Source organism: Dendrobates tinctorius, unplaced genomic scaffold (assembly GCF_039654945.1).
Source record: "Dendrobates tinctorius isolate UK_male_01 unplaced genomic scaffold, ASM3965494v1 ptg000107l, whole genome shotgun sequence".
Taxonomy (NCBI): Eukaryota; Metazoa; Chordata; class Amphibia; order Anura; family Dendrobatidae; genus Dendrobates; species Dendrobates tinctorius.
In genome coordinates this window covers 32,655,846-32,727,934 of record NW_027361775.1, presented here as the reverse complement: position 1 = coordinate 32,727,934, position 72,089 = coordinate 32,655,846, and the positions used below count along the sequence as shown (strand labels likewise).

Below are 72,089 nucleotides of genomic sequence, written 5' to 3'. Positions count from 1 at the left end.
AGATTTATTGGACCTTACAAGATTTTGGAGATTCTTAATCCGGTTTCTTTTCGATTGGCTCTTCCTGTTACGTTTAAGATCCATAACGTGTTTCAAAAGTCTCTGTTGAAGAGATATGTTGAGCCAGTAGTTGCTATGGCTGCACCTCCTGGCCCTGTATCGGTTGAAGGTAATGTGGAATATGAGGTAGAGAAAATACTGGATTCTTGTCTGGCTAGACAGAGACTCCAGTATTTGGTCAAGTGGAAGGGTTATGGCCAGGAGGACAATTCTTGGGTCTCTGCCTCTGATATTCATGCCGATAGATTAGTTCATGCTTTTCATCGGGCCCATCCTGATCGGCCCGGTGGCGTGGATGAGGGTTCGATGACCCCTCCTCAAGGGGGGGTACTGTTGTGAGCTCATTTTTGGGTTTGCCTCTGGCTTCTGGTGAGGGTTATGGAGCTGGCTGTGCTGACAGAGGAGTAGTGAGTTCTCTATCTGAACTCCCTCTGTTGGTGAAGGGAGGTAATGAAGCTGATCTAAATGGCAGAGACCGGCCACATGAGGAAGAGGACTGCGATTGGACATCAGGAGTTTCTGATTGGATTTAAGGCAGCCGACTCCCTAGTTTCTTGCTGGTGATTTTTCCTGACTGTGGCTCTTGGTTTCCAGTTTGGTTCCTGCCTTCCTAAAGCTAAATTTTCTCTGCTATTGTTCATATGAGTTTTTGTCTAGTTTACTTAGTTTTTGTGTTCAGCCAGCCCTGGCTGGGACTGGGCTGAACCTCCATTTTGTCTTTGATCAGTTGATCTCTTTTGCACTGTCTTCAGAATGTACCTGAGTGCTGATATAGTGATTTGAAGTCTAGAGACTTCAGGGCCTTTTTCTATCAGACGTGTTGGACATTTTTTTTGGCAGGGTTTTTTGCGTGATTGCAGACAGCTGCTTTTCTTTCCTGTCCTTTCTAGTTAGAGAGGGTCCCATCGTTTGCTCAGCCTATCTTTCTATCTGTGTCTGTGTTTTCATCTTGTTTCACCGACAATACATGTTGGGGGCTGTCTATTGCTTTGGGGTCTGCTCTGGGGCAGTTTAGATTTTCCCTTTCTTTCTTTAGGCTTATTTAGTTCTCCGGCCGTGACGAGGCGTCTAAGACCACCGTAGGCACGCTCCACGGCTACTGCTAGTTGTTGTGGATAGGATCAGGGGTCTGCAATCCACTAGTTACCAACCTCTCCGGTTTTCTGGGCTTAGCTTGCTTTTTGTTTTTTCCTCCTCGGTAACTCATTCATGACACTGACCGCAAATACCTGGTCTGTCACCTGTCTACTTTCAGTTCTTTATTCATATTTCTCATCTCTAATCAGACATTCCAAATTCTTCTATAAAAGCCATTTCTCAGTTACTAATACTCATAAAACACATTATCAGATACTTCACAGTAAAACATTCAACAATTATTCTTGTAAGGTGCTGGACACCGCTCCCAGCCGGGATCTCTTGCAGTGTCCTTTGAGGTAGACATCATCTTCGAAAAGTGTCCATGCAGAAGCATTATCTTCGCAAAGAGTCTCTAAATGTAAAACCAAGAAAGGGCACCTAAAGAGGTGCAACTATTTACAGTAAAAGTTTTTGGTTCACTCCAAGTTCATGATCGCTAGTTCAAGTGGTGAAAACGCTGCCATTACAAAAACTTAGGCAACAAAAGTGCTACCAGAAAAACATGATAACAAAAAGGCACAACTGGTGCAACAAACCCTCCTGGGCAACGAGATTTGAAAAAGTATTTCTTAACGGCTACCAGATTCAAAGTAGTCGATAGCAATCCTTAAGTACTCCTCTTCCCACCGTGTTAAGCCAGGGATTTTTGGTTTGGGCTGCCAAACTGGAGGTGATGCAAGAGCAGCCTGGTTCTTGGAAGCAGGTACCTGAGCAGTCTGAGTGGTAACGGTGGGTGGAGGGGCAGCAACAGGTCTCTTTGGCTGGTACCTTTCAATAAACTCCTCCGGAACACGGCGGATATTCAGGGCATACCACCCCCGGAGTCTCAGGGGCGCCACAAAAACACTGCTCCCATAGAAGATGATGGAGCACTGTCACACATTACACCACTGCTCCCATAAAAGTGGACAAAACGGGGTCACACATTACACCACTGCTCCCAGAAGTAAACAGATTGGGATCATGCATTATAACACTGCTCCCATTGAAGTTGATGGAGCGATGTCATACATTACACCAACGCTCCCATAGAAATGGACAGAGAAGGGTCACACATTACACCACTTGCACCCTTTAGTGACTTTCATGTGGCACTAAAGGGTGTTTAGCCTTGTTTAACCTAATAAATTAAAAAAACTATTTGAAGTCCCCCCTATTTTTGATAACCAGCCAAGGTAAAACAGACAGCTAGGGGCTGATATTATCAGGCTGGGAAGCCTCCCTAAAAATAGAAGCCCTCAGCCATCCCCGATGTGGCACCTCACATTAAATGTTCCAGTTAAGGCGCTTTGCCCTACTCTTCCCGATTGCCCTGGTGCGGTGGAAATCATGGTAATGGTTGTTGGGGTTAATGTCAGCTGTGAATTGTCAAAAATAACAGTTGACATCAAGACATGGGGTTAGTAATGGAGAGGTGTAAGTCAGACACCCCCATTACCAACACAGTAATTGAAAAAAAACACACAGACAGAAATATTATTCTATTTAAAAAAACATGACAGTCTGCCGTAGTCCAAGGAATCCATCATAGTTCACAGATGTAAACATGAACAACATAAAAAGAGAGAAATAAAGACAAGACACTGTCTCTCGTTCACCAATTTATTAGAAAACAAAAAGTTCTTATGCAAGTCCAACGTAGTCCATGGCGTTCTCAAGACGTTCCCCAGACTATGGATCCTCGTTCAGAGAACAAAGCTCTGTAGACTGTAGCAGTAGCCACTCCTGATCCCGCTATGCTCCGCAGATTCACGCTGACCTCTGTATAGATGCCAAAATAGTGCCCCACAGTATAATGGCTCCATATAGTGCTCCATAGTATAACATGCCCCTTATAGTGCATCCTGTTATATGTCCCCCACCTTGGTATATGTCCCCCAGCCTGATATATGTTCCCCATCCTGGTATACAGTATGTCACCCATCCTAGTATATGTTCCCCATCCTGGTATAAGCCCCAATCCATGTATATGTTCCATCATCCTGGTATATGTCCCTCATCTTTGGCCCCATCCTGAGATATGTTCCCCATCCTGTTATATACCCCCCATCCTGGTATATGTTCTCCCATCCTGATATATGTCTCTTATCTTTGACCCCATCCTGGTATCTGTCCCCCATCCTGGTATATATTCCCCATCCTAGGTTATGTCACCCATCCTGGTATATGTTCCCTATCCTGTTATATACCCCCCATCCTGGTATATGTTCTTCCATCCTGATATATGTCTCTTATCTTTGACCCCATCCTGGTATATGTCCCCCCATCCTGGTATATGTTCCTCATCATGGAATATGTCCCCCATCCTGGTATATGTATCCCCATCCTGATATATGTCCCCCATTCTGCCAGCGCCACTGTTGTTCAATGCATAGAAAAAAAAAATGTTTCTACTCACCTTCCCTCTGCTAAACCACAGCGCAACATCCAATTCTGTGTCAGTGTGTCCATAGCACAGTGGCACGATGATTTCTCTGCTGTGCTCTGAACAGGTCAGGTGTGAGCAGGGGTCACTGCTGGCTACACAAAGATGGTGCCAATCTTCTCCCATAGTTGTAACCTGGACAGTCCAGGGGGCGTGCCCATGATTGCAGCTAAGGCAGCCTCAGTACAAGAGATACAGTAGGACAGCGACTGCAGTCTCTTATGCCCAGGGCCTGCCGTATTTGAGGTGTGTAAGTGTTGTGCTTATTCTACACGATAAGCATACGGCAGTTGTCTTTATGGTAGGGAAAGGGTAAGACAGTCCACATCCTCATAGCCGCACCCTCCTTCATTATACAAATACAAACACCTGATCAGTTTCATCCAATAAGTATTTGAATTTAAACAGTGTAAGGGTTCACTTCAGGTGCGTACATAGAAATCATCGGGCCCCATATCAGAAGTTCTAATTGAGCCCCCCCAACATAAAAAAAAATTATTAATATTCATAGAAGAGCATATCTCACAATTTTGAAGCCTTTACAAAATAATTTTTCTACTACTACTGCTATATCTTAGATTCCCCTTTCTTGCACCCATAAAGTATGATGTCAACAAAAGTGCCCCACAAACACTGTATGATAACCACACAGTCAATTCCTCTACAGTGCCCGCCACATGCACAGTATGATGACCCTACAGTACCCCAACTCAACTTCCCTGCAAAGTATGGTAACCCCAACACAGTATAATCCCCCAACTGTGACCTCCTCACAGCCGTCCATGGAGTATAATAGGCCTACATACAGTATAATGGTCCCCACACCTGGTCACACTGTATAATGGCCCCCACTAGCCCTCTAAACAGTATGATGTACCCCACACAAGCCTTCACACTGTGTAATTGCTTGCATACAGTATAATGGCCCCCATATAGCCCTCCATAAATTATAAAGGCTCCCACATAGCCCTCTAAATATCATAATGGCCCCCACATAATCCTGCAAATATTATATTACCCGCACAAAGCCCTCCAAACATTATAATGGCCCCAACGTAGACCTCTATATATAAATAATAGCCCCACGTTGCCCTCCATATGGTATAATGGACCCTAAAGTCCTCTATATAATATACAGCACCCACATAATAATCCTTATAGTATAATGCACTCCCCATAGTCCTCTATATAGAATACTGCACCCCATAATCCTCCATATAGTATAATGCACTTTCCATAGTCCTCTGTACAGTATAATGTGCTTCCCATAGTCCTCCATACAGTACAAAACACTTTCCATAGTCCTTCATACAGTATAATGCACTAGCTATAGTCCCCTATATAGTATAATGCACCTCATAGTCCTCCATATAGTATAATGCACTACCTATATTCCTCCATGTAGTATAATGCACTCCCCATGGTCCTTCAAATAGTATAATGCACTCCCCATAGATCTCAATATAGTATAATGCCCTCCCCATAGTCCTCCATACAGTAAAATGTGCTCCCCATAGTCCTCCTTATACAGTTGTGTGGAAAAGTGTTTGCCCCTTCCTGATTTGCTATCTATTCTTTTGCATGTTTGTCACACTTAAATGGTTCAGATCACCAAGCAAATTTAAATATTAGACAAAGATAACACAAGTAAACACAAAATGCAGTTTTTAAATGAAGGTCTTCATTATTAAGGGAAAAAGAAATCCAAACCTACAGGGCCATCCTTGGCAACAACAACTGCAATCAAGCATTTGCAATAACTGGCAATGAGTATTTTACAGCACTCTGGAGGAATTGTGGCCCACTCATCTATGCAGAATTGTTGTAATACAGTCATATTGAAGGGTTTCTAAGCATGAACCGCCTTTTTAAGGTCATGTCACAGCATCTCAATCGGATTAAGGTCAGGAATTTGACTAGGCTGCTCCGAAGTCTTAATTTGGACTTGCTTATGTGTTTTGGATCATTGTTCTGCTGCATAACACCAAGTGCACTTCAGCTTGAGTACATGAAATACAAACCTACAGTGCCCTGTGTGAAATAGTGATTGCTCCCCACCACTTTAAAACATAAATTAACTGTGGTTCATCACATTTTTGAGAAGCTGAGCTCAAATTCCCTAGCCACACACAGGCCTGTCAACAAATCACTTAATTATGAACTGTCTGACAAAGTAAAGTAGACCAAAAGATCCTCAAAATCTAGACATCATGTCACAATCCAAAGAAATTCTGCAACAAATGAGAAACAAAGTAATTGAGATCTGTCAGTCTGGAAAAGGCTACAAAGCCATTTCTAAAGCTTTGGAAATCCAGAGAACCATAGTGAGAGCCATTATCCACAAATGGCAAAAACATGGACCAGTGATAAACCTTCCCAGGAGTGGCCCGACGTCCAATATTAGCCCAAAAGCACAGCAACGACTCATCCAAGAGGACACAAAAGACCCCACAACAACATTCAAAGAACTGCAGGCCTCACTTGCCTCAGTTTGTGTCAGTGTTTATGACTTCACCATAAGAAAGAGACTGGGCATAAATGGCCTGCATGATGAGGTTGATTCTAAGACAAAAACCACTGCTGAGAAATAAGAACATAAAGGCTCATCTCATTTTTGCCATAAAACCTATTTGTGATCCCCAAGAATACTCTATGGACCGATGAGACAAAAGTTGACGTTTTTGGAACTTGGAAGGTGTATTTCTCATTCAATCTGGCGCAGAAGTAACTCACCATTTCAGAAATGAAACTGACGCGCCCCAGGGACCGTGAGATACTCCGTACCAGGCCGGTCGTCTTAAAGGGATATGTCACAGTGGCAGTGACCTGGTCCGTGGCCCCTGACGGTCATGTAAAAGGGGAGTATTGATTAGGGATAAAGTTTATGTAGTGATTCGTGACAGCAGTTGGAGTGTTCGACTGTAGTATAGCCGGCACTGCAGATGATCCCTGGGGGAGTAGATGGAGATGGCAGTGCAGATGTTTAACCCTCTCCAACCAGGGCAGACTCCCAGAGATTGTGATGGATGTAGAAGGCACGGCGTAATAAGACAGGAGACAAGGAAAGTCACTTTATCATTTACTGTAGTTCAGGTGCAGTTCAGAGGAGATATTACAACTCTCACCAGGTTACAGTCTGCTCTGTAGAATGGGAGTTATCCTTCACACTGCTGTGACTCAGTGTAAGCTTCCTGCTAATCTAATCCCTTCAGGGACCAAGGCTTCCCAGACTTTGGAACTTCTAGTATAGCCTCTACGCACTGTGTTTTCCACAGTAAAATATGGTGATGGTAGTGTGATGGTCTGGGGCTGTTTTGATGCTTCATGACCTGAAAGACTTGCTGTGTTAAGTGGAATCATGAATTCTGTGGTCAACCAAAAAATCCTGAAGGAGAATGTCCGGACATCTGTTTGTGACCTCATGCTAAAGCACACTTGAGTTATGCAGCAGGACAATGATACAAAACACACCAGCAAGTCCACCTCTAGATGGCGTAAGAAAAACAAAATTAAGACTTCGGAGTGGCCTAGTCAAAGTACTGACCCTAATCCAATTGAGATGCTGTGGCATGACCTTAAAAAGGTGGTTCGTGCTCGAAAACCTTGCAAAGTGGCTGACTTACAACAATTCTGCAAAGATGAGGACCAAAATTCCTCCACAGCATTGTAAAAGACTCATTGCCGTTTAACGCAAACGTGGGATTGCAGTTGTTGCTCCCAAGGGTGACCCAACTAGTTTTAAGTTTAGGGGGCAATTAATTTTTCATGCAGGGCCCTGTAGGTTTGTATTTCTTTTTCCATTAATAATAAAGATCTTTATTTAAAAACTACATTTTGTGTTTATTCGTGTTATCTTTGTCTAATATTTACTTTTGTTTGGCGATCTGAAACATTTAAATTTGACAAACATGCAAAAGAATAGGAAATCAGGAAGGAGGCAAACACTTTTTCACTCCACTGTATGCTCGTGTTATTTGCTGATTTGTGATTTTTAATGTGTTTTTTTTAAATAATAAACAAGACATAATTTTTTTCATTATCAAGTGTTTTTCATTATTATTTTAGTAATTTTATAGGATGAAAAAATCTTATTCTCTCTCTAGAGTATAAATACATAGAAATACATTGCTGTCTACAATATACCGTATCAGTACAATCTGACTGTGGTGTCAGAGCCTGCAATACAGATCAAGTACACAAAATTCTCCTCATGGCATCACCAGATCTTGTATCCACACGGACACGGATATCTCCGGTACCGTTTTTTCCGGTACCGGAATTATCTGGACGTGTGAGACCTCCCTAAGTGAAACTGTGCTTGCTGCAGGAGCATAATATACATGCTTATCCATGTTATCTACAGTATCTTCCTGTCCCACTTTGCAGGGGATACTGGACACCACTATTGAAGCTAGAACAGTGCGAATAGGTGGTCGGTTAGATGTCGGATAATGCTTTCAGTATATTTCCCAGCACCACAGGAGACAAGTGATCCCACACTCAGACATTTCATGGAGCTCTTTACATTTATTGATTCTGCCCTCTCGTCTTGCACATTTAGGGACATGAAGATCTTGTCTGTGGTGATGCCCAAAAATTTGAGCAGCCACGTCCAGTAGAAGACGACGCAGGGGAATGGCAATTAGTGTCTCACAAGGTAGATCATGATGAGACACAGTTACCAACAAGTGATGTTGTCAAGTCAACAAGTCAGGAGGACCAGAGTGCTGAAGTGGAAGACAAGGTGGTGGACGATGAAGTCGCTGACCCAACCTAGGAAGGTGCCATGCAGAGCAAGGCCAGCAGCATAGAGTGGGAGGGACTTGTAAGACTTGTAGCATTGCAACAGGCAGAAGAGACAGTGAGGTGTCTAGAGTTAGAAGGCGGGCAACTGCTTACCAGAGCACACAGACACGTCAAGTTCCCAGGTCAAGAGTTAGGTGTTCCCCTGTCTAGGATAATAGAAAAAATTGGAGACTGGATTTTTCTTTTCTTTTTCTTTTTCAAAAGAAAATGTAGTGCATACAAAAGAAAATTTTCATGGTCGACATGACTAAGTCGACGCGTTTCGACTGCACTAAGTAGTCTTACACATAACTAGTGGTCAAATAACAAACAGTCATTTACATATTCTTTTCCAAAGTATAATACAGATGTTCTTAATTCACTTAACAATTAGGTGTTACATATGGCAAGCGATGTGACAAATACTAGAATAACATTACAAAACTGCAAGTTATTAGTGTCCATGAATTTTTCCACAGTGCAAGTGAAAAAATTGTTATATAAATAAAATCACACACCGAAATTATGAAAAACACATACAAGTGAAATGTTGATATAAGAATTTAAATTATATATCAAAACCCCAAAATGTGTATAATGATGACATTCTATACCATGATATAAAGATGAATGTGAATTCTTCCAAGTAGAATATCATTCTAAAAAAAAAATTATATTCAAAAATTCTTTACATTTTTTACATAATTTTGGTGTTTCAATTATTATTACAATTTTTTTTTTAAATCCTTATTTCAACACAATTTTGTTACATCGCTTTCCATATGTAACACCTAATTGTTAAGTGAATTAAGAACATCTGTGTTATACTTTGGAAAATAATATTTAAATGACTGCATGTTATTTGACCACTAGTCATAAGTAAGACTGCTTAGTGCAGTTGAAACGCGTCGACTGGGTCATGTCGACCATGAAAATTTTCTTTAGTATGCACTATATTTTCTTTTGAAAAAGAAAAAGAAAAGAAAAATCCAGTCCTATTGAGCCGGACTCCAATTTTTCTATTATCCTTGATGGGAGGCCAGGGCGAGGCCAGTGTCTGAGCTCCAGGTGGATGAACATAAAGCAACTGGGTGAGCTGGAATCAAGTTTTTGTTCCCCTGTTTGGCACTTTTTTAAGAATGTAATTGAATGGTCACTTGCAACCACTGCCATACCAAGATCAGCAGGGGCTTGATCATTACCAGCCTGACCACCACCAACATTCTGAGGCTCATGTCATCCAAGCACCTGACTATGTGAGCCAAACGCCTGAGTCCACAATCAGTGTCTGTGGATGACACCACTACCTCTTCCCCAGTGCTAAGTGCTTGCGAAACCGGAAACCGGAGGAACAGGAGGATGTCAATGCTCTGTTCCCACATAAGACTCGGAGTCACAGCAGCAACGTGTGTGAGCCAGAAAGAAGAGGCTACGGCTGCCTGTCATGCGAGGGGAGTTCTAAAAGAGAGCAAGCAAGAGGAACTTCAGTGTAACTCAGTACTGCAAGTGCCTCAGATAAGTGCTAGAAAGGAGACTAAACAGCCCATCTGCATAGAGAGATTCATAAGTTGCTTCCAGGCTGATTAACTCCTGTTCCACCTGTAATCTGGATCCTGGACTGCACTTACAAAGCAAAGTAAAGGTAAAGGAAACTGCACCCTGTTGTGTCATTGCCTTCCTGCAACCCCTTCAGCACTGCTACATCTCTGTGCCTAACACTACACCCTCTTCCTCAACACCTATTACACTACTGCCCTGGGACTACAGCTCTACCTGTGGGGAGCTATTACATCTTGCTGCCTTATACCATCTGTCCCAGAGGATCTGCACCACAGCTTCGGCTTAACCCCTTCATTGCCGAGCACCACAAGTGGTGTCACGTATCATCTACCTATAAACTTTATTCAGCTATGTTTCACCCCTTTTGCATGGATGCCCAGGGCCACGGACTGGGTCACCGCCACCGTGACACATCCCTCTGAGACACCGGCCCGGTACCGAGTAATCCCACAGCCCCTGGGGCGATCCATTTTGGCATCATGAACAGGATTTACGAAGCCTGGTGCCACCGGGTCCTGTGTGACAGAGGCTGTATTGTGTGCCATAGACTTATTGTGCAATTGCCACCATTACCCCGCTACTTGGCGCGTGAGGGAAGCTGAAGGGGCGTGCCGTTGTGGGCGGAGCCTGGAAGAGAGCGCGAAAGTGAGGTGCTGCTCGCGAAGAGACCAGCGGGTGGGTAGTGAGAAGCTGAGGCCTCCAGTCCCGGCATGCCCCGATCATCCAGCCTGCGGAGCAGCAACCGGTAAGCCAGTGAAACACGGAGCCTGTCCAACGTTAACTGGGGGGAAGAGAATGTCTGAGGCAAGAGAAGATGCAGCGGCACTGCAGAATCCAGCGGCCAGCACCACCTCCAGAGCACCGCAAGAACAAGCGCCCACCACAGCAGTCCCCATAATGCCGCTGTCCATGCCCTATATACCGGGAGCGGCCTGGTTACCGCACTACTCAGGGGAGTCACATACCCTGAGTGAGTTCAAAGAGAGACTGTGCAGTTTGTTTGAGGTGTATCCTCTGTCTGAAAGCCAAAAAGTGTACATCCTTATTGGGCAGCTAACTGGTGCAGCGCAAAGAGAAGTAAAGTCCTGGCAGGACACTGATAAAGAGACTGTTAAAAAGATTCTGGCTAAGCTAAGAAGCACCTTTGACACTCGCACTGCAGCTGAAATAAAAACGAGATTCTTTGGGTGTAAGCAAAGAGTGCAGGACAGTATACGGGACTATGCTCTTAACCTGCAGGAGGCTCTGCGAGCCATAAAGCAGATTGACCCAGACAGTGTGAAAGATGGAGACAGACTGTTAAAGGAGCAATTTATTGAGGGACTCCTATCCAGTACCCACAGAGCACAGCTGCGCATCATAGCCCTACAAAACCATGATCTAGAATTTGCAGACTTTAAAGACAGGGCTATCCGGGTGCTGCATGAACCAAATGTCAACCATCCAGCGCCCCCTAGGCGCCCAGCGATCACATACCACCAAGAAGCAGCATCTTTCCCTCCAAGCCCTGTGGAGGCTGACGTACAGACTCTAGATGGTGATCCATCTGAAGAACTGCAGCTTCAGGTCCAAGAGCTGACCAAAAATATGGCTGCACTTGCCTAAACTGTGCAGTCCATGCAGGTGTCCTCAAAGGAGAAGATCCAGCTGGCCTCCAGTCCAGAGGATGTCCTGTGGCTACGGAATAAGAGGATCCTGCCACTCCGAGGGAGAGACAACGATCGCTATGACCAGGACGGACGTCCCATCTGTCGTCACTGCCGCAAGGCAGGCCACAATGCAGGATTCTGTTATTTAAATGAGCAACCCCTGGGTTAGAGGGCCAACTCCCAGGAGTAGGACCACAAGGCCCAAAGAACTGGCGAGCCAAGTATGTTGGAGGGCGACCGGTCCTCCTAGTGGTGATTGACGGCATCCCCATGAACGCTTTGCTGGACACTGGCTCTCAGGTGACAACTATGCCATATATCCTTTACAAACGGTTTTGGGCTGACTCTGAACTTACCGCGGCCCAAGTGATGAGCTGACAGTAGTTGCCAGCAATGGTCAGTCTTTACCGCAAGTAGGATGTAAAGATATTACCATTAAAGTGGGGCGAGTGGAGTTAAAATCTCAAGGTCTGATAGTTGTAGACATTGATTGACGAGAATGTAACCCAATGATGACCTTAGGTACTAATGTGATTGAAAATTGTCTTGCCAAGGTTATTGTTTTGTTGCAACAGGTAGCCGAGACTACTGGTTCCAGTGAACAGTGAGTCCTGCAGAAGGAGATCAAGGCCCTGATGCAAAGACAGCAGGTAGAACTGTCTGGCGGAGAAATTGGCAGCGTCAGAGTGAGTGATTCTTTCCCCATTGCGATACCCCCCAGATGTGAAATGTTAATTTCGTGTCAGGCAGCCATAGGCCTCAGAGGAAAAGATTACCAAGCATTGGTAGAGCCAGTGTACTCTGATAGCCAGCCCACTGTCCTGACAGCCAGAGGGGTAGTTGATGTCCGCAAAAGGAGAGTACCTGTACGCCTCTTGAATTGTGGGGAGGAGGAGGCCACAGTACCTCGGTATGCCACAGTTGCTAAGCTGGTTACTGTCAGTAACAACGCCATACAGGCAGCAGAGCCCTTGGTCTCATCCGACCAGGCAGGGGACAATGGCTCTGTAAAGCAGCTGGAGAAGTGGTGTCAGCAGCTGCATGTGGGAACTGACTCCACCCCTTCATACCAAAAGAATGGGGTTTACCGAGTGGCTCAGGAGTATGAGCCGGTATTCAGCAAACACCCTCTAGACTTCGGGAAGGCAAAAGGGGTTCAACACCATATCCCCACTGGAGATCATCCACCCATTAAAGAAAGGTACCGGCCTATACCCCAAACACAATATCAATGTGCCAAAAGTATGTTTCAGGAAATGAAGGAAGCTGGGGTGATCAGAGATAGTTGTAGCCCCTGGGCAGCCCCATGGTACCCCAACACAATATCAATGTGCCAAAAGTATGTTGCGGGAAATTAAGGAAGCTGGGGTGATCAGAGATAGTTGTAGCCCCTGGGCAGCCCCAATAGTCTTTGTGAAAAAGAAAGATGGTACCATGAGAATATGTGTTTATTACAGAAAAATTAACAGCATTACACATAAGGATGCCTACCCATTACCCAAAATTGAAGAGTCATTAGCTGCACTTAAAACTACTAACTATTTTTCTACCTTAGATCTCACTAGTGAGTATTGGCAGGTTCCCGTGGCAGAGGCAGACAAGGAGAAAACAGCGTTTACCACACCAATGGGTCTCTGCCAGTTCAACTACATGCCGTTCGGGCTCTGCACCGCCCCAGGGACATTTCAACGGCTAATGGAGAGCTGTCTTGGACACAAGAACTTCGAGACAGTTCTGTTGTACCTTGATGTCATTGTTTTCTCCAAGACTTATGAAGACCATCTGGAGCACCTGGCTGAGGTGTTTGAAGCCTTGTCCAACTTTGACCTGAAAGTGAAGCCATCCAAATGCCACCTCCTGAAGCCCAAGGTGCAGTACCTCGGTCATGTAGTGAGTGCAGAAGGTGTGGCACCGGATCCTGACAATGTCACTGTCATCCGGGACTGGCAGAAGCCCAGCAACCTCCATGAGGTACATCAATTCCTCTGGTTGGTAGGCTACTACCAAAGGTTCATCAAAGGCTTCACTGAGATAGCCACACCTATGCAAAATCTTCTGGTGGGCCAGCCCAAGAAAGCCAGGAAGAAGAGTCCTACATTTGAATGGAATGAGGAACTGGAGAGGTCCTTCACTCGACTGAAAATGGCTCTCACAGGAGATGAAGTTCTGGCCTACCCAGATTATGACCAACCATTTGTTCTGTATACTGATGCCAGCAATGTGGGACTGGGAGCAGTACTGTCACAGGTACAGAATGGCAAAGAAAGAGTGATCTCCTACGCCAGCAGGAAGCTTTGTCCCATTGAAAGGAACCCTGACAACTACAGTTCCTTCAAACTGGAGTTCCTCGCCATAGTCTGGGCTGTGACTGAATGATTCAAGCACTACCTAGCTTCAGCCAAGTTTACCATCTTCATGGACAACAACCCGCTGACTCACTTGGAAACTGCAAAACTAGGTGCACTGGAGCAGCGATGGATGGCTCGGCTGTCTAACTATGAATTTACCATCAAGTACCGAGCGGAGCACAAGAATGGCAATGCTGATGCACTGTCCAGGATGCCCAATCTACCAGATGGGGGAGAAGACCCCGAGGCACTTGATGAAATAGAGTTACCTGCCTTCCACCTGCCAATTGCGACCCAATGTGCCCAAGGAGTTAGAAACAGACAATCTATCGTGAAAGAGGCCACCCTAAATCTGTTGCCTCATCATGACTGGGCAGAAATGCAGGATAGCGACCCCACAGTCCACCTGGTAAAGGAGCTACTGTCACAAGCTGACTCACGTCCAGGTCCAGATGCCCCTGAAGAAACCCAGCAGTTGTGGAAGGAAACAGGCAGGCTGTTCATCTATGAGGGAAAGCTGTGTCAGAGGAGTATCAATGCCCGCACTCATGAGCTGGTCTGGCAGGTGCTAGTCCCAAAGAGGGAGGCATCGATGGTCTTGGAAGCGTACCACAATGGAGCAGGACACATTGGATGGAAGAAGTTGGAGGCCTTGCTCCAAGAGAGATTCTACTGGGCTGGTATGAGGAAGGCCATTGAAAATTGGTGCCGGGAGTGTGGACAATGCAACCTGCGCAAGAAGGACCGTAACAGCCAGCGAGCTCCTTTGCAGCCAATAATAACTAAACAGCCACTCGAGTTGGTAGCTCTGGACCATGTGAAACTGGTCCCAAGCCATTCAGGCTACGTTTATGCTCTTACCATCGTTGACCACTACTCGAGATTCCTGGTAGTCGTGCCTGTCAAGGATCAAACAGCCAGGACAGCAGCCAGAGCATTGCAACATCACTTTTGTCAACCACACGGATATCCCGAGCGAGTGCTTACTGATCATGGTCCAGCCTTTGAGGCAGAAGTGTTCCAGGAATTCTGTAACTTGTACGGTTGCAAGAAGATCAGGACAACACCGTACCATCCACAGACCAATGGCATGTGTGAAAATATGAATCAAGTGGTGATCGATCTACTGAAGACCTTGCCTTTGGAAGAGAGGAAACTGTGGCCAGAGAAGTTGCCAGATCTGGTAGATCTCTACAATCACATTCATGTGAATTCCACCAACTGCACACCAGCCTACCTAAGGAGAGTGAGGCCTGGCAAGTTGCCTATTGATTTGGATATGGAAGTCCTTACACCTAAGGTAACATCACCAGATGCTGATTGGGATACAGAATGGCAGCAGCAATACCAAAGAGTACAAGAGTGCGTAGAAAAGAGTCTAGCTCAGGCGAGACAAAAACAGGAAAAGAACTACAATCAACATGCACCTGCAGTTCCCTTGTCACCAGGAGAACAGTTCCTAAAGAGGAAAAGGAGGATGCATAAATTGGATGACCAATGGGAAGCTGAACCCTACACCGTCCTACCATCAAACTTTGACAACACCAAAGTGTGCCTTATCAGTAAGGATGGAGGAGAAACCTCATCAGCAGTATTGAGGGATCATCTGAAACTGTGACATACAGCAAAAAAGGCAGAAATGCTTACCTGCCGAGGCCTCCAAACAAATGCACTCAGGATGCAGTGGACCCATATAGTTAAGATGGCGGCAACACAGGTGCAAAAAATACCGATGAGACAGCCGCTCACATCCTACCAATCCATGGAGGGGGCAGCTGCTTGGTATATAAATGCACAATGAAAGCTTGTATGTGGCACTGTTCACACTATGGCAATGCACAGCATCCAGGTTAACAGCTTATTAGTTACACCCTTCTATGAGATCAGGCGGGCTTGCCCAGCGCTATCAAGATGCATCCCATGTGAACAGACACCACAGTTTACAAGACCAATTGGGCCCAACTGCACCCTGAATAAAAAAGTGCAAAAAAACACATTAAAAAATGTGAGGTATTAGTTGATATTTTGGCCAAAATACGTAAGCTCATAATCCTCGTCACGGATCCCCACATTTACAAGTCCCTAACACTAATCAGTAATCATCTGAAACTGTGCCCTGACCAACTAAAGGAAAAGATGGGAGAGCAAAACAACCTTCAACCCATAGAGGAAGAAGAGAAAAAGGTCAGTACTGTACTCGGAGAATTTCCTGCAAACTGGACAAGAGTGGATCAAGCCATCATAATTCCTGTCCTAATCTTTCCCCAGCCTACTGCAACTGAAGTAGCAGAGACTCAAGGCAACTCTGAAAGTCAGGAAGTTCAGGCAGCGGATGCCACACCAGCAGTGGAGCAAGACGATCCTTGCCCTGCCAGTAGTGAATCTGTCACGCCCACAGTGAGTCTAAGAGTTCGCAGACGGCTACTACCCAGTTTACCAACAGCAGTAACAGGCCCACTAAACCTAAATAGGCCATTAGAAGTACCCATGCTACGCAGATCTACCCGTAGTGCAAAAGGTGAGATCCCAGTTAGATACAGAGATAAAAGTGGTGGTTGCCACAGAGGCATTACCTTCCTCCTAGGGAGGGTTATGTCATGCTTGGAAGCAATGAAGGATCTCTCTATCAGGTAAATCCAGCACACAGCACAGTTCCCACTCCAGGCCAGCAGAGGGAGCTCTGAACCCTAACTGCTGAGGAGCTGCTCTCTGTGGCCAGGAAAGGGAAGTTACTTCAGATCATGTGGAGAAGGCGAAGTGTGTGGACGTGGGAGAGATGAGCTGGAGGATTGAGCTGAAGTCAGGCTCACTTCTAGCTGTAGCGCATTGTCCGGAGTCCGATATCCGAGGTTGTATGGATACTGATGTTCCTGCAACAGAAACCGGAGGAACAGGAGGCTGTCAATGCTCTGTTCCCACATAAGAATCGGAGGCACAGCAGCAACGTGTGTGAGCCAGAAAGAGGAGGCTACGGCTGCCTGTCATGCGAGGGGAGTTCTAAAAGAGAGCAAGCAAGAGGAACTTCAGTGTAACTCAGAACTGCAAGTGCCTCAGATAAGTGCTAGAAAGGAGACTACACAACCCATCTGCATAGAGAGATTCCTAAGTTGCTTCCAGGCTGATTAACTCCTGTTCAACCTGTAATCTGGATCCTGGACTGGCCTTACAAAGCAAAGTAAAGGTAAAGGAAACTGCACCCTGTTGTGTCATTGCCTCTTCCTGCAACCCCTTCAGCACTGCTACATCTCTGTGCCTAACACTACACCCTCTTCCTCAACACCTATTACACTACTTCCCTGGGACTACAGCTCTACCTGTGGGGAACTATTACATCTTGCTGCCTTATACCATCTGTCTCAGAGGATCTGCCTGCAGTGTCGGCTTAACCCCTTCATTGCCGAGCACCACAGGTGGCGTCACGTATCATCTACCTATAAGCTTTATTCAGCTATGTTTCACCCCTTTTGCATGGATGCCCAGGGCCACGGACCGGGTCACTGCCACCGTGACACATCCCTCTGTGACACCGGTCCGGTACCGAGTAATCTCACAGCCCCTGGGGGCGATCCACTTGCCCTGGAAAGGTTGCCTTTTAGGCTTGTGGACAATGAGGCTTTCCACAAGCTTGTGGTGGTGGCCATCCCTCGGTATTCGGTCTCCATCCACCACATACACCAGCACGTGTCCCATAACATCACCCGTGCCTTGGCCAATGCAGTTACTGGGAAGGTCCACTTTATGACTGACACATGGACAAGTGCTTGTGGCCAGGGACACTACATTTCTCTGACAGCACATTGGGTGAACCTAGTGGACGCCAGGACAGGGTCAGACGGCACACATACCATGGTGAGGATTGATGGCCCTAGTTCCATCAAGGTTTCCTCCACCTCCTACACAAATTTTTGCATCCCTCCTCCTCATTTGCCTTCTCTGAATTGTCATTCATATCAGTCGCAAGCTGGAAGCACTGCTGCACTGCCTCGGTGAAGCAGCAACAAGCTCTGTTGCTAATTTGTCTAGGTGAAAAACAGCACACCACAGCAGAGTTGTTGAAAGGTATAACAGAGCAGATATATCTGTGGCTCTCACCACTGAACCAGCATGGTCATGTGTGATAATGGTTGTAACCTGGTGGCGGCTCTGAAGCTTGGCAAGTTCCCACATGTACCGTGCCTGGCCCCCATGCTCAACTTATTGGTTCAGCGGTTTCTGAAAACCTACCGAGATTTGTCTGAGCTTCTTGTGAAGGTACACCACTTGTGCACCCATTTATGCAATTCAGCTACAGCTGGCATTGGATCGCCCATTGCTATGATGAGTCACCGAAGGAGGAAAAAACAAAATACCAGCTAAGTCCAGAAAAACCAGAGAGGTTGGCAGCTATCGGATTGCAGACCCCTGAACCTATCCACAACAACTAGCAGTAGCCATGGGGGGTTCCTACGGTGCCCTAGACCCCTCGATCACAGCCGGAGAACTATATAGCCTAAAGACAGAAAGGGGAAAAACTAAACTGCCCCAGAGCAGACCCCAAAGCAATAGGCAGCCCCCAACATATAATGACGGTGAAGCAAGATGAAAACACTAACACAGATAGAAAGATAGGTTGAGCAAATGATGGGGCCCAAGCTAACTACATAGGACAGGATAGGAAAGCTGCTGTCTGCCATCCGCAGAAACACTATCAAAATGAGCCAACCGACTGATAGGAAAAACAGGCCCTGAAGTCGCTAGGCTTCAAAAGACTATATCAGCACTCAGGTATATTCTGAATACAGAGCAAAATATCAACAGATCAGAGACAAAAATGGAATTCAGCTCACCCCCGGCCGGGGATGGCAGAACTCCCAAAAAACAAGGCAAAACAAAAACAAAACTGAAGAGTACAAAGCAGAGCAGAAAAACTTAGCTTTGAAATGCAGGAATCAGACTGGTCTCCAAGAATCCAGCAGGAAAATCACCAGCCAGGAAGAAGGGCGTCGGCAGCCTTATATCCAGTCCTCAATTCCAGCCACCCAGTCATCATCTAGCTGCCCAGGTGTTTGGTAATCAGTCTCACTACCTTCCTTCACTAGAGGAGGGAGTTCATCAGACCTCAATGGTGAAGGGAAAAATGAACTCACAACAGCCCGTGCTGCAGCAGCGCTTGCAAGTGCCAGCACACTGACTGGTGTGCAATGTGACCACGCACTGGAACGCCACATTGAACATGTTTGCAAGGCTTTGTGAGCAGCAGAGGGAAGTAGTTGAATACCAGCTACAACATGCCCGTTTGTATTCCAGTCAGTCTTTCGCACATAACAACGGACAAGTGGGCAAGTATGTCTGACATCAGTGAGGTTCTCAAAATCTTTGAAGAATCAACCAAGAGGGTGAGCATCGATGACACCATAATCAGCGTATCCATCCTGCTTCTGTGTTTATGAAAACGTTCGCTGCTCACAAGTAAAGAGGAAGCTTTGCATATGGACCAGGTGGAGATGGAGGAAGAAAGTATACAGGGTGATACTACCCCACCCAGCCTTATCTCATCTTCTCAGCATGTATTGGGTAATAATGAGGAGGAGGCTGAGAAGGAGGAGGAACAAGAGAAGGTTGACTGTGCTACAGAGGGTACTACCCACACCAGCTTCATCCCATCTGTTCAGCGTGGATGGGCAGAAGAGGCGGAGGATTGGATGGAGTCATGCTCGTGGTCAGGACAGGAAAGTCTTGCCTGTTTGGAGTCTAACATACGTTGCTGACTTTATGTCCCGCTGCCTTTACTCTGACCCTTGCGTTATACATATTTTGGTTAACACTGATTACTGGTTGTTCACCTTTCACGACCCATACTACAAGGAGAACTTTCCATCTCTCCTTCCTGTGGCGGAAAGGGCTAATAAAATGGTGGAATACCAGAAAGCCCATTTGACAATGCTGGTGACAGAGGTAGTAAATCCTTGGGCAACCAAAAAGGTGAGATGAGGGAGTCACACACCAGGTCCAACAGAAGCAGGAGAACACTATCAAAGGTCTGGGACAGTTTCATTAGACCATCCCAGTGCCCAGGCCCTGATGCTCAGGGTTGCCTGACAAGGAGGGAAAAGTTTTTGAAGATCATGAACGAGAACCTAGCGAATCGCACCAGCATCCTCCGTGATTCTTCTCTGCAATGCAACTATTGGATGTCCAAACTGGACATGTGGAATGAACTGCCCCTCTATGCTTGGCCTGGCCTGCACTGCTGATAGTGTTTTGTCAGAGCTGGTTTTTAGTGTTGCTGAGGGCATGATAACTGATAGGCGCATCCGACTGTCAACTGAAAATTCTGACAGGCTGACCCTTGTCAAAATGAACAAGGCCTGGATTGGCCCAGACTTTGCAACCCCACCAGATGACAGGAGCTGAACATAAAGCCATTTCAAATGTAGGGTCATCATACAGCCATCAGTCCAAATTTTTAGAGGGTCATTATAGTAACTCTCTCTCAATTTTTAGAGGGTAATTAGGCGCCACTCTCTCATTATCCGTCACTTTATTCAAATTTTTAGAGGGTTATCTTGTATTTCTTGTGCATACTGATAAAGTTTAGTGTTGAAAAAAAGTCATATTCCAAAGAATCAGGTATTGGCACTAAAAAATGCAGCTAAACGTGATACCTGCGTTATTGGTGCGTTTTTTCACCACCCATTCAAGTCAATGGATGAAAAAACGCTGAAAGACGTGACATGCTCTATGTCCAAAAACCATTCAAAGCACAAAATACTGATGACAAAAAAACAGTGTGTGTGCATAAGATTTCTGAAATCTCATAGGCTTTGCTGGTACTGTAAAAAGCAGCTGAAAATTAGCATAAAAACCACATAAAAAAGCAGTAAAAATGCCTAGTGCCTAGTGTGAACTTAGTTTTAAAGTGCTTTTCATGGGTATGGGCTTAGATGTCTTCACTGTTGTTTGTTTCAGTGGTTGGGAAACTACCATAAACTAGAATGATTGCAAAAGGTGCACAGAGGCGAACATCTGCATGGATGGATCGTCAAATTAGAAAAATGGTGCATAGTGATCCATTCTGTACTGCAAGTGTAATTGGATGTCACATACCAAGTCAACCATACAATTAAAACTATTTACACTAACCAATTTTGGTCTGATTGTACAAAGATTGGTCAGGTATCAGTACGTGTAAAGGTACCAATAGGGGCAAGTAATTTTAGATTCCACCTAATGTATCTCCTGTTACTTTTATGATTCTTTTCTAGGAATAGTACTACTGTAACTGCTTTGTAAGCTGCGGCGTAGCTAGAGGTTCAGCTCAGGGGGGCGAAACTTCTGAGTGGGCCCCTAATCAGGTAACCCTGACTACCACTATGGTGGTGCACCCTAATTGTGGGTATAAGAGAACCTCAGCAGATGACCCTGCTGTTACTGAAATGTAATCTCTATACAAAGACCAACAATTATATTACCGCCACATGGTGACATATAGTGGTAGAAACCAGTGCTGCAGAACATATAGGAGATTACAGTACAATTACAGATAGTGACTTACAGCTGACGATCTTTCTTATGGAGTCCATATCATCTTCTTCCAGTCAGGACTGGCTGCAGAGATTACAACAAAGACACACTTTACTTCTTACATTTCCAGCACCGTCCACCCTCTAATCCCAACCTGTACAAACGCCTCATCCTGCTGATACCCCAATACTGAGCCGATGCTGCTGTATGTGTCCCTATTACCGAACATGCTGTTTATTACAAAAATAGGGCTCTTCCTACTGCCCCACATAATGATATCCTTCACTGTGCCCCTTACATAATAATGCCTCCTTTGTGCCATATTAAAAACATATGTGACACGCACAAAAAGTGAACAAGTCGGTTGGACAGTGTTCACACCATCCAAAGACTGAAACACAAAGAAAAAACACAGTATGACAAACGTGCAAAAATACTCTGTTGTAAAAAATATAACAGTAGACAGCCAGTGCTAGCAAAAAATGATAACAAGAACAGGTTATTTAGTTGATACGTTTTTTGCAAAAAATGTATACTAAGCCGCTCCACCAACGAACACCACAGTATTGAAATCTCGGAGCAGTCCTATCTAATGTATTTAAAACCTGATCATGTGAATAGTACCTATATGAGCAGGATTCAGAAAAGCACTCCTTGATGTAGGCAAGCTGTGTTAGATGGCTCTTTATATGCGTGTCACACAAGAGAGGGGCGGGAATCTCCCAAACCTTGCTGAGCAAGGAACTAATAGATTAAAAACTCATGTGACACACACAAAAAGTGAACAAGTCGGTTGGACAGTGTTCACACCACCCAAAGACTGAAACACAAAGAAAAAACACAGTATGAAAAACGTACAAAAATACTCTGTTGTAAAAAATATAACAGTAGACAGCCAGTGCTAGTAAAAAATGATAACATGAACAGGGTATTTAGTTGATACGTTTTTTTTGCAAAAAATGTATACTAAGCCACTCCACCAACGTCACGGTATACCCATCTCAGAGCAGTCCTATCTAATGTATTTAAAACCTCCTTTGCGCCATCTAGATGGTAAAGTTGCCCCTTAGAATATATTAATACCCTGTGCAAGTGTTCTACAAAATAGTGTCCACATTTTGCCCATAGAAACTGATAATGCCCCATGTACACCTTTGACAGTTACAATACTCCTAGTTCCTCAATAATGCTTCTAAAGTGCTTATTTAACATTTAATAATGTCCCCTGAGACCCCTCATGTACAGCTCCCGTATACATGTAAGCAGGTGCGGGAATGCAGTAATGCAAGGATTGCAGAACAAGGCTGTATAACAAGGTTGTTTAATTGGCTATCAAAGAAAAGGGTGGCAATAGTCTCCTCACAGAGAGCTAATAACATTAACCAATGAATAGTAGCAAGGGTAGTAAACAAAGGGTTAATGCGACAGTCTAATATGTAAATGACACTTATTGTGGTCTTCTCTGGTCCTCATTTGAATACAGTCAGATGGGAGTTGTAGTATCGTCAATGGCCGGCGTGGCGTCCTTAGGTGGATCCAGCGAATCACTGTCCAGCTTCTGGCGGCAACAGGCAGTCACTGTTTTTACCCGTTGAGCCCCTAGTCCATAAATCTGTGCAGCCAAAGTAGGGAGAGCTGCAGGAGTCTCTGTCCAACATGTGTGCTGCTGGTGGTCTATTGGTAAAGGGGGACGCACCTTGGGACCCTGGACCTGGCACACACTCCTCCGCACGAGCACAGGCCTCTGCCTAGCTGGGCGCGAGGCGCTCTGCATACTCACTGTCTGCCTGGAACGCTCACTTAATCTCTGCCGTGGCTCATCTCCACGCTGTCTGTCACCCTGAGGAGCGCGCTGCACGCCTGCTTCTGCTCGCGCTGCCGGCGGAAAACTAACTCCTGCTTCAAGCGCGTTTAGCTCTGTTTCTGGCTTAAACACGCCCCCTCTTTTGGGTCATGGAGCCTGTCCAGTCCCCTATTCCTTCCCCCGGGCAATATGGGAAGCAGCCTCGACAGTTCTGGGCCCGGCTCAATACAGGTACCCGCAGCCCGGTCTTCCTCCTTACATACACAGTATGGTGGGCCCACAGCTCTCCTATACACTGTAAAAAGGGGAACCCATAGTCTAATGCCCCATCAGCTCCCCTATATACAGTATGATGGGCCCACGGCTCCCCTATACACAGCATGATGTGCCTATAGATCCCATATACACAGTATACTGGCCTGAAGCTCCTCTATACACAGTATGGTTGGTCCACAACTCTCTTATATACAGTATGTTGGGCCCACAGCTTCCATATACACAGTATTATGGATTCACAGTAGTCCTCACACTGTATAATAGTCCTACAGCTCCCCTATACACACTGAGATGGACTCACAGCTCCCCTATATGCAGTATGATGAGACCAAAGCTCACCTATACACAGTATGATGGGCCCACAGCTTCCCTATACACAGTATGATAAACCCATAGCTCCTCTATACACAGTATTGCATACCCAATGCTCCCCGATACACAGTATAATGAACCCCACAGTAGTCCTCATACTGTATGATGGCACTCACACTGTATAATAGCCTCCACACTGTATAATCAGCTTCACAGTAGCCGTCACACTGTTTAATTGTTCCACAGTAGCCCCCATACTGTATAATGGCCCCCACAGTGTAGAACAGCCCCCACACTGTATAATAAGCTTCACAGTAGCAGTCACACTGTTTAATTGTTCCACAGGAGCTCCCATACTCTATAATGGCGACCACAGTAGCACCCACATTTTATGAGGGTCCCCACACTATATGAGTATCATGATCCAGACCGGGTTTTTAGTCCTGTCTTTACATGTTCCCAGTCTGGTCATTTTAGGGGTTAACTTTTCTCAGCCTCAGTCTGGTCTCAGGTTTGCTATTTAGCTCCGCTGAATCCTACAGGCGGTGTCAGCTATAGTTCTGCCTTCGGCGTGTGTATCTGACTCTGGTATATCCTGATTTGTCCTGCTGTGATCCCTGATTTGCCCCATGTCTGTTTATTCCCTCTGTGAAAAATGAGGATGAATGAACTCATGGAGATCAACATCCAACACTGCGGAGACACCATCACATGTTTCTCAACGCAGTGATTCTAGATCAATGCCCCCATCCCTTATGGGAAATATGTAAAACATGCAAAACACAAGCCGCGGAGACACCATCACATGTTTCTCAACGCAAGCAATGACTAGCCAGGTCTTTTCCCAGGAAGGAACAACCACAGGAAGGGCAGTCTCCAATGAAGGAAACCACCTATGCCAAAACATGGTATCTATCCACAGACAGCTGTTTCGGGGTATTGCCCCTCATCAGTGTGGAGTAGGAAACTCCTGGCCAGTTTATTCTCTCTGTCTGTCCTGACTCAGTTATTCCCTGTAAGTTTTTTGACTCCCTGGTTTTGACTTGGCTTGCATTTGGACCCGCTTCTGTCTTTGACTTATCCGCTTCTAACCGTTGCTGACCCCCTGGCTTGTTTCTGACCTCCTGTACTACTGTGACCTCTGGTACTTCTGCTCCTGACTGTTTCTGACTCGGCTTGTCTGACCACTCTTTCACCACCTGCTGGTGCTTGTGCTGCTGCTCAGTGTTACTACCCTGTGTATGCAACTTCTCTTCCCTCACCAGAACCCCCTGGTGGAGGTTGCGCTATACTGCACTGCAGTAGCATGACAATGAGGGCCTACTACAGTAGCCCTCAAACTATATAATGGCCCCAACCTTAGCTTCCACACTATATAATAGCCCCCACAGTAGTCCCCTAATTATAATGGTTCCCACATTAGCTCCCACACTGTAACATGGCCCCCAGAGTAGTCCCCAAACTGTATAATGGCCCCTGCATTAGGTCTTACACTGTATAATAGCCCCCATAGTAGCCTCCATACTGTATGATAGCGCTTACAATAGGCCCCAAACTTTATAATGGCTCCCACATTAGTTCCCACGCTATATAATGGGCTGCATACTTTTTGAAGGCCCCACCGTTTATGAGTGCTGCTTCACAATAGTCCTACAATGTTTGAGAGGCCCCCATAGTCACACCACACATTTTATTGAAAATAAAAAACATCATGTACTCCCTAATCCACGATCCTGACACGCACATCAGATTCCCCGTGTCCTCTGCGTGCACCGATACTTCTGTCACTGAATCATCCTCCAGTTTTGTAGATAACAGAGTTAAAGCAACACGTAACTAGGTTTTCCCCATCTAAAGTATAATCATTAGAGCCTGTCTTACAGCATACAGGAATACTGTAAAAAAGTCCTCAATCCAATCTGCAGATCCAAAAAGAGCATTTATAATACTCAGACGGGGTGGTCCAGTCCGATGGGCATCATTGGTCTTGATCCAGCACCTTCTCTCTTAAAATGATTGTCATCCTCCTTCCCTGCTTCGTGTGGATGATGTATATTATGTTATCCACACAGAGTCCTCCATCGCTCTCCTACACAGGTGCACGTCTCTGTCCTCCCGGGGACAGAGCAAAGTACTGTAGTGCGTATGTGCCAGCTTGTTTTGGGTAATTGGCGCTCTTTGGCCTTTCCCGATGCAAACGCACTAAAGCATTTTGCTTTGCCCACACATTTTACATCATTGATACAAAGCAGGGAAGGAGGATGGTGAAAGTATTCTAGACCAAAGGTGCTCATTGGACTGGACCGCCTTTTCTATGAGTATTTTAAAAGCTCTTTTTTGGGATCTGCAGCCTGGATTGGGGACTTTTTTACAGCTTTCCATCCCCTAATGGTGGTGGCCATCTATATATATAAAGTTGAGTTTATGTATATATGTGTGTGTGTGTGTGTGTGTGTGTGTGTGTGTGTGTGTGTATGCGTGTATCAAGCCATCTCTAGCACTCTGCTGACATCAAGTGGACTATTTGTGTAACCACAGCTTTATTTCCAAGTATAACTGATTATATCTTCACAAACTGTAACAATACTTTAATGCTCTTCACCTAGAGGCGTGATGGGAAAATGAGAGGAGTGAGGGGAAAATGAGAGATGTGAGGTTGAAAATGATGTGAGGGGAAAAATGAGAGGTGTCATGGGAAAATGAGAGAATTGAGGTGCTGCTGCAGTATGAGGCTGTGTATAGAGAAGAGTGAGGCGCTGCAGGTGGTCACACTGCAGAGGGTGCTCACAATACACGGGGGGTGGTCGCACAATGCAGAAGGGGTCTCACACTGCAAGGGAAGGGTGCTCACAATACACAAGGGGGCTCACACTGCACAGAGGAGGAGGTCTCACAATACAAGGTGGGTGTCACACTGCAAAGGAAGGGGTGCTCACAATACACAGGGGGTTCACACTGCAAGGAGAGGAGTGCTCACTCTGAAAGGGGACAGGGCTCACAACTAATTACAGTTAGTTACTATGCCCAGGCAACGCCGGGCTCTTCAGCTATTACGTTATAAAAGTTAAACATGGAGAAAGGTTCCCTTTAAAGTGACCTTTGATCTACAGAATGGAGAGCGGTAGTGAAGGTTGGTCTCCCTGCTCTACCGAACAGTTTAACAATACTGCCGATATAGTTAAGTGTAGCCGTAGCTCCGGGTGGGCCCCTTTGAGTGTGGAGTCCTAGGCTACCAACCCTTCTGACTATGCTACTGATTGTTAACAATTCCTTGTTCCGACATTATTGAAATTTTTATCTCAAGGTCTCCCTTTTAGATTTAAAAAATACCACTTACTGTTTTCATTCCAAATATCTTTAATATATTTGATCTCGGAATACTTTTTCAAAACCTTTTTTATGTAAAAAAAAAAACTTTTCACACATTTGAAGACTTTGATCTAATTAAACAATTTAAAGGATATTTTCTATATAAAATAACTTCAAAATGGAACAGATAAACCTATAAGGACATCACACACTGGCAATTTTGTGAAGAGAAACATATTTTAGACACTGAATAAGCCACAAGAATGTATGCTTGTAATATATAATTTAAAGGGAGTCCTTTTGCAACCTATAGTATGTGGATACAGACTTTCTTGGCACTGATAGACTTCTAGGTGCAGGAAAAATGAACTGTCCGTGATTATGCAATTTAACTTGCAAGTGCCCAGTGGTAGTTGTCAATAAACGATCTTTACGCTATTCACCAATATGGGCTTAGCTAATGATTTCAGCGTTTAGAACACATAAATCCCAATGAATTCCCGAGACATCACATGCGCATCCGCGAGGTTGATACCACAAGCATATAAAATCAGTGTGCATGTATCCCACGTGGATTCCACAGCACAAGCAAAGGATTTCAGAGCCTCGAATGTGCACCCGTCAGCCAAACTGGAGAGATTGGCGAGTCAGTGACAAACAACCAGAGCACTTGCCTGATCTGGAATTGCCTATGGGTAATTTACATAATTATTTTCCCTACACATTGAACTCTATGAGCACCAAGAAAAGTATGTATCCACACTTTTCTCTTGCCACAGTTTTTAGTTTAAATGGGAGGAATCTGCTGGAAGGTCCTCTGTAAAACCATATTTCTGGGTCCATGGGGACTTGTATATGTTCAGTTGGACCTTGATGTCAGGTTCTATATCAATCTTTTATGTCCTTCCTTATAATCATAGGGGTCACCAGCGAATGGGTATAAAGGTGGTTGATTGTAAGCTCCTCCCAAAAATATCAAAAGGGTCCCGATGATCATAACTGGTGTCACGATAAAAAGAAACAATCGATCAACTGTTCGAGCAACACGATACCAGTTGTCTTTTTCCTGAAAAAGTAAGAATATGGGGAAAAAGTCAGGGATAAAAAAGGCATATGGGTCTGTATGGGAATTATGCAACAGAAAAGTAACTGATTAGAAAACTGGACCTAAAGGGAATAATACTTTGTCCCTGATCCCTCAGTGTTTTTTTAAGTCAATTTCCTTTTTTGTATTGTGGTATTAGTTGCTGTTTTGTAACCAAATTTTTCAAAATCACATATGCAATTCATGAATTTGGCTCAAAGTAAAAAAAAAAGGCTTTTTTTCTGTCTGGAACTGCTTTTGCGAATTTTGGCGTAAATTTGAGGGAAAATTGCAGGCGTACTCCAAAAAACACCCAAGGGACTGATGGGAAATTGTGCCAAATTGATGAATTAGCATAAAACATCTAGGATTCCTAAACTTTGCCCACAAAACTGAAAACCAAAAAAAAAAGCAGGCAAGCACATAACATTGATTTCAACGAAGGCGTGAATAGAATAATGAATTGGGTGGAAACAAAAACAAGTCACAAAAGTAAAACAAAAACAGAAGCAAAAGCGATGATGAATCAGTTGTTTAGCGCCTTTTCATCAGGCTCATATGTCTAACATATATAGTACATGAAGTCACTGGATTACTGCATTGACAAGTGATCCAATAAATGATACTGTGAAATGCAGCAATCTTTCTAGTTTAAGATGAATGATATAAAAAATCCACACATACCTCATTGTAGTCATTCTTATCTCGCATGTGCTTGACAATAAAATTGGCTCCATCAATGGCTGGTTTAATTTCTCCATATAGTTGGTCATGAGAACTGTCTGCATTCAACGGATTCACCCCTGCAAATGATAGCCAAAAAGAAGCAAATTATGTCTGTAAAGAGAGACCATTTTTATCAATCAATCAATCAATCAATCAATCAAATTTATTATCGCCAAGTACATATTACATATATACAAGGAATTCTTTGTGGCAAAGAGGCAATATAATATATAACAAAAGATACAACAAGTAACATCTAACAAGACAGATACAGTATATAGTCTACACATGAAGATTTAATTGTTGAACAGAGAGTGGATAGAAGCTGTTCATATGGCGGTTGGTGCTGCATTTGGGTACTCTGAAGCGACGTCCTGAAGGGAGTAGTTGGAATGAGGAGTGTCCCGGGTGAGAGGGATCGGATGAAATTTTCAATGCGTGGGATCGAATACTCTTATCATAAAGATACTGGATTTTAGGCAGGGGGGAACCTATAATTCTCTCTGCTGTTCTGAAAGTCCTATGTAAGCGGAGTTTGTCATGCGCAGTGGCTCCCCCATACCAGACTATCAGAGAGGAACAAATCACAGATCTGATGACAGCATTAAAGAATAAGATCAGCAGATTCTTAGACAAACCATATCTTTTCAGCTGACGCAGGAAGAACATCCTCTGTAGTGCTTTTCTTATAACAGCATCCACGTTTTTCCTCCATTTAAGATCATGAGAGATGATAACACCAAGGAATTTGGTCTCTGTGACCCTAAGAACCACTTCGTCATGGATGTAGATTGGAAGTATCTCATGTTGATCTTTCCTAAAATCCACAACCATCTCAGCAGTTTTTTTAGTGTTGAGTACAAGATTATTGGCTTTACACCAGTCACATATTCTTTTCACCTCACTCCGACACAAGTCTTCAGCATTTCCCCTGATGAGACCAATCAGTGTCATATCATCGGCAAATTTCAAGATTTTTACTGAGTCTGCTGAAGAGATGCAATCATTCGTATAGAGAGAAAATAGTAACGGGGACAAAACACACCCCTGAGGTGCCCCGTTGTTTGTGACCAAGGTGTCCGAAGTGAATGGTCCAACTTTTACACTCTGTATCCTGGCTGTCAGGAAGTTATAAATCCACAAGCATAAGTTGAGAGGGACTCCAAGAGCTACCATTTTCTTATGAAGTAAATTCGGATCAATGGTATTGAACGCTGAGCTAAAGTCCATGAAAAGAATCCGGACATATGAGTGCAGTTCATCTGTATGATCCAAAATGTACTTCAGTGCCAGATTGACAGTGTCGTTTGCCGAACGATTCTCCTTATAGGAAAACTGAAGCGGGTCCCATAGCTTCTGTGTGAATTTTATCAGGTGGGACATCATAATTCTTTTGAAGACTTTCATAGCTACAGATGTGAGTGCTACTGGTCTATAGTCGTTCAACTCAGAGGATCCCACTTTCTTGGGGACAGGAATTATTGTGGAACTTTTCCAACACTGAGGTACAACACACTCTTTCAGTGATACATTGTATATATTTGTCAGTATAGGGGCAAGCTGGGTAGCACATACTTTCAGACACATTGGAGATACACCATCAGGGCCAGGTGCCTTTTTGACCTTAAGTCCCTTCAGGATGCGTATCACCTCTGCCTCGGAGATCACTACTTGGGTGTTGCACAATGAATGATCTTTATATGAACAGACTGAGGAGCTTAGAGATGAATAGCCACTGTGTGTAGAGCTTGCCTCAAATCTGCAGTAGAATTCATTTAACTCTGCTGCCAGACTTCTGTTGGGGTTCACTATAGTGGGGTGGCTTTTATAATTGGTGACCTCTCTTAATCCTCTCCATGCAGATCTAGTATCTTTTGATGAGAACCTTTCCTCCAGAATCTTTGCATACTCGTGTTTGGCTAACTTGATCTCTTTAGATAGCAAGTTCCTAAGTTTTTTGAATTCAGTAATATCGCCTGCTTTATAAGCCTCCTCTTTTCTCTTACGGATCAACCTGACTTTATTTGTAAACCACGGCTTGTTATTTCCCCGAAAGTGGACAGATTTGGATGGAATAAACGTGTCTTCACAAAAATGGATATATGAGGACACTGCATCAACCCATTCATCCAGACCCGAGCATGTTTCCTGGAATACCTCCCAGTCCGTGCATTCAAAGCATGCTTGTAGTTGCAATTTTGCCTCCTCAGACCATGTCTTCTTTGTATAAACTGTAGGTTTGGATGTTTTCAACCTTTGCCTGTAGGCTGGAATTAAATGAATTAGACAATGATCTAAAAAGCCCACTGCTGCTCTCCTCACTGCCCTGTAGGCCCCTTTTATGACTGTATAGCAGTGATCAAGCGTATTGTTCTCTCTCGTGAAGCAGTTTATATGTTGAGTAAATTTGGGGAGATCCAGGTTGAGTTTTCCTTTGTTAAAGTCCCCCATTACGATCACAAATGCTTCTGGAGATCCTTTCTCCCATTCTGATATTTTGCAAGCTAATTCACCAATAGCAGCTTTAACAGATGCTTGAGGGGGAATATATACTGCAACCAGAACCATAGATGAAAACTCTCTTGGAGAGTTAAATGGTCTACAATTGAGTGCAAGGTACTCTAGATCTGGAGAGCAACCTTTTCCCAGTATGTTAACATCACAGCACCAGCTAGTGTTGATGTAGAGACATATCCCACCCCCCTTTGTTTACCTGAAGCTACACAATCACGGTCAGCTCTGTAGATAACAAAACCAGGTAGATCCAGACTACAATCAGGGATGGTCTCATTCAACCAGGTCTCAGTAAAACAAAGAGCAGCTGAATTGGCCATATCAGATCTCGTGTTACAAAGTAAGCTCAGATCCTCCATTTTGTTAGATAAGGAATGGACATTAGCCAAGTGGAGTGAAGGAAGAGCTGTTCTGAACCCTCTCCTCCGAAGGCGTGCCAGGACGCCTCCTCTCCTACCTCTCTTGCAGTACACCTCCACAGGTTTCACAGAAGTAATGGATTTTATGTACTCAATTGTTGAATTAGCAATCATGCTCCAAGAAGGGGAGTCCATGAGAAATTGCGGATGATTCCAGAATAATAAATGTCCCTTGAAATCATAAGAGTAGGTTTACAGAGTGCAGTGGCCATGATTACACTCAGCTTGTAGCTATAAAGACTGAACAGTCACAGCTTAGCAGAGTTAAATGTACAACTTTCCATAAAGGGTGCTCCCAGCACTGCTGGGGGGGAGGGCATGGGTGCAACAAGACAGGGACATCAGGGGACACGCCAACAGTCAGTCCAAACCTGCCCAGCTCACCCCTTCAGCTCCACCTGGACCACAAGATCTCCAGAACATCTCCAGCACCGCACACTCCACCAGCTTTCCTATCCCGGGATCATCTGCTTGATGGAAATGGGTACAAGTTGTAGGAAAGTTGGCAGGCAGCCAGCAGTTTCACTCTCTCCCAGCTGAAACCAGGCACGGAGCTCCACGAGGACAGAAAGACACCGGTCCCAGCTGGTCGCAGTCTCCACACTACTCCCAGCTCTGCCGAATCCTGTAGCCCTACAGCTCCACGTGGACCACAAGATCTCCAGAACAACTCCAGCACCGCACACTCCACCAGGTTTCCTATCCTGGGATCATCTGCTTGCTGGAAATGGGTACAAGTTGTAGGAAAGTTGGCAGGCAGCCAGCAGCTTCACTCTCTCCCAGCTGAATCCAGGCACGGAGCTCCATGAGGACAGAAAGACACCGGTCCCAGCTGATCGCAGTCTCCACACTACTCCCAGCTCTGCCGAATCCTGTAGCTACGCAATGGTGAGTGATCCAAAGGGAGAATTAACAATTAAACGGGGAAAAAACTAAAAAACTCAGGAGCCTCATGCCAGAGCAGCCATCTCTCGGCGCTCCTCCTCCTCGGTATACTGATACTGATATAATAGGATTTTAGAAAACGATGAAGGTGCCTAAAGCTAGATAACCCATGCTCTCCACATACATGGATGCTCTGTCAGAATATTATGAACCAACAACATTACGTTGTGTGCAACTGTAAAGTGTCTTGAGAGCGGTAGTCACAAAAGAGCTTCTGTCCAGTTGCACTCTGGCACTTTACATAAAAGGGGTGTTCCAGTCTTAGTGTGCTGGAGGGTGTGGGGAGCATCACACACATTTGTAGGCCGCAGGACCCTGCTGCCTCCAGGCTTCTGTCCTCAGGAGCAGCGCGCACACATTACATGGGACACCAGGTTCATTGTACCAGTCAAAAATTTACTATACAGTCCAAGTTCATCAGGTGGATACAAGTGGAATAGAGCAGATAAATTCACACTTCCTTCCCCCTCAGTACCACTCCTTATCTGTCTCGCCACCCATTTGTTCTGGACTACTCCCAAGCCCGCTGACTACATCAGCCTCAGGGATTCGTTGTCCACTCCGTCAGATCACCCCGGTCTACCACTTGCCCCTCCATGTAGTTCCACATCTACCGACCTTGTGATGTCAGAAGACCAGAACTGCTCCATAGTATCTGGCCCGAGCCCTAGGCTCCAGACGCTGTTGGAATATTCATCAGTGAGCTCTATTTGGCCTTCCACTGACTCAATTGTTTGGCCCATGCTGCCCCTAGCAACCCACCCCACCTGAACTCCACTGTACACTTCACTAGCTGACAATGAACTCCCTCTAACCAGGAAGTGCCCCTCTTTCATCAGCACTAATGCCCACCCACTGGGCTAATCCTGTTCTTAACCATTTCCTATCTTACATGCTAAACCTACTTATCCTTATTCTATACTGAAATTATGTATTAACACCTTATATAATGTACGTCACCATAATACATTACATTCCATTTAACGCACGTTACTTTTACATATAAAACCACACAACGGTATTCACATAGCGCCTCTACTTTTTAACGTGACGCTGACGGGAAGGGAACAGAAGACACACTGGAAGTTCTTCTGCACATCCTCCAGTATGGTCCCGTGTGCTGTGTGGCTGGCCTCATAACTCAATGAACACTCACCATTGTTGCATCGTGCAGGAGGACAGACATACCAACCAGTGAGCGCTCTCATCAGTCTGATGGGAAAACGTTCATTGGCCAGTGGCCTCTCTAATTGCATGACTTGTCGCCTTTTTCAATGCCTGAACTCGGATCTGGGTATCCATATGGATGGGAGTGCTTGACACCGGGTCCCCTTAGCGGCTCCATAGTCTGCCGCAATGGGCAGTACGCCCCTGCCTGCAAAGACCTCCCTCCACCTCTGGGCCCAGTGCAGCTGCACAGGTGGTATGTTTTCCACTGCACCAAGACATTCTTGGAAAAGAATGCCATCTGCTAGTATGGTTAGGATAAATCGAGGGTGAACATTTCAGCAAGATAATGATACCAAACACACAGCCAAGGAAACTCATTTGGTTTCAGAGAAAGAAAATAAAGCTGCTAGAATGTCCAAGCCAATCACCAGATCTGAATACAATAGAAAATGTATGTAATGAAGTAAAGCTCAGAATTCAGCACACGGAACCTTCAGGATTTGAAGTGTGTTTGTGTGCAAAAATGGACCACAATCAAAGCTGAGGAATGTATGTGACTAGTTTCTCCACAGAGGTTACCACCTGTCATCACCAACAAAGGTTTTTGAAAGTAGCATTAAATAAGTTTCAGTATTGCCTGTGTGGATTGTATGGGTTGTTACAGACATCTTGTGAGAATGCCAATAGCACCTTTAGAAAAATATTTACTGTACATAAACAATTGGTGACATGTTCAACAATTATTTAATCATATATATGTATATATACACACACATATATATATATATATATATATATATATATATATACTGTTAGGAGTCAGGTTTCTGCGGTCGCTATGCAGGAATCGAGACCCTCACATTCTGCAGTCTCCTGCTCTTTATCCACTGCAGAAGAGATTGCAGAGGAGATTGCCTTGCAGCAAATATCTCCTGAGGCTAAGTCCTTCCATCCACCTTCTGAGCATGCTCATGAGACGATCTCCCATTGGAGATCGGGAGTCATGTGCTCAGGTCCCGCTCCAGATCTCATTGGTCCATCTCGGAGATCTGGAAGCTTCCGGATGGTCCCGGCTGCTATAAAAGGCGTGCATGGCTGTTCCGCCATGCGCTAGTATAAACTGTACTTGCTGCTGTGTGAATGACGATGAATGCATGACTCTGGTGAATGACTCATTTGAAACCCCTATCCTTTATTACGCTTCTGTGAGGGATTGAGTTTAGTACCAGCGCCAGCGCGCCTCTGCTTCATGGTCCACAGCTGCTAGCGTCCGACATTGCGCTTGTGCTTAGCATTGTCGTATAGCGGCAGTGTCCTACGCCGCGCTGCAGTAGCAGCCCACTTAAGTGTTTGCGGCTGCGACGCTACACACACGGTAGGTCTAGAAGGACTGTGTGCCACCATCTTGGGCTACTCCTGTGACCTTATACCGTGTGTGTAACTACTCTGAGTACCTGTGACCTTAACAGCCTCAGCTCGTTTGTTTATGTACATAGGCGTCACTGTGATTTAACAGAGATTGCTCTGTGCACTTGGGTGACGCTTAACCCTGTGCACATTACCGCCATATTGCTCTGCCACCATCTAGCAGCGGTTATACCACCTACTGCACGGTGGACCCCGAGCGGCGAACGCACTTTATTTATATTTTTATTTAGTGCGTTCTGCCGTTCCTAACATTATACTAGCTCCAGGGTCTGGCTAGTGATGGCAGAACAGCAGCAACTCTTGCAGTGCATTCGGCAGCTTGAGGGCCGGTTGGCCACTCTTGAGAGGGCTCTCTCAGCTGCGCAATCCACCGAAGCTGCTGTACAAGCAATCACTGACACGATTACGCGTATGTTTACGTCCTCCCACGTGCCGACAGTTACCCGCCTCCCATTGCCCGATAAATTTCTGGCGATGGCGCCTCCTGTAGGGGTTTCATCAGTCAGTGCTCTATCCAGCTGGAGCTACTGGCTGCACGATTCCCTACGGAACAGGCCAAGGTGGGGTTTATTGTCTCCCTTCTGTCGGGCAAGGCGTTGGAGTGGGCTACGCCACTATGGGATCGTGGTGACCCAGAGGTTCGGACTGCTGCTCAGTTTTTAACAGCTATTAAGCAGGTCTTCCTTGGTCCACGGGTCACGCACGACACCTCTCTTCAGCTTTTGGCTTTGACCCAGGGATCCCTCTCGGTTAGTATGCCGTTCGTTTTCGGACACTGGCTTCCGAGCTGGAGTGGTCTGACAAAGCCCTTATTCCTGTGTTTTGGAGAGGTTTGGCAGAGCATGTCAAAGATGGTCTCTCTACCAGAGAGGTTCCCGCAACTTTGGAGGATCTGATTGCCATTTCCACCCGCATTGACCTCCGTTTTTCGGAGCGCGGTATGGAGCATGCTTAATCCAAGCGGAAGGTTACCTCAGCTCCCAACTTTTTTGAGCTTCTGGAACCACCCGAGCCAGAGATCGGAGTCATGTGCTCAGGTCCCACTCCAGATCTCATTTGTCCATCTCGGAGATCTGGAAGCTTCCGGAAGGTCCCGGCTGCTATAAAAGGCGTGCATGGTTGTTCGGCCATGAGCTAGTATAGACTGTACTTGCTGCTGGGTGAATGACGATGAATGCATGATTCTGGTGAATGACTCATTTGAAACCCCTATCCTTTGATATTACGCTTGTGTGAGGGATTGAGTTTAGTACCAGCGCGCCTCTGCTTCATAGTCCACAGCTGCTATCGTCCGACATTGCGCTTAGCATTGTCGTATAGCGGCAGTGTCCTACGCCGCGCTGCAGTAGCAGCACACTTAAGCATTCGCGGCTGCGACGCTACACACACGGTAGGTCTAGAAGGACTTTGTGCCGCCATCTTGGGCTATTCCTGTGACCTTATACCATGTGTGTAACTACGCTGAGTACCTGTGACCTTAACAGCCTCAGCTCGTTTGTTTATGTACATAGGCGTCACTGTGAGATTGCTCTGTGCACTTGGGTGACGCTTAACCCTGTGCACATTACCGCCATATTGTTCTGCCACCATCTAGCAGCGGTTATACCACCTACTGCATGGTGGACCCCGAGCGGCGAACGCACTTTATTTATATTTTTTATTTAGTGCGTTCCGCACTAGATACATATATCTTTTATATTCTTACCTAAAATTGTCCGTCATCCACTTCCATCTGGATGTCCTCGAGTCCCACAATCCACTGCGTTGCACCAGATGTACGCCGACCGCCATATTGGAATACCCAAGTGATGGGTATTCCAATATGGCACCCGCTGGTGGTGCCAGGCTCTTGAGCAGTACCACCAGCGGGACACCGCCGTTACACCCATGACAGACCACCCCGCCACTGCCGCCGGACCCGCCGCCAGGACACGCTGCCGGCCCCCCACCAGGAACCACCCCCAGACCTGCCGCCACCGGACCCCCACGCCGGATCCCGCCGCTGCCTGCCCACCTACCTCCATGCAGTCACAGCCATCAGGAAAGACCGCAGCTTGCAGCCTGTGCTGGAGATGGGGTGTGGGCGCCCTCTGGTTGCACCGCACTCCATCTCCAGCACAGGCCGCAAACCACCCTCTTTTCTGCCGGCTGTGAGAGGGATGTAATAAGAGGGGTATAATGAGAGGGGTATAATGAGAAGGGTATAATGAGGAGTATAATGAGAGGGTATAATGAGTGGAGTAATGAGAGGGGTATAATGAGGAGGTATAATGAGAGGGTATAATGAGAGGGTGTAATGAGAGGGGTATAATGAGACCGTGTAATGAGAGGGGTATAGTGAGGGGATATAATGAGAAGGTATAATGAGATGGTGTAATGAGTGGTGTAATGAGAAGGGTATAATGAGGGGTATAATGAGAGGTTGTAATGAGAGGGGTATAATGAGAGGGTGTAATGAGACCGTGTAATGAGAGGGGTATAGTGAGAGGGTGTAATGATAGGGGTGTAATGAGAAGGGTATAATGAGATGGTGTAATGAGAGGGGTATAATGAGAAGGGTGTTATGAGAGGGTATAATGAGAGGGGTATAATGAGGGGGTGTAATGAGAGGGGTATAATGAGAGGGTGTAATGAGAGGGTGTAATGAGAGTGGTATAATGAGAGGGTTATAATGAGAGGGTGTAATGAGAGGGGTATAATGAGGGTTGTAATGAGAGGGGTATATTGAGAAGGGTATAATCAGTGGTGTAATCAGAGGGGTATAATGAGAAGGGTGTAATGAGAGGGTGTAATGAGAGGTATAATGAGAGGGTGTAATGATGGGGGAGTAATGAGAGGGTATAAGGGTATAGTGAGATGGGTGTAATGAGGGAGTATAATGAGGGGGGAGTAATGAGGCAGTATAATGAGAGGGGTGTATTGAGAGGGGTCTAATTAGTGGGGTGTAATGAGTGGGGTGTAATGGGGTGTATAATGAGGAGGTGTAATGAGTGGGGTGTAATGAGAGGGGTGTAATGAGTGAGGTGTAATGAGGGGATATAATGAGAGGGGTGTAATAAGTGAGGTGTAATGGGGGGTATAATGAGGAGGTGTAATGAGTGGGGTGTAATGAGAGGGGTGTAATGAAGGGTTTAATGAGGGGGTATAATGAGAGGGGTGTAATGAGGGGGTGTAACAAGGTGGTGTAATGAGAGAGGTGTAATGAGTGGGGTGTAATGAGTGGGGTGTAATGAGAGGGGTGTAATGAGGGGATATAATGAGAGGGGTGAAATGAGGGGTTTAATGAGGGAGTATAATGAGAGGGGAGTAATCAGAGGGGTGTAATGAGAGGGTGTAATGAGAGGGGTATAATGAGAGGGGTATAATGAGAGGGGTGTAATGAGGGGGTGTAACAAGGTGGTGTAATGAGAGGGGTGTAATGAGGTGGTATAATGAGGGGTTGTAATGAGTGGGGTGTAATGAGGGGATATAATGAGGTAGTGTAATGAGTGGGGTGTAATGAGTAGGGTGTAATGAGTGGGGTGTAATGAGGGGATGGAATACCCAAGTGATGGGTATTCAAATATGGCACCCCCTGGTGGTACCAGACCCCTGCGCAGTACCACCAGTGGGACACCGCCGTTACACCCACGTCGGACCCCCACCAGGACCCACCGCCGGACCCCCGCTAGGACTCGCCACTGCCTGCCCACCCACCTCCGTGCAGTCACAGCTGGCTAGAAAGACGGCGGCTTGCGGCCTGTGCTGGAGATGGGGTGCGGGAGCCCTCTGGTGGCACCGCACCCTATCTCAAGCACAGGCCGGAAACCACCATCTTTCCTTTCCTGCTGGCTGTGACTGCGCGGAGGTGAGTGGGCCGCCACCCCCAGCGCCACAGAGCTGCCCCCATCGTGATGTCACTGCCCTCCCGATACGATAGCATCGGGCCCACATCTAGTAAATATATACACAAATACATATTTTATTTACTTTACTTTGTTTACTTATATTTGTATGGTTAAATTTAGGTAAATTAACACAGAACTTACTGGCAGGTGTGGCTCGACTGGTCAGACCATGTCGCTCTGCATGCTTCTCAAACATAAGTTCACTTCTAGACTTCACACTGAAATACTCCTCTGCTTTTGCAATGTACCCTACAGAACTGCTGCGTCTCTGAAGAACCCCATTCCATGGTTCAGGATCAGGTTCTGCTGGTTGGGACATATGCAATAAGCGGGGCAGTTTGTTCAGAAACATCTGAAAAAATAATAGGAAATCAGTGTAGCGCAGATATTATCATGCATAACTTAACTAATGCTTTAATATTAGGCCAAATTATTTACTTGGTAGAACTATAAGGACATATATATATACAAAATGAGTAGAGAGTGTTTACCTACAAAGTGCACAAGTAAAGTCACAGTCAAAATGATCAAAACCTTTTTACAAATTAGGTTTATCAGCAAAATTTTGAAACTTTCTGCTTTTTGCAATAAACCATTCAAGAACAAGTTATACAACAGAACTAATATAACAAATGGTTTCTCCAAATTTAGCACAAAATGTCACTTCTAATGACTACTACAGTATCAAAATTATTCAATACCTTCATGACAAGTGTCTTTAGTAGTGTTGAGCATTCCGATACCGCAAGTATCGGGTATCGGCCGATACTTGCTGTATCGGAATTCCGATACCGACTTCCGATATTTTTTCAATATCGGAATTCGGCATCGGAATCGGAAGTTCAAAGTTGATTGACAGACTGACGTCATCATGATGCGCGGTGTGTGCGCATCATGATGCGCCGTCATTTCGGGCCTTCCGGGGGTCTCTGCCGGCCTGCCGGGGGGCTGTGCCGGCCTGCCGGGGGGCTGTGTGGACTGCCCGGGGTCTGTACCGGCCTGCCGGGGGGCTGTGCCGGCCTGCCGGTGGTCTGTGCACCCTGTGGGGGTCTGTACCGGCCTGCCGGGGGGCTGTGCCGGCCTGCCGGTGGTCTGTGCACCCTGTGGGGGTCTGTACCGGCCTGCCGGGGGGCTGTGCCGGCCTGCCGGGGGGCTGTGCTGATGTCCGGGGGTCTGTGCAAGCATCGTCCGATGGGACTACAAGTCCCATCGGGCGATGCCTGCTACCATGACAGTGATTGACACATTAGCCAATGATGGGACAGTAGTAGTCCCATCATCCGGCTAATGTGTTAAATGTTAAAAAAAAAAAAATACTACATACATACTACATGCATGCTACATACATACTACATGCTACATACATACTACATATATACTACATACATACTACATACATGCTACATACATACTACATGCATGCTACATACATACTACATGCATGCTACATACATACTACATGCATGCTACATACATACTACATGCTACATACATACTACATGCTACATACATACTACATATATACTACATACATACTACATACATGCTACATACATACTGCATGCTACATACATACTACATACATACTACATGCATGCTACATACATACTACATGCATGCTACATACATACTACATGCATGCTACATACATACTACATGCATGCTACATGCATGCTACATACATACTACATGCTACATACATACCACATACATACTACATACATACTACATACTACATATATACTACATGCATGCTACATACATACTACATGCTACATACATACCACATACATACTACATACATACTACATACATACTACATGCTACATACATACTACATATATACTACATGCATGCTACATACATACTACATGCTACATACATACCACATGCTACATACATACCACATACATACTACATACATGCTACATATATACTACATGCATGCTACATACATACTACATATATACTACATGCATGCTACATACATACTACATGCTACATGCATGCTACATACATACTACATACATACTACATGCTACATACATACCACATATATACTACATACATACAATACATTCATACAATACATACATAGACATACAGTACATATAACATAGAGTAACATACTTACCAATACTTGTCACATTGTTCCCCGAAGCCATTGTCTTTTCCGGAATAAATATTAACATAACAAACCACAAAAATACTCACCCACGATCCGAAGCAGTCCACGAGTGTGTCCCACGACGATCTTGGGTAGAGAACTGCAGCATCAGATGATGCTGCCGTTCTCTACGGGCTGCAGGAATCCAATGACGGAAGGTAGGTATCCTTCCGCACTGTATTCCTCCGCCACTTAAAAAAAAAAAGTCCCTAGTCTCACTTTATGCCATTGCTGCGTGTATTGTATGAATGTATTGTATGTATGTAGTATATATGTGGTATGTATGTAGCATGTAGTATGTATGTAGTATGTATGTAGCATGCATGTAGCATGCAGTATGTATGTAGCATGCATGTAGTATATATGTAGTATGTATGTGGTATGTATGTAGCATGTAGTATGTATGTAGCATGCATGTAGTATGTATGTAGCATCCATGTAGTATATATGTAGTATGTATGTAGCATGTAGTATGTAGCATGCATGTAGTATATATGTAGTATGTATGTAGTATATATGTAGTATGTATGTAGCATGTAGTATGTATGTAGTATGTATGTAGCATGCATGTAGCATGCAGTATGTATGTAGCATGCATGTAGTATATATGTAGTATGTATGTAGCATGTAGTATGTAGCATGCATGTAGTATATATGTAGTATGTAGCATGTAGTATGTATGTAGTATATATGTGTTATGTATGTAGCATGCATGTAGTATGTATGTAGTATATATGTGGTATGTATGTAGCATGCAGTATGTATGTAGCATTCATGTAGTATATATGTAGTATGTATGTTGCATGTAGTATTTATGTAGTATGAATGTAGCATGTATGTAGTATGTAGTATGAATGTAGCATGTATGTAGTATGCATGTTGTATGTATGTAGCATGTAATTTTTTTTTTTTTTTTTTACATTTAACACATTAGCCGGATGATGGGACTACTACTGTCCCATCATTGGCTAATGTGTCAATCACTGTCATGGTAGCAGGCATCGCCCGATGGGTCTTGTAGTCCCATCGGACGATGCCTGCACAGACCCCCGGAGCCTGCACAGACCACCGGCAGGCCGGCACAGCCCCCCGGCAGGCCGGCACAGCCCCCCGGAGCCTGCACAGCCCCCCGGCAGGCCGGCACAGCCCCCCGGCAGGCCGGCACAGCCCCCCGGAGCCTGCACAGACCACCGGAGCCTGCACAGACCCCCTGGCAGGCCGGCACAGCCCCCCGAAAGGCCCGTACAGACCCCAGAGAGGCTGTACAAGGGCAGGAAAGGGTTTTTCTTATTCCGATACCGGAAGTCCCATAGACTTGAATGGGACTTCCGGTATCGGAATCGGCGATACCGATACTTTTTTAAAGATCGGCCGATACCATCCGATACGATACTTTGAAGTATCGGACGGTATCGCTCAACTCTAGTCTTTAGTACTTAGTAGACAACTTTTGGCTGTTATCACCTGTTACAAACGTGATGCATCGCAAGACATCAGCTTCTGTCAGTGTTCCAGAAAAATATTAGCCCATTCCTTATGGGCAATGGCCTCAAGTTCACTAATATTCTTGGGTTTGAGTGCTGCAACCTCCTTGTTTAAATCCCACCAAAGATCTTCTATGGTGTTACCATCAGGTAACTGATTTTAACCCCATACAAAACTCTAGGATCTTCCAGGACTTCTGAAACCAAGTTGTTATGGACCGATCTATCTATCTATCTATCTATCTATCTATCTATCTATCTATCTATCTATCTATCTGTGTGTGTAATGGAGTGTGGGTTGAACAAATGTAAAAGAGGAGATTGAACCAGAAATGACATCACAAATCTTTTTTTTGTTAAATAACATATCTTTATTTAGCTTACAAAAATACATACAAATCCGCAGGCAAAACCGCACTGAAAAAACCGCATCAAATCCGCGGCAAAAACACATACAATCCGCATGAAAAAACGCATGAAAAGCCACAGGAAATATGCATGAAAAACGCATGGAAAATGCAGGAAAAAGTGTGAATTTTTACCTGCGTTTTTTGTCAAGAGGCGCAGATTCAGTGCGGAAAATTCTGCAGGCAAATCCGCAACGTGTGCACATACCCTAACTAGTGAGACGGTTTTATAGGGCGGGTCGTTATGGATGCGGCAATACTAAATATGTGTACTCTTATTGTTTTTTTTATTTTCATAAAGAAATGTATTTTTGGAACAATATTTTATTTATTTTTTCTTTATTTAGGAATTTAAAAAAAAATATTTTTACACATGTTAATTTTTTTTTTTTTTTTTTACTTTGTCCCAGGCTGGGACATCACTATATAAAGTCAGATCACTGATCTGACACTTTGCAGAGCACTGTGTCAGATCAGCAATCTGACAGTCAGTGCAGGAGGCTTGCCGATGCCTGCTCTCAGCAGGCACTGAAAAGCCACCTCCCTGCAGGACCCAGAAGGACCCTGCGGCCATCTTGGATCCTGCAGGGAGGAGGCCCTCGGAATAACGCCATCACATCGCGTTGTTCTGAGGTTCTCAAGGAAGCACACAGGGAGCCCTCTCCCTGCGCGATTCTTCCCTATGCCTCCGGAACATTGCGATCATGTTTGATCGCAGTGTGCCGGGGGTTAAAGTGTCGTGAGCGCGGCTGATCGGTATGACGTACTATCCCGTCCACGGTCATACGGGCCTGGGTCACCTGGACGGGATAGTACGTCATATGTCAGAAAGGGGTTAAAGGTGTCGTTTTGTGTTGAACTTGAAGAAATTATCTGTTATATCAATTGTATTGTGTTATAAAATTGTTCTTATTTCATTGGTTTATTGCACACGGCAGAAAGTTTCTAAATTTTGAAAATAAACCGAATTTGCAATGATGTTGAGTAATTTTGTTTGCAACTGTACATGCAACATAACCCCCAGTATACATCAGGACACTACTCTGAGAACGACAACCTACAAAATGTGCACAGGACAATTTATCATAAATCAAATACGAAATACAATACAAAAAGACACTACTATATAAGAACAATTAAAAACTTGCAGATGAGGGTGGTCCATGTACAAAATTTACAGTTCATACACTTATGACACAATACATATAGGCTGTGTGCACACGCTGCGGATTTTGCTGCGGTTCCGCAGCGGTTTTGGCTGCTGCGGACCCGCAGCAGTTTTTGCTGCGGTGTACAGTACAATGATTCCCTATGGGAATCAAAAACCGCAATGCAGACGGTGTGGAATTTTCTGCGTGGATTATCTGCGGTTTTCAATCCGCAGAAAGAATTGACATGTCAATTCTTTCTGCGGATTCTGCTGCGGTTTGCCAGCTCCTCCATTGAGGAGATGAAAAACCGCAGGGCAAGGTATTTTGACCTGCGGTTTCACCTGCGGAATTTATAAAATCCGCGTGGATGCATCCGCAACTAATCCGCAGCGTGTGCACACAGCCATACAGTTGCAAAGGTTTGGTAGTATAGAATAACTATAAGGATCATAGTGTCCTTTGTATTTTCAACAAAAAAGAATGAATTTGTGAGAAATAATTCCTTGTACTTTTTTGGTAAGGATTTTGCATGTTTCAGGTCACATTCTGTATGTGAATGACTTTGAAAGGTCCCCACACAAATGCCAAATATTTTTGGAGGCTCCTTTCACCTTTTTGGCTTATACTAGACTGATATATATATTGGCAAACCTCTTCTTTGTTGTACAGTATAGAATAGTGTGATAGGCCACTCTATTCTGCGCAGAGGTACACTAAAGTATTGTATTTTGCACTATATACTTTCTCTTATCATAGGACCCTCAGGACAATGAATGCCATTGAGTACTTTTGTAGATATCCATAGAAAAAGACTTGGATCAGCGACCCATCGCCTACAATCTACAAGAGTTTAGACTCATTCACACGTCAGACTTTTTTCTAGCACCCAAATAAACGGTTCGAGTTTCACCAGTGTTTTTGATCAGAATGTCATCAGAGTTTGGTCAGTGTCCCAGTTTTTGCTATCAAACTTTCATCAGCTTTTATGGGGTGAAAAAAAAAAAATCAATGGCGGTTTCTCAGGCATCTCTTATGAGACAGTCTGTGAAAAAACGGACAAAACACTGATGTTATCCAGGTGCAGTCTGATTTTTTTTCGCGGATCCATAGACCTTGCATCGACGAGATTGATCCGACACTTGTATCAATATCGGAAAGTGCTTTTGTGCGGAACACTTGGCCGGGGTAAAAAAAATCGGATATGTGAATTATCTTTTAAACTATCATAGGTACAAGTGCTATCCATAAAAATCATGGATAGCACTCATACGTTAAAACCGACTCTGAATGTGCCCTAAAATTGGGTTATTCTAGAAAACTAAACATCATAGTTCATTATTTGTTGATCATGGAGGTACAACAATCCACCTTCCCTTTACTTACCATCTTCATGCGATCCGTCATTATGTGTGTGCTTGGTGTTCTAAAGTGCATATTCAACACAACCGTACAGCTTACTACCACAATGGTCACCAGCACCATGCTAAACATCAGGAACCTAAAGAACAGAGAGAAAAATAACTATATTAGATCTCCATCATAAGCCCCTCAAATCATTATAGCTATGATGTAAAATATGTCCGTTATCACTGTGGAACAAAGTTTGACAGGCTCAATTAGACCCCCGTGATGCAGGTTTGGGGTGAAACTGGTTTTCATTGAGCAGACCAGCTATGTAATTGTGCCATAGAAAAGTATCCAAATTATCTCTTTCCTGTGAGTAAAGTATTTTCTTTTTTATTTCTAGTGGGGCACTGCCAATATGACGCCAAATCCAGCTGGTCCTTTTATGAATATCCAACCCCCACAAAACCTTGTTCTGTGTACTGATAAGGGAAAAGTACCTTGTCAGCATATGGGTTGGTCATTATCACCGGTCCTTGTTGTTTCTTCTGTTCTCTGGAGTAAGTTGCTCATTTTTAGCAGCTTTACTATTTGTGTCTTATTCTCTATAAAGTTTTCAGCATTTTAAAGTTGTCTTTCTTTTTTAACACCTTTCCAACATTGGGCGTACTAGTACGCCGATGTCAGACTCCGGCGCTGAGACCACACTTTTCCAGGCACATGACAGCTGATCTATACAGCGGATATGTGCGTGCAACAGCGGCGGGTGGAATCTCTGTTAACTAGTTAAATGCCGCTGACAACTTGTCATGCAAAACACAAGCTCTAACATGGCCATTTTGAAAAATAAAAATGTTATGGCTCTTGGAATAAGGGGAGCAAAAAACGAAAACGCAAAAACTTCTGGTTGTGAAGGGGTTGAGTTGTTTTTTTATTTCTCTGTACAACTTTGCTTATCCAGATGTGTTTAGATTCATGAAATGCTGCATTTTCAAATGTAGCATTTTTTTTGGCACATAATGCTCCAGTCCCTGCCTGGAGCAGGGGTTTCTGGACGATATTTTCTATTTTAGTGCAGTTGAAGACTAACTTGCAACATTTTGTCCTTACCAACATATGACGTACTGCTACATCATATGTTGGTTTTCTGAATTTTATTGAGGTTCACACGCTGAGCCCACATCTTTCCTGGCACATGACTTAACCAGCTATCATGTGCCTCCAACAGCTGTGTGTGGTGCTGAGCTCCACCCACGGCTGTTAACCTGATAAATCACGCTGTCAATGTCTGACAGCGGCATTTAGCGTGCCACCACTTAAATTAAGAAAAAACTATGCATGTTTGGTAAATGCATACTTTTACTGACCTGGGGAATCATATTGCCAGATAAAGTAGTAGTAGTGCACATGGTCAATAATTGGCAGCGCTTTGGACGCAGCACATATCTTCTGCGTCCAAAGCGCTGCCGGCTTTTGAACGCAGGTGAATCCACATGTGATCACTGAACTATGCGGAATCACCACGTTCCAATATATTGTACGGGTGAAATTTATCTTGCGGAGACTCGTGTCTCCCCAAGATAAATGGGCATGCTGCAGTCTGGAAACATGTGCCGCATGTCCATCTCCGCGAGTGATCGCAGGCGTCGGTGCGTGCATAGTGGGCATGGGATTTCTTGAAATCCCATTCACCATGCTTTTACATCTGGACGCTGCGGAAATACGCAGCGTCCAACTCGTAGTGTTTACTGACCGTGTACACCTACCCTTACCGTATAGTGAACATGTTAAATAAATCTCCTCCAAAATAATTTTGAAATTGCACTTTTTTTTTGCAATTTCAACGCACTTGTAATTTTTTTCCCGCTTTCCAGTGCATCACATGATAAAATGAATGGTGTGCTTGAAAAGTCCAACTTGTCTGGCAAACAAGCCCACATGTGTCTATACTCACAGAAAAATAAAAAAAAATGGCTCTTGGAAGAAAGGGAGGAAAAAAAACTAAAAAAACGGAAAATGGCTGCAGGGTGAAGGGGTTAAAAGATTATGTGACTTTTTGAGCTAAAAAGTCACAAAAATGGTTACTGATAAAAATTAAGCATTTTTGATTTTGCACCAAATTCACGAACAATACATTTTGATGAACTTGCACAAATATAATTATCTTAAAAAAAAATCACAAATGATAAATCAGGATCATTGACTTGTAGTCTAGCTACCTCCGATAGGAGGCACATATGAAATTCTGCCGCTTGCTCTGAATTCTATATTGATTTTTTATTTTCTTTTACTACAGGCAAATGAGGTTTTGGAAATCTTATGTATTGCACTGTAAGTTGTCAGGATTTTACCCTCAGAAGTGCAGAACTAATAACAGAAGCTTTCAATTGGAATTACAACAGAACTGAATATTTTTAATAACCTACAGTATGTTCTGACCGAATTGGGCAAATTGCTCCATTGTGTTACATGGATGAACTTTCTACTATTATGAGTGCCACCTCCTTGTAGATACTGAATTCACAATATATACGTAACAATGCAATTATAGATGAGAAATTACATTACGTAACCCCTTTACCCCCAAGGGTGGTTTGCACGTTAATGACCTGGCCAATTTTTACAATTCTGACCACTGTCATTATTTGAGGTTATAACTCTGGAAGGCTTCAACGTATCCTGGTGATTCTAAGATTGTTTTTTAGTGACATATTGTACTTCATGATAGTGGTAAAATTTCTTCGGTATGACTTGCGATTATTTGTGAAAAAAAACAAAAATGTAGCAATTTTTAAGCTTTGAATTTTCATGCCCTTAAATCACAGAGATATGTCACACAAAATAGTTAATAAATAACATTTCCCACATGTTTACTTTACATCGGCATAATTTTGGAACCCAAATTTTTTTTGTTAGGAAGTTATAAGGGTTAAAATTTGACCAGCGATTTTTCATCTTTCCAGCACAATTTACAAAACCATTATTTAGGGACCACATCACATTTGAAGTCACTTTGAGGGATCTATCTGAAAGAAGATACCCAAAAGTGACACCTTTCTGAAAACTTCACCCCTCAAAGTGCTCAAAACCACATTCAAGAAGTTTATTAACCCTTCAGGTGCTTCACAGGAATTTTTTGGAAAAATAGCATTTAACTTTTTTTCACAAAAAATTGACTTCAGATCCAATTTGTTATTTATACAACAGTAACAGGAAAAAATGGACCCCAAAGTTTGTTGTGTAATTTTTCCTGAGCATGCCAATACCCCATATGAGGGAGAAAACCACTGTTTGGGCACACGGCAGAGCTCAGAAGGGAAGGAGCGCCATTTTACTTTGTGAATGCAAAATTTGCTGGAACAATGTCGCAGTTAGAGAACCTCTGATGTGCCTAAACAGTGAAAATCCCCCACAAGTGACACCATTTTGGAGCCTAGACCCCTCAGGGAACTGATCTAGATGTGTGGTGAGCACATTGGACCCTCAAGTGCTTCACAGAAGTTTATAACGTTGAGCAGTAAAAATAAAAATAAAAATAATTTCTCCATAAATGTGTTCTCTGCACAAAATATTGCATTTTCATAAGGGTAACAGGAAAAATTGAACCATACAATTTGTTGTGCAATTTCTCCTGAGTACGCCAATACCCAATATGAGGGATAAAAGTACTGTTTGGGCGTATGGCAGGGCTGGGAAGGGAAGGAGCGTCAACTGACTTTTTGAATGCAAAATTTCCAGGAATCATTAGCGGACGTCATGTCCCATTTGGAGAGCCCTCACAAGTGACCCCATTTTGGAAAATAGACCACTCAAGAAATGTATTTAGATGCATGGTAAGCACCTTGAACCCCCGAGTGCTTCACAAAACTTTATAACGTTGAGCTGTGAAAATAATAAAATCGCATTTTCCTCACAAAAATCTTGTTAAAGCCCCAAGTTTTTAATTTTTCTAAGGGGTAATAGGAATTTTTTTTTTTACAACAAACTGAGGTCCATTTTTTCCTAAGTGCACCAATACCCTACATGTAATTGGGAAATATTTTTCAGGCACAGTGCAAAGCTCAGAAGGTAACGAGCCCCAGATTTTACTGTTATGGTTTGCAGGTACTATGACCCACTGGGAGAGCCTGTGAGGGGCCAGAACAGCAGAACCCCCCATAAGTGGCCCTAATTTACAAACTACACCTCTCAATGTATTCATATAGTTGTGCAGTGATCATATTGACACCACTGGTGTGTCACAGAATTTTATACCATTGAGCAGTGAAGAAAAAATAACTACAAATTTAGTTTTAGTCTGAGATTTTACATTTTCAAACAAGAAGTGGGTAAAATTGGCACCAAAATTTGTCCCACTATTTCTACTGAATGTGGCAATACCCCATATGTGGATATACTGTACTACTTAGCCATACAGAGACTCAGGAGGAATGGAGCGTTATTTGCCTCCTGGAGCGCAGATTTTCCTGGAAGAGTTTGCAGACTCCATATACAGAGCCCCTAATTGATAGAAGAGCAGACTCCCCCTCAAGTGACCCCATTTTAGAAATTATCCCCCTCTGGGAATTTATCTACAGGTGTTGTGCTGATCTTGACTCCATGGGTATTTTCCAGAACATGCAGCAATGCATGTTGCCAAGTGAAAATTGTAAACTGCCGCTGTAGTGACCAGTACACTGTAGTGGCCAGTACGTTGCAGTCACCAGTTCGTTATGGAGGCATGCACCCGTAAGTTAGGTGGGCTCTCATTGCTTCAGATATGCTAAACATGGACGCTATATGTAGTTTGGGTTCACTGTAGGGCTCAGAAGGGAGAGGGGCATTTGGATTTGGGAGTACAGAATTTGCTGAATTTCTTTTGGAGGATTATGGAGCCATTTCGCTTTTCCAGAGTCTTTGTACCACCATTAACATGGAAGCCCCTATATTTCTGCTAACAAATGACAGACCTGAGTGTGGACTTGCTTTTTTTGTGGCTCGAGTTGAAGCTTTTAATGGGAACATTTTCCATAACGTTTGGGATCACATTTATCCGAGGCTCTACGCTGAGCACTTTCTTTGGGGTTTCCATCTAAATCTCTGAGTGACGTGATTCAGATGAAAACCCCTAGGGATCCATTCACTATAATGAGGCAGCAGAGTTACTCTGGACTCCATCTGGCCTCTGTTTAGCAGTGTCCTTTTTTAAAAGTGCACAAAACTGTGGCCGACAGCCCCTTTATGCAATCCTAAAAAGATGGACACCGCAGGATCACAGGTCAGATGGCATCCACAGTGCCTATATCTGCCTCATTATAGGCAATCTTCCACCAGAGGTCTCGTCTGAATCACGTATTTCAGAGATTTACACGGAAACCCCAGTGTAAGCGCTCAGCGTACAGCGCAGGATAAATATGCGCTGAGCCTTGCAGCGATCTTTGGGAGGCAGAATGAAAAAATCAACAACAGGTGAAGAATTGGTTTTATTTATTTTTTCCTCCGTTCCTTGTGCGGTATAAGTGCTTTTGGCGACTTTATTCTTCGGGTCAGTGCGATTACAGGGATACCAGATTTTATCAGGTTTTTATGTTTGGCAGCTGTCACACACTAAAAGATGCTTTTTATTGCAAAAAATAGTTTTTGCATCACCACATTTTGAGATCTATAAGGGTACGTGCACACGCTGCGGATTCCGCTGCATTTCCGCAGCGTTTTTGGCCGCTGCGGATCCGCAGCAGTTTTAGCTGCGGTGTACAGTACCATTCAAATGAATGGTATAAAAAAACCGCTGTGTAGACGTAGCGGAAAAATCCGCGCGGATTTGCTGCGGTTTTGAAACCGCAGAAAGAATTGACATGTCAGTTCTTTCTGCGGAATCCGCAGCGGGTTCCTATCTCCACCATTGTGGAGATGGTGAATCCGCAGGACCAAACCGCAGGCAAAACCACAGATAATCCGCAGGTCTTTTGACCTGCGGTTTATCTGCGGTTTTTGCAAAATCCGTGCGGATTAATCCGCAGCGGATTCCGCAGCGTGTGCACGTACCCTAATTTTTCAATATTTTGGCCGACACAGTCATGTTATGGCATGTTTTTTGCGGGACGAGTTGATGTTTTTATCGGTACCATTTTCGTATGAATGACATTTTTTGATCACTTTCTATTCCAATTTTTGGGTGGCAGAATGAGTGAAAACCAGCAATTCAGGAATTTCTTTTTTGAGGGGGAGGGTTTATGCTGTTCCGTGTGTGGCAAAATTAATAAGGCAATTTTATTCTCCGAGTCAGTACGATTACAGCGATATCTCATATATTTTTTATGTGTTGGCGCTTTTACACAATAAAAACTATTTTAAAGAAATGCAATTATTTTGCATCTCTTTATTGTGAGAGCTATAAAACTTTTTTATTTTTTTGCTGACGTAGCTGTATGGTGGCTTGTTTTTTGAGGGACAAGATGATGTTTCAGCAGTACCATGTTTATTTATATCAATGATAAAGCATTGTTTTTTGCCTTGTTTTTTATTTATTTTTTAGAAGGGTTAATTATTTGAACAGTTTTATAGGTCAGATTGTTGCAGACTCGGCAATACCAAATATGTGTACTCTTATTGTTTATATTTTTTTCACTCACACATTTATTTATAGATACAATATCTTTTTATTTAAAAAAAAATATTTTTACAATTACTTTAACCCCTTTCAGACATCAGGTGTACATTTATGCTGATGTTGGACTCCCTCCCTTTGATATGGGCTCCGGCATCTTTCCCTGGACATGTCAGCTGTTTTAAACAGCTGACATGTGCCACGAACAGCTGCGGGTTGAATCACAGTCCAGCCGCGACTATTAACCCATTAAATGCCGCTGTCAAACGCTGACAGCGGCATTTAACAAGCGCTTCCGGCAATTGCGTCAGAAATGCCCTCACCGGTGACCCGCGTCACGTGATCGCGGGTCAACGGTGTGTCGGCATGACAAGCAGTGGTCTACTTGAGACCCCTATGGTTGTCACTGCCGGCTTGCTGTGAGCGCCACCCAGTGGTCTGCGCTAATAGCAAGTGAGTAATTCTACTACATAGAGGCGAGCAGATCATCGTCGCTATGTAGCAGAGCCGATCAGGTTATGGCAGATTCTGGTCTCCCATGGAGACTATTGAAGCATGTCAAAATAAAAAAAAAGTTTTTAAAAATATGAAAAAAATTAAAAATATAAAAGTTCAAATCACCCCTCTTCGCCGCATAAAAAAAAAACAATAAAAAATCAAAATACACATATTTGGTATCGCCGCGTTCAGAATAGCCCAATTTATCAGTACAGAATTATTAACCTGATTGCTAAGCGGTATTGCAAGAAAAAAGTCAAAACACCAGAATTACGTTTTTTTGGTCACCGCGACTTTGCCTGAAAATGCAATAATGGGTGATCAAAAGATCATATCTCCACCAAAGTGGTATCAATAAAAACGTACGCTCAGTGAGCAAAAAATAAACACTCACCCAACCAGAGATCATGAAAAATGGAGATGCTACGGGTATCGGAAAATGGCACATTTTTTTTCTTTTTAACAAAGTTTGGAATTTTTTTTCACCACTTAGATAAAACATAACCTAGACATGTTTGGTGTCTATGAACTCGTAATGACCTGGAAAATCATCATAATGGCAGGTCAGTTTTTGCATTTATTTAGCTTTTTTTTGCAATTTCACCGCACTTGGAATTTTTTTCCCGTTTTCTAGTACACGACATGTTCAAAAGTACAACTTGTTCTACAAAAAACAAGCCCTCAAATGCCCATATTGGCATAAAAATAAAAAAGTTATGGCTCTGGGAAGCGGAGCGAAAAACGAAAACGCAAAGACGAAAATACCTCCAGTATCCGCAGCAGTTTTGGCTCTGCGGGTCCGCAGCAGATTTTGCTGCGTTGTACAGTACCTTTATTTCCTATGGAAAAAAAAAAAACGCAGTGCACATGCTGCAGATTTTTCCGCGTGGTTTGGCTGCGGGTTACAATCCGCAGCATGTTAATTCTTAGAGCGGTTTCCGCTGCGGTTTCACACCTTATCATTATGAGGTGTGAACACGCATGGCAAAACCGCAGGCTAATCCGCAGATAGTCCTGCGGATTTTCCAACAAAATCCGCACAACCAAGAAAATACGTGTGCACTTACCCTTAGAGCTCAGTGATTGTCTGCAGAGGTAACATGTGTTGTAGTTGTGGCGACACTGCTGCAGTCCTTAAATAAATATGGGAGCAGCGGCAGAGAGGCATTGCTGGAGCAATGGAGGGATAGTAACATCTGATTTTATTATATCAACTTAAAAGACAAAAGACTGTCCTGTGACAAAAAGTTGTAAACTACAATGTGACTGTACTGTATGAAGAAGAGTCAGAATCCCATAAGAAAGCATTGGGTACATGAGACAGAAACCCCCAATTCAGGTTTTTTTTTCAGCAATATTTAACCCATGTGTAACTCAACACTATTAAGTGATGATCGAGTATACTCGTTGCTCGGGTGTCCTCTGAGTATTTTGGCGTGCTCGGAGATTTAGTTTTTGTCGATGTAGCTGCATGATTTGCGACTGCTAGACAGCCTGAATACATGTGTGGAATTCCTAACAAACAGGCATTCCCCACGTGTATTCGGCCTGTCCAGCATTCCCAAATCATGCAGCTACGTCATCAACACAAACTAAATCTCCGAGCACGTCCAAATACTCGGAGATCACCCGAGCATGTGTAGGAGGAAGGGTCCCCGCCGAGTGTCCGGGCTGGAACCAAGGGGACCGCCATCTAAGTTCATAGGGAACCTGTTTCCGGGTAGCAGAGTTAGGGGAGGGACCGCTGAGACTGACAGAACGGTAGGGGGCGGAGCCGATATAAAAGGTGCAGAGCACGCCAGAACGGGAGAGAAGGAGCAGGAGACCGTGGGAGCGCCAGGGAGCGAGAGACCCGAACAGAAACCAGAGAGGAGGACAGCGACGGGAGGGAGGCTCATGGTGGACTGCAAAGAGACAGCGCCAAGCCGACCGACAGAATACTGCTGCTTCACTCTAACCTGCGGCCGTCGCCACCTCATTTCAGCGCGTGGCTGCAGCCTGCCCGCAGCCACCCGTGGCCTCTGCCGCCTCACCCCAGCTCATGGCTGCATCCTGCCCGCAGTCACCCACGGTCGCTGCCGCCTCACTCCAGCTCGTGGCTGCAGCCTGCCCGCTGCTACACACAGCCGCTGCCGCTCAACTCCCGACCGCGGCTGCGGCTTGTCCATTGCCGCTCGCAGCTGCCATGGCCCCGGTACATGGCAAGAGTCGCCCGCCGCGGGTCCCCTAGTGCAGCCGCTGGCTGCGTCAGTGGCCTACCAACCGCCACTCAGCCCCGCCGTCTCCTGCTCCCGTTCAGGGGCTGCAGCCTTGACTCTCCAACCTCCAGGCTGTGTCCCGCTGCCTCTGTCAGGGGAGATCCCGCCAAAGAACCTTTCTAGGGCCTGTTGCGCCCCTGCTTCGCCTGGGTGTCGGTACGCCCGAAGACTACGTCAGATCCTCAGTTGCTGGGCCCAGCAGCTGCGACGCCGAAGCACCATCGTCCAGGACACCGAGGGATGTCAGGACGGATAAGTGACACCACATATTTAAGGACCTGTAGCCGGCCATACCGCGGCCCTATAGTAACCAGCCTTTTCCGGAGTAGTCGTGTTCTTATTACCAGTGTTTGTCTGTACTGAGTCCCTGCGAGGACAAGTTCTGTTATTTTGTGTGGTTGCTTAGGATAGCCCTACCGGCATCAAACCATAAAAGTTATTACTAAAAACATAATCCGTCTCACGGCTCGTGACTGCATCCCTCGTACCTGCCATGACCACACATGCTTGGGAAAACCCGAGCAACGAGTATACTCATGCATCATTAATACTAATTCTTAGGACAACTTACTTGCTGATGAGAGGAATGGCAAAGGAGGTCTCTGGAAGGCGCTGTGAGATCAGGAGCAAGAAGACAGACTGGGCAAGCAGCACGGAAATGGCCAAGGTCATCTTTTCCCCACCTGCCGGAAATATCATGTTACATACAGACTGTTCTAAGGTTCTTAGCACATACCTCAGAGTATGATGTAATTCACTCCTGCCAAAATGTTCATTAACTCCTGCCAAAACGCTTAAGGAGGCATTCCCAGAAAAAAATGATTGCTTAATCCATTAGCAATATCTATGTAGTAGCATCTGTGTGTTGTTCTTGTGCTTACTTACCGATCACCATCTAAGGCTAGTTTCACACTAGCGTTTATGAGCGCAGCGACGGCCTGCGCACGGCCGCCGCTAAGCCCCGCCCCCTGCTGCGCCCGCCGGTAGCTCCGCCCACTGGCGCATGACGCTGCATGCGCCCTGCGTCCCCTATCTTTATCACAGGGGGCGCAGGCCGTGCGCAGTATGCGTTTGGCGGCGCATGCGCCTTTTTGACGGTGCGCCGACGCAACCAAACTGCAGCAGGTTGTGTTTGGCGCAAGTCGGCGCACCGTCAAAAGGACGCATGCGCCGCCAAACGCATACTGCGCACGGCCTGCGCCCCCTGTGATATAGATAGGGGACACAGGGCGCATGCAGCGTCATGCGGCGGTGGGCGGAGCTACCGGCGGGGCGTGGCAGGGGCGGGGCTTAGCGGCGGCCGTGCGCAGGCCGTTGCTGCGCTCATAAACGCTAGTGTGAAACTAGCCTTATATGGTTCCTACTCAACCACGTGACTGCAGTTCGGCCCAGCGAACTCATACATCTCATATGTGGCCTGGAAGTCATGTTCTCAATGTAAGGCAGGAGTCACACACAACATAGAAAAATACTATGGCCGTAATACGCATAAATGGTCCCTAACTAGTGATCCGTATGTCATCTGTTGTCAGGGTGTGGCCACGTATTTTTCTCATGTAAGCATCCGTATGTAATCCGTATGGCATCCGTACACCGTTTTTTACTCGCAGCCTTGCAAAACGGACATATAATGGATCCCTATGACAGGTTTTAAAATCCAAACGAAAGAATATAGACACATAGAATACATATATATATACATGTCATTGAGACACATATATATATATTTATATTTCCTAGAGTTCTCATAAATGCGTCGTTTCTTGGGTGTCTAGTGGCAGATTTTTGTAGCCGGGGCGGGGTGGGGCAAAAACCAATGGTCCCTTTCATGGCTATTAAAATCTGCCCTCACTCACCTGGTTTACCTCTCTGGTTGACAAATTACCGTGTGAGCCCACGCATTTTTTGACAATGAATTAACTCCTTAAATTAACACCTACACCTCCCAAATTTTATACACGAACACTCATCTAATTACTAGTGAAAGACAAATAAAAAAACATGAAATGAAATGGTTTACTGTATGTAAACCATGTGTCATTTCATGTCGGATTGGGGAATGATTTTACAAAAGCCGCCAATTGATTTTGCGGCTATTCTGCTATGTAGAACTCTAGGAAATATAAATATATATATATATATATATATCTATATGTGTTCTATGTGCATATATCTATTTTTTCGTTTCTTTATTAAACCTGTCAGTGTGATTTTACTGTATCGCGCACTGAATTGCCGGCTTTTCTAAAGGACACCGGGTGCGTATTTCTCGCAAGTCACATGTGTGGTCCTTGTGTAATGCGTATTTTTTGCGCACCCATAGACTTGCATTGGCGTACTACGGGCGTAGTACGCTGACAATTGCAGCATGCTGCGAGTGGCACGGACCGTAAAATATACGCAACAAAAATACGGCTGATGGGAGCTGCCCCATAGAGAATCATTGGTCCGTATGCAATGCATTTTTTTAATGCCTCTCACTCGTCCGTATTCCTCTCTAGTGTGACCCCGGCCGTAGGCTGGGGTCACACTAGCGTACGGCATCCAATGCGATAGCATCGGATGCGATATGCTAATGACCCTCCGATCCTGCTCTGCTGCGAGTGGGAGCCTAGTGTCATGCTACTGTGGTCCAATCGTCCCGCACAGAGAGGATTGGAGCACAGCTGTGGAGGAGGCGGGGAATGATATCCGAGTACTGTGTGCTGTGTCACTCACACCCATAGACTTATGAGTGCGAGTGAGCTGAGACTCGGTCGAGTCTCGGTGCCAATCGCAGCATGCTGCGATTGTTCTCGCATGCCGATTCAGCATGAGAAAATAATCCCAGATGTGATCTGCCCCATAGGCTAACACTGGGCCAAGTGCTATGCAATGTTTTCTTGCATAGCACTCGGCCGTGTTATACGGTAGTGTTACCACGGCCAAAGTCTATGAGAGCCTTGATGTGATAGATCATAGCCTAAGCTAAATTGTGTTTTAGAAAAGGATCTGAACTTCACTGGGAACTGGAGAAGACGCCTGGTAAGTAGTTAAATAAATGTACACTACACTACATATATATTCGGAAGGGATTAGGAAATCATTTATGTTCTGGGAGTGCTTCTTTGTACTTACTTCTAGTCCAGTCTCTACTTTCCTGACATGGCCCTACCAGTATTTGCTTCCTTTTTCATTATATTTCTGCTTTTTACAACGTAAGGGGCACTTACTGTCAGCTGGCAGGTAGAATACTAGGTTGGCCATCAAAGCAATCAGCACACAAGGAGCCAAGATGTTTATAATGTAGAAGAGAGGTTTCCTTTTAATAATGAGGTAAAATGTGATGTCCTGGTACTTGGTACTTTCTGGAGAAACGCTCCTATCAATGTTCTTCTTGGCTGGAATGTGGACAATCTCCCACTCACCATTATCTGTAAAAGAGAATCACATTATCAAACCCTGTGCTAGATGTTATACTGTAGACAGATTTACCTGGTGTATTGAAACACATGCATAGGCTTGTTCACATGTTGTGTTTTTCCGTGCTTTTTTTTTTTCAGAGCATTCTTCAAGGTTTCTTTGCAAATAACTTTATTAAAGGATTTGTTTTTATTCCTGTAAAGAAGTGATATATAGGTGGCTTCCAAACACCCGCTTTTCTCCATTCTGTTTGCCGGCCTTCAGCTGTATTGATATCAGAAAGTACTCATTTGGAGTACAGATGATGGCAGTGAAAGATTCAGCTCCGACGTCTCCTTAACTATGGGGATAAGCCTGAAGTAGAAGATTGTTCTTAAAAGCAAAAATGCTCAGGGGAGGACACATTTTAGTGGTACAGAATCACTGCATTAAAGTTGCTAAATTGCTTGCTGCAAGGAGGCAAGACAAAACAATCGTAAAGCGTTGTCTGGCTATTATTGAGTAACACAAGGGTTATATAGCCATAAGAAGTGGGAATCACATGTTTTCTCCTCTATCAACAGTTTCACCTCTCTCTTATTCAAGGCCACCTTTTGTTACTGTAGGAGGGGGAGTCCCGGCTGTGTAACTGGACCGGAACCAAGGGGACTGTCACCAAAGATCCTAGTGGGACTGTTTCCGGGAGACATAATTGGAGGACGGACCAGAGAGGTTTCTAGAAGGGATGGGGGCAGAGCAAGTATAAAAGGAGCTGAGGACGCCAGCAGGGGGCACTCGACAGAGAGGGAGAGAAGAAGCAGGAAGGCTAGAGGACGCCAGAGAGCCAGAGTGAGAGCTAGAAGAAGAGAGCAGCGACTGGAGGGACTGGAGAGACTCACCGCAGACAGGAGAGAGACGGCACCGAGCCATACAGCAGAGAGACACCGACTGCCCGGCCGCGCTCCTCGTGGCTGCCACAGCCCAACTTCAGCCCACTGCTGCGGCCTACCTGCTGCCGCCCGCGGCCACCGCGGCTCGACTCCAGCCCGCGGCTGCGGCCTGTCCGCTGCCACCTGCGTCCTCTGCGGCTCAACTCCAGCCCGCGACTGCGGCATAACCGCCACTGTCAGCGGCCACCGCAGCCTGTTGCCGCCCGTGGCCTCTGCGGCCCAATTCCAAACCGCGGCTGCGGCCTACCTGCTGCCTCCCACGGCCACCGCGGCTTGACTCCAGCCCGCGGCTGTGGCCTACACGCTGCCACCTGCGGCCTCTGTGGCTCGACTCCAGCCTGCGGCTGCAGCCACCGCAGCCCGATCCCAGCCCGCGGCTGCGGCTTGTTCACCGCCACCCACGGCCACTGTTGCCCTGCCCCAACCTGTGGTTGCGGCCTACACGCCTCGGGCCCCACCCAATGCCATCCCACCTCCGCTGGGAGGCGCAACGCAGAGGAACTCTTCAGGGGCCTGTTGTGCCCCCACTCCGCCTGGGCGTAGAAATGCCCGAAGCCTGCGCCAAATCCTCGTCGGCTTGGCCCAGCGGCTGAAATGCCAAAGCAGCATCGACCACCACTCTGCCGGACGTCAGAGATGGATAAGTGACACATTGTAGTTAATAACCTATAGTTTTCTGGACCCGTAATCGGCCACACCACAGCCCTATAGTTACCGGTCTCGACTGGGTAGTCGTGTTCGTGTTACCTGTGTATTATTGTTTTGATCCCTGTGAGGATAATTGCTGTTAGCTTGTTGGTTACTCAAGATAGCCCTCATCGGGTCAAATATACATTATATAAAAAGTTATATCCTGTCTCCTGTCTCGTCACTGCATCCCGCGTACCTGCGAATACTACATTACCTCAGTCATTTTAGCTGAAATAGCACATCTAAGGCCTGTTTCACACATCAGTTTTTCACAATCAGTCAACATCCGCCGTTTTGTGAAAAAAAAGGATCCTCCAATTTTCCTTGCGGATCCGTTTTTTTCCCCCATAGACTTTCATTATCGGCGGATTTTGACTGATGACTGTCCGTTGCATCCGTATTTCTGCGGATCCGCCAAAATTTTGGAGTCCGCAGAGATCACCGAACGGACCATGCAACGTTTTTTTGCAGTCCGGATCCGCATTTTTGCCTTTTAACCCCGAAAACACTGTCGCTGCTGGTTGAAAATCTCTCTCTCTCTCTCTCTCTCCTTACCCGCAACTTCCATTCCTCTCAGACGATGGGATCTCCTACCCCGCATCTCTGTTCGCTCGATGACTGATCTCCAGCCCCATCCCTCCAGCCACATCGCGCGAGATGATCGCGCGATCTCCAGTCACATCCCGCGAGATGATCGCGCGATCTCCAGTCACATCCCGCGAGATGATCACGCGATTTCCAGCCCCATCCCGCGAAATGACCGGTATTTATTTATTTATTTTTTTTCCTGCCGCGGTTCCTTTAAATTTGCAAGGTCGGCGGATCATTACATCCGCCGATCCGCTGTCCCCCGTTTCTCTCAGTCCGCCTGCGGATCCGTTTTCCGCTATTTTGGAGGATTTAGACTGACAGAAAAAACTGAAATGTGAAACAGGCCTAAGCAAGTTAACTCATAAAGCGTCACTTAGTATAAATTTTTTTTACGGTACTCCAAGTAAGTATGTTCTGATATCAATATAGCTAAAGGCAGGGAAACAGAGCGGGGAAATCAGGGATTTGGAAGCCATTGACATGCATTTTTTTGAAGGAATAAATGCTAATTCCCTAGCAATGTCACTTGATGGAAATAAAGAAGGATCTAAAGTATAGTGTGTAAAGCCATGTTGAATATCAATATACAGCACATATAGTTTGAAGAACTAAGTGACAAAGTACCTGTGAAAGCTTGTCGATCAATTACAATCCATTCCACGGGGTAGTTTCTCTTAGTTTCATCATCTTGTTCCTCTTTTAGCCGTAAGTTTATCTCCTTAGCATTATAAGTAAGGGAACTGCAACCATATGCACACAACATTATGTCTTTAGAAGTCATTGTATATGAACAGAATAGTGGAATTATGAGAGTAAAGCCAGACCGCAGCAGTTTGTAGAGAGTGCGGTATTTCCTAAAAGCTTGGCACTCTTACTACTCCAAACATGCCATTCTAATTTCATCATTAAGCGATTACGCAATGGATGATTTTTTTTGAATTGGCATCAAAAGAATACATAGAAGAGAGGGAACACACAGCAAATATCAAAATGGGTCATATTATTGCACCCAAGTTTTGTCACACAAGGCCAAAGAGCCCAGTATAAAGGAGCTGAAAGCAGAGATATCGCTATGATACGTATAACCTTGATTATTCAATCTAAGGCTACTTTCACACTAGCGTTTTTTTGCGCTGCGCTGCGAGCGCAGTGTAAACGCATGCAAAAAACGCCTCAAGCGTTTTGCGTGCGTTTGCTTATTTTATGCGCATGCGTTTTAACCAGTTTGTAGCCATATTGACGCCAGCGTTCCCATAGACTGTAATGTGATTTTTTTTTTGCACATTCTGTGCACTTTTGTGCGCATGCATTTTTTTGACACAGGTTGGGCGCACAAAAAATGCAACAGGGTGCGTGCGGCGTGCATAGGCACACACTGCAAAAACCGCATGCGCACAAAAACGCTTACAAACGCTAGACCATGCGCACCCATGTTAAACATAGGGGCGCATTGCACATGCGCATGTATGCGCACGCAGCGCAAAAGAAGGCTAGTGTGAAACCAGCCTTAGTTCATGTAATTTGGGTGATGTTCCCAACAAGCAAAATATAGAATTAGACATCTGACAACACCATCATATAGCTAGCTACCATAGTTACCTAAATTTGAGAGAACAGTTCTGCCAGTCAAATGGGAAGTAGTTGACATTGATGGAGCAAGGGGTCTGAAATATGGCAGGAGGTAGCCAGTATATGTATCCATCTTCTGCTATAAGCACATTGCAATAATAGGCCACCTCAAAGTCTCCATTATTGCTGTAAACAAGCGAACATAAAAATGAGATGTGATATTGAGTATAACAGCACAGAAATGGTATACTGACAAGTGTTGAATTTATATAAGCTTTTACTTTTGGACTGCTGGTCCCATGTTTTCATCCCCAGTAAGCAAAGTTTCCTTGACCCCTTAGTTTACCACCAGGGGCAGACACAGACAGAAGAGGGCCCCTGTGCAAGAACAATTTATGGGCCCTTTGTAGTTTGTAGTCATCATAATGCATAATTCTAAATGTTTTAAAGGTGGAAATGGGCTGCCTTACCTCTTGAGCCCCTGTGCGTCTGCACAGGCTGCACCAAGGATATGCCCACCCCTGTTTACCACCTTTACCATGAGTACCATCCTCCTCAGAGAAACATAATCTTCTTACAGTTTTGTAAACACCTTTTTAATCAAAGGGTAATCTCATTGCTTTGTGTTTCTGTTTTGTTGATAACCATTCTTACTTGTTCTCTAGAATTAGTTTTGGCTGCCAGACCATGTCCGGTGTAACTCGCAGGGTGTCAATGCCGTAGAACTCTGTCTTATTCCAGGACAATCGCTTGTCATACCATCCCTATAAAGAGAACAAACAAACCATGACATTAGAACATTATGTCTGCATAAGTCATGGTTCGGTATTACTCGGGTTCATATTATTTCTTAGATTTAGCTATTCCAGAACACTACACACTGTTAAGAAAAGGGTATTTGATTCCATCCAAGATAATATTTCATCCCTCCTACTACTGATATATGTCATCCCCTGATGAAGAAGTGGTATACACTTTGAAACGCGTTGGGAAATAAATGGTTAATCTTTCTCATAACCTGGATAAGTGAATTTGTCTAACAGCGCACTGAAGTCCATGAATTTACTCCAAAGAATCTGAACCCTCCTACTAGAAAATAGGCTGCTGACTGGTGTACTGATGTACATGCTCAGGTCTACCACCAGGAAAAGTGTACATCTGTTACAGTGGTGGAGGTGTCCGTGTTATAAAAACCCACTTACCACCAGTGCATTTATGTCACTTATACTGGTCAGTGCACCCCATGTGATAGACAACAGCATAGTGCATTTTAATTTCACAGGCAAAAATTGGTCTTTTGTCCCTTTTCCCGAAGAAAAGGGACAAAAGTAAAATATTTGGTAGGGGGCTGAAAAGGTACTTAAACAGTACAGTATATTCTTCTTTTCCTACCATAGTGGCCCACAGAATCAAATATGGTTTATGGGATTAACCAGAAGAATCCTGAAGACTTTACACCATTAAATGATGGACTTTTTATTTCTATGGACTTTTTTTGAGAAGTGTAAATCTATATGATCTTATTAGGGGAGTTTTGATTGGAAGGTAGAATTAGTCATATGTCCCTAAAATGTGGGAATTGGTAAAAAGTTATCAGCAAATATAAATGTACAGTATGAAATATTTAATAAATATCTTACGTGTTCAACCCACACATTTGTAGTAAGCGTTTCATCAACTTCTTTCTGTAAAAAAAAAATATATATAACTTGTTATTATAGAAATATAGAAAGTATGGAGCATAAAATAAAAATTAAAGGGCTTGTTCCCTATCTATCAGGGACCTTGCACTGAACAACTATTAATAGGGCTCTTCTTATGACTACAGCCAGAGGCAGAACTTGATGCTCGAGTGGAATAATGCAAGATTTACAACCAGACACCCCAAATATGATATATTTGTAATATTGGGGTCTTCTTGTGGCAAAGAGTTGATTGGGCCCCTAAGACACAGGGGATGGATGTAACTGCTATTATTGAAGATATAATTAAACTTTTCATTGCAACTACTGGTTTAACCCCTTCATGACCAGAGCTTTTTATGGTTTTGCATTTTCGTTTTTCACTCCCCTTATACCCAGAGCCATAACTTTTTATGTTTCTGTCAATATGGCCATGTGAGGGCTTGTTTTTTGCTGGACGAGTTGTAATTTTGAACAACACCATTAGTTTTACCATGTCGTGTACTAGAAAAGAGGAAAAAAATTCCAAGGGTGAAATTGCAAAAAAAAAAGTGCAATCCCACACTTGTTTTTTGTTTGGCTTTTTTTTTGCTAGTTTCACTAAATGCTAAAACTGTCATTATGATTCTCCAGGTCATTACGAGTTCATAGACACCAAACATGTCTAGGTTCTTTTTTTTCTAAGTGGTAAAAAAAACTCTAAACTTTGCTAAAAAAAAATTGCGCCATTTTCCGAGATCGGTAGCGTCTCCAATTTTCATGATCTGGGGTTGGGTGAGGGCTTATTTTTTGCGCGCCGAGCTGACGTTTTTAATGATACCATTTTGGTGCAGATAAGTTCTTTTAATTGCCCGTCATTGCATTTTAATGCAATGTTGTGGCGACCAAAAAAAAATAATTCTGGCATTTTGATTTTTTTCCTGCTAAGCCGTTTAGCGTTCAGGTTAATCCTTTTTTTTATTGATAGATCGGGCGATTCTGAACACGGCGATACCAAATATGTGTATGTTTTTGTTTTTTGTTTTTTTTTTATTTTGAATGGGGTGAAAGGGGGGGGTGATTTGAACTTCGATATTTTTTTATTTTTTATATTTTTAAAACTACTGTATTTTTCTTTAACTTTTGGGATGCTTCAATAGCCTCCATGGGAGACTAGAAACTGCCATAACCCGATTGGCTCTGCTACATAGAGGTGATGAGCAGATCGCCTCTATGTAGCAGAATTACAGACTTGCTATTAGCGCCGACCACTGGGTGGCGCTCATAGCAATCCGGCATCAACAACCATAGAAGTCTCAAGTAGACCACTGCTTGTCATGCCGACACACCGGTGACCCACAATCACGTGACGCGGGTCACCGGTGAGCGCATTTACAGCACTTGTTAAATGCCGCTGTCAGAGTTTGACAGTGGCATTTAACTAGTTAATAGCCACGGGCGGATCGCAATTCCGCCCATGGCTATTGCGGGAACATGTCAGCTGTTCAAAACAGCTGACATGTCCCTGCTTTGAGGTGGGCTCACCGCCGGAGCCCACATCAAAGCGGGGAATACTAACATTGGACGTACTATACCATCCGATGTCAAAAAGGGGTTAAAGGGGTTGTCCAGTGCTTAGACATTGAAAACTTAGACTTATGAAAGGTCATCAATATCCGATCTGTGGTGTTCGAAAATCTGGCCTTCCTACTGATCAGCTGTTTGCAGGTCCTACACTGACTGGAAATAAATAGTGTACGGAGCTGAATGCTGCAGCTCAGTGAAAGCTGAGCTGCAGTATCTAAGACCAGTCACTGCCCAGAGTGAGGAGATGAGGTGTCCAAGCTCCAAACACTATGTACTTACAGCCGCCATGAGAAACTCAAGGATAACTCATCAGTATGTACTGTAAGTCCTGGAGAGCATATTTAAAGGGAATCTCTTAGAGGATTTATAGTCCCCAAACTAATTACATATACTGGGTAAGGTAATAAACAAGTTCCTGGTAGCTAATAGATTTTCCATTGCTGAAAAAAAAAATCAGCTTTGAATGTTGATTGTTGTCTCTTCTGCTCCTGAAAAGTTGTAGTGGTTCAGAATAGATGTCTATAAAGCCCATAGAGTTGGCACAAGACAAGGAACAATGTGAACGATTGATTGTATCTTCTCCCCTTTTTTGCATGGGCTTCCTCCAGGTATTTGGGCTCCCTACCATACTCCAAAGACATACTGATAGGGAATGTAGAATGCGAACCCCAATGGGGACCATGATTATCAACAGTCCATAAATTTACAGACAGTCCATAAGAATCCGATGCTTTCTCTGCCGTCCATAGCGTCCGTAAGAAAAAAGCACCATCCGTAAATTTACAGACAGTCCATAAGAATCCGATACTTTTCTCTGCCGTCCATAGCGTCCGTAAGAAAAAAGGACGTTTCGTAAATTTTTCCCCTACCACCAAAGATTGTACTGCACATGCAGAATATCTATGTTTGTCTATTTATTGGGCAACTATTAGTGTGCAAAATTATTATCAACTATCTGGAGCGATATTAGCCTGAATGGTGCCATGTGCAAAACTGCCCTTTGGTGCCCCTTCCCTGTGGCGTACCGCCAATAGCAGCAGACCATACAGCTGTTATGGGGCCCATAAGTTAGGGGACATGGTACCAGCGCTGGACCCCCCCCTCCCGACATCGCATTTTCAACATCTTGTCTGCCATAGCAGTTGAAAGCATTGATGGAACAGGACGCAGTCCGCTCCCTCCTCCATTATTCTCCCTTTGCTTCTGAGCTTTGATGTCTCAGTGGGCACGATGATATCACTACATCATGCCCACTCTGTCAAGCAATGCAAACCACACACTGCAAAGACCGAAGCAGTGGCGGAACGAGAAGAGGTGCATATTTTTTTTTACTCAATGAGTACACTGTGGGGGCCATTATAATGTTTGGAGTACTATATGGGAGTGGTGAGGGTCATTATCCTATATTGAAGGCTATATGGGGCCAATTATACCATGTGGAAAGCTAAGTCTGGGCCTTAAACTTTATGGGGGGTTACATGGGGCCATTATACTGTTTTGAGGGCTATGTGAAGGGCCATGATACAGTTTGCAGGAGTATGTGGGGGCCATTATACTGTTTGCAGAGCTATGTGGGCCCATTATACTGTTTACAGGGCTATGTGGGGGTCATTTTACTGATCAGAGGGCTATGTGGGGGCCATTATACTGTTTAGAGAGCTCTGTGGGGGCCATTATATTGTTTGGAGGGCTATGTGGAGGTCTATTATATTATTGGAGGGCTAATAATAATAATTTGTATTTCTTTAGCGCCAACATATTCCACAGCACTTTTCATTTTAGCGGAGAATTGTACAGAAAATAAAAACAATACAGAATAATACATAACACAAATGCCAAAAGGAGTAAGGGCCTTGCTAAGGTAAATGGTTAAAAATTTTTTTGTCGTGTATGGTCCAGCAGTCAATAAAATAGGGTATTCACATAAAGCTGCATGAACTGGTCCCAAGCGAGTATGTGTACAAGTAGAGAGACAGAGGGCTATTAAGTGCAAGGAGGGTGTGTGAACAGATGCTAAGGGGGTCCTAATTTTGAATTATGTTTAATATGGGCAAAACAGGGATAATTAGATATGTGAGGTGAGGTGATAGGCCAGTCTAAAAACTGTGGATATTGGGAATTAATCGAATTGTCCTGGATAGTGCATTCCAAATAATTGGCGCAGCACCAAAAAGTCTTGGAGACTTAAGTGGGAGGTTCGGATTATTGAAGATGTTAGTCTTAGGTCATTAGCAGAACAGAGGGCATGGGTAGCGTGGTAGACTGATACAAGGGAGGAGATGTGGAGATGTAGGCTATGTGATGGGCCATTACACTATTTGGAGGGCTATGTGGTGAACCATTATATTATTTAGAGGTCTATGTGGGGCCATTATACTTTTGGAAGGTCTAGTGGGGACCATTATACTGTTCGGAGGGTTATGTGGTGGTCATTATAGTCTATGTGAGCAATTACACATTGTGGAGGTTTGTGTAGGGTCCATCATGCTGTGTGAAGGGCTGTGTGAGGGCCATTGTACTGTTTGGAGTGCTAAAGAAGACCATAATATTGTGTGGAGGGCTCTGTTGGGGGTCACAGTTGGGGCATCATACTATGTTGGGGTCACCATACTTTGCAGGGTAGAAGAGTGGACCGTATTTTTCGGAGTATAAGATGCACTTTTTCCCAAAAAAATTTGAGAGGAAAATGGGGGGTGTCTTATGGCCCAAATGCGGGCTTACCGGAGGGTTATGGCAGTGGTGTAGCAGCAGAACCCTTGGCTGCAGTGGTGTGTCGATGCTGAGGCTCAGTGTAGGCAGTGTAGAGTACATCTGAGCAGAGTCCCTTCCTCAGGATGCCGGCGGCAGAAATGTGGCGACGCCGCAGCCCGGCAGCCACTTCCCTGAAGCCGTGGCCACCAGAGACGTCTCGTGCGCAGGTTGAGGTCTCTGCGGCCCTCGGCTTCAGGAAAATGGCCACCGAAGGCTGCGCGTGGGCAGATTGAGATCTCGGTGGCCATTTTCCTGAAGCCGAGGGACGCCAAGATCACAATCTGCGCACACGCGGCCTCAGGAAGATGGCCACCGAGAAACGGGTGATGCACTCGGCTCTTCTCACCGTGGACACCGGGCCGTGGCATCACCACATTCTGCCGCCAGCATCCTGAGGAAGGGACCCTGATCCATGCTCTGCCTCACCGCCGACACTGGACCCGCAACATTGCACCTTGGGACTGCAACATAGCCCCATTTCTGCCACCACTGGCTTCTTGAGGAAGGAACCAAGCTTCCTGTGACCCAGTTCTACCACCGCCGGTCCTCAGGTAAGATACCTTAAATTTGGTCAATAAGACAGACCCCCATCTTATAAAAATCTTTTATCTGCTATTTTCCACTCTAAAATTTGGGGTGCGTCTTTTGATCCGATGCGTCTTAAGGGCATGTCACACTAAGAGATATCGCTAGCAATATCGCTATAACTAGTGACGTTATAGCAATATTGCTAGCGATATCGCTGTGTCTGATACTTACCTACGACCGGCTCCCCCGCTGGTTATCGCTGATCGCGCGAGAACGTCCAGGACTGTTTCTCGTCGTCAGCTTCCTGCGGCGCTTCCTGCTGTGACGACGAGCGACGCGTGAAGCCGGGCGGGAGGACGCAGGATCGCCTGGTGTGACAGGTAAGTAGCGACCCCCGTCCCCAGCGATGTCGCTGGTGAGATCTGCCTGTGTGGCAGCTCACTAGCGACCACCTAGCGATGCACCAGCGATCCTGACCGCGTCATATCGCTGGTCGGGATCGTTGGTACATCGCTAAGTAAGACAGTACCCTTATAGTCCGAAAAATACAGTAATTAACACCTTGTAGTTATGGAGGTTACAATTCTATAATATGACAGCACTGTAGGATAATGGGTCCTTGGTCCATTTAGATCTGATTTTTCTCAAACATTTATCAGTTAAAGTGTCTTTTTTTCTCAAATTGTCTCTTCAGAGAGGAAGAGGACTAGAGCTCTAGTGCCAACTATAGGAAATAGCAATCTTAAAAGTCTTTTTTTTCTCAACACATTTTTTGTGACCCTGTTGACTATTTGCAACAAAATTTTTTATGGTTCTGTGATCACGCCCTAATATTTTCAAGAGTGCTGCATCTCTCTTTAAGACTTGTAACAATTTTTTACTTTTCAGTGTTAAATCTCTTTTTTGCCCAGATTTGCCTGAGGAAAACAAGCTGATTAATATTTCTGCACACCTTGCTAGAAGGTGATGATATCCTCAGGCCTCACCCTCCCTCATTACACAAATACACATTACCTGATCTGCTTCATTAAATAAGCATTCAAGGATATACAGCTCAGAGTTGGAAAATGTGGATACAAATGATGATATGGTCAAAATACTCACACAGTGCACACAGTGTATATTGGGTTATGGAGGTTCTTTAGTTATTATAAAATTAGTGACTAAAGCAAGAATTGTTGGTCACAAATGGTGCTACCGTGACCCAATCAAACTTACAAGTGAGATTAGATTGGAAAGAGTCAAAGCAATGTATATATCAACTGTCTCATCGGGACTTTCCACTGGCCGGAGATCACTCCTGTAGCCTTTCTCCTGAAACAGGTATCTGAGCAAATGTCCTTCTTCACTTTCTGATGTAGCACTCACTGTAGATAGAGCAATGGCAGATATTACACTTTATTCCCCTACATCAGAACAACACACCACATAAGGGCACACACACGCACACATACAACACACACGCATATACTGTACATATGCAGATACACATATAGACGAAGAAGTCGTGCATTACTCACTGCTTGACATCTAGTTATAGTACAAAGTTGTAGTAAGAGACAGGCAGTAATTCTTTTAGAAAACTCACTAGCATTTACAATTACGGTAGCTCATTCATCTCCAGATTACCCAGCATTATTGCATTTCTAATGAGTTAAGCATAACTGACCCACTAATAAAAAAGTAATAAAAGAATTAGGGATTTAACATAAATGCCTATTCATGGTAAAGGTGACTCTACATTCTAGCAGCAGAACAAAAAAAAATACAAAAAAAAGATATAAAACCGCAGTGGTAATCTTATTTCGCAAAATGTGGCTGTCAATAGTGGATATTATGATAACAGGAAAATACAGAATGATGGCACGAGTGCAAAGCCATTTGTATAATTAGAAATATCACTAAAATATGCAGATTGAATAAAAAGCATTACACGCTTACCTGGAAAGTAGGGAGCTAAACTCAGGGTGAATATAACCCACAACCATGCCATAATTCCCAATTCTATGAGTAGTTTCTCTGTTCCTTTTTGCTGCCCTTCCTCCACATCCGGACTCTCGGTAAAGATTTGACTATGGAAAGGAAATGTGACCCAGCGATGTAGACAGACAGGGACAGGTGCAAGACAGTAGAAAATAAGTCACATACCAGTAATACATTAGGAAACGGAATGAAAGAGAACGTACTTCGAGCTGGACAAAAGGGCCAATCACTCCAGATAGTATAGACTATAGGCTACTCTTTAGTTATACTCTCTAAAAAAACTGTAAAAAAAAAAATAAAACGTTCATCGCAGTCACATTTACACATAGATATTTCCAGAAAGAGGAAACTGGACTAATAAATAGTGGTTGAAAAAATGTTTAAAAAAATATATTTTTTTACAAATAGAAAGTTATTTAATCTAATAAACCACTAATGTCCCCAAAAAACATATGTGGTATCACGACATTTATAACAAGCAGTAAAAGAAAACTGTATAACTATTTATCCTACATTGTGAACACTGAAAAAAATATATTAAAACCGACATAAGTATTGATAGTTTTCTTAATCTACCCTCACATAAAAGGAAATACAAAATTACAAAGAAAACCTCCATCAGATTTGTATACAGAAAAATGAAAGAGTTTTGTCTTCTAGAATATAATGCAAAATAGTCATAAATTTGTATAATTGTTTAATTGTATAGACTCCTAATAGAAAACTACAGGCCCGATTCATTATTTGCAATTTTTATTAAGTCACTTTTTTCTAAAAAAGGAGCAAAAGTAAAGATGAATTTGGTGCAAACTAAAAAGGCGTAAAACACCAAACACTAGACAAAAAAACAGGTCAAATGCAATAATAAATCTTGTCTGAAATCTTTATTTATTTTGCACGGTGACCATAAAAAAAAATTGCTAGAATTACTGTTCTTTTGTCCATCCCTGAAAAAAAAAAATGGAATAAACATTACGAAGAAGTTTTATGCACCCAAACATTGAAAAGTACAGCTTGTCAATCAAAAAAATAAGCCCTCACACAGCTCTGTCTACATAAAAAAAAGTTATAGTTCTCAGAAAATAGAGATCCAAAGAAAAATATTTTTTTAAAGTGCTTTTTTTGTTTATTCAATCTACAAAAATGTAATAAATGCACA

The 72,089-nt window shown here is 44.4% G+C and overlaps 1 protein-coding gene across 1 annotated transcript; it reads right to left on the bottom strand.

Annotated features, from left to right (window-relative positions):
- Nucleotides 1-27,230: 27,230 nt before the first annotated feature.
- On the bottom strand, nt 27,231-71,001 carry CHRND (cholinergic receptor nicotinic delta subunit). Its single transcript, XM_073589338.1, has 12 exons — nt 70,889-71,001; nt 70,166-70,314; nt 64,061-64,105; nt 63,075-63,184; nt 62,451-62,606; nt 61,476-61,591; nt 58,452-58,652; nt 55,811-55,922; nt 45,937-46,051; nt 39,486-39,696; nt 28,940-29,058; nt 27,231-28,237 (listed from the first exon to the last, which is right to left on the bottom strand). The coding sequence occupies exons 1-12, from the start codon at nt 70,938-70,940 to the stop codon at nt 28,055-28,057; spliced, it is 1,569 nt and encodes a 522-aa protein (XP_073445439.1). The 5' UTR covers nt 70,941-71,001; the 3' UTR covers nt 27,231-28,054.
- Nucleotides 71,002-72,089: the final 1,088 nt, after the last annotated feature.

Excerpts from the sequence above, each read along its gene's own strand:
- CHRND (XM_073589338.1), bottom strand. The coding sequence starts at position 70,940 with ATGGCATGGTTGTGGGTTATATTCACCCTGAGTTTAGCTCCCTACTTT. Across the intron at positions 61,592-62,450 it reads AACTGTTCTCTCAAATTTAG|TTCCCTTACTTATAATGCTA; the intron begins GTAACTATGGTA and ends ATATGGTTGCAG. Across the intron at positions 58,653-61,475 it reads TGATCGACAAGCTTTCACAG|ATAATGGTGAGTGGGAGATT; the intron begins GTACTTTGTCAC and ends TCTCTTTTACAG.